Source organism: Poromitra crassiceps (assembly GCF_964638095.1).
Source record: "Poromitra crassiceps genome assembly, chromosome: 11".
In the NCBI taxonomy this organism is placed as follows: Eukaryota; Metazoa; Chordata; class Actinopteri; order Beryciformes; family Melamphaidae; genus Poromitra; species Poromitra crassiceps.
Window position 1 is genome coordinate 3,411,108 of NC_139643.1, and position 60,948 is coordinate 3,472,055.

The 60,948-nt window shown below is 42.9% G+C and overlaps 2 protein-coding genes across 3 annotated transcripts; one reads left to right on the plus strand and one right to left on the minus strand.

Moving 5' to 3' along the window:
• Positions 1 to 12,191: 12,191 nt before the first annotated feature.
• On the minus strand, positions 12,192 to 26,175 carry jtb (jumping translocation breakpoint). Of its 2 annotated transcripts, none has more exons than XM_083646936.1 (6): positions 26,053 to 26,175; positions 21,485 to 21,769; positions 20,827 to 20,867; positions 16,406 to 16,491; positions 16,092 to 16,171; positions 12,192 to 12,363 (listed from the first exon to the last, which is right to left on the minus strand). In XM_083646936.1, the coding sequence occupies exons 2-6, from the start codon at positions 21,571 to 21,573 to the stop codon at positions 12,207 to 12,209; spliced, it is 453 nt and encodes a 150-aa protein (XP_083503062.1). In that variant the 5' UTR covers positions 21,574 to 21,769; positions 26,053 to 26,175; the 3' UTR covers positions 12,192 to 12,206. The 2 variants fall into 2 exon arrangements, with proteins under 2 accessions (XP_083503062.1, XP_083503063.1); XM_083646937.1 differs by having other exon boundaries at positions 21,485 to 21,691; positions 26,053 to 26,129.
• Positions 26,176 to 26,577: 402 nt separating this feature from the next.
• Positions 26,578 to 53,497, plus strand: glmp (glycosylated lysosomal membrane protein; the record flags this gene model as incomplete). Its single annotated transcript, XM_083646284.1, has 7 exons — positions 26,578 to 26,682; positions 30,453 to 30,629; positions 32,344 to 32,442; positions 37,411 to 37,602; positions 42,531 to 42,749; positions 44,631 to 44,902; positions 49,793 to 53,497. 7 exons carry the CDS (start codon positions 26,578 to 26,580, stop codon positions 49,965 to 49,967), a joined length of 1,239 nt encoding a protein of 412 aa, XP_083502410.1. The 3' UTR covers positions 49,968 to 53,497.
• Positions 53,498 to 60,948: the final 7,451 nt, after the last annotated feature.

Consider the following 60,948-nt stretch of genomic DNA (forward strand, 5'->3'; position numbering starts at 1 on the left):
GCATTTAAACACGCATTCCAATTATCTCACATCAAACCAGTTAATTTAGCCTGGCAGCACACCGCTAAAGACACTCAAGACACACACACACACACACACACACACACACACACACACACACACACACACACACACACAAACAAGGCCGGTATTTGAAGTCTGGACTCACCTTTGAATCAAGTCTGAATATTACTGATGTATCCATGATGTATCAAGATTCAAGATTCAAGATTTTTATTGTCACTCCATGGTACAAGTATCACGTGTGAAATTCTTGTGCTGTGGACTCCGTTTACAACATAGTACAAATGTAGGGCATATGAGTGCAAAAACAACAAGAGACACAACAAGCAATAAGGCAGTATAGTGATAAGACAAGTCAGAGACAGTGGCATATTCACTGCACATAGGTGCACATGTCCTGTGCATACTTTTATATACATAAATTCGGCGTATTTGACATATAGGTGCAAATAGCATATTCCTTATTAAACATACAATTAAACTCGGCGTTTTAAATTCTGTGTATTTGACATACGGGTGCAAATAGCATATTCCTTATTAAACATACAGTTAAACATTAGACATACGTAATGCAGCTACAGTACGGTACAGTACGGCTACTACACTATTTGTGTATGTTAAGGAGTCTCGTGGCCTGCGGGAGGAAACTGTTCCTCAAGCGATTTGTGCGTGCTTTTGGAACCCTGTATCTTCTCCCTGAGGGTAACAGGGAGAACAGGCTGTTGTGGGGATGGTTTGTGTCTTTGATGATCTTCAGGGACCTCCTGAGGCACCGCTGTTTATACAGTTCATGCAGATCTGGCAACTCACATCCTGTTACGTGCTGGGCCGCGCGTCTCACTCTCCGTAGCGCCCTGCGGTCCATGGTGGTGCAGTTCCCGTACCAGGTGGTGAAGCAGCCAGTCAGCAGGCTTTCAATGGTGCCTCTGTAGAAGTCCGTAAGGATTTCTGGCCTTAGCCCAAATTTCTTCAGGCGCCTGAGTCCATGTATTCGCTGTTGGGCCTTTTTGACAACAGTGGCGGTGTGGCCGGCCCAAGTCAGGTCCTGGTGGATGTTGACTCCCAGGTACTTGAAGCTGTCCACCCTTTCCACCACTGTGCCATTGATGGTGATTGGGGGTTGTGCGCCCCCCCCCCCCCCCTCCTGTAGTCTACAATGATCTCCTTGGTCTTGGAGACGTTCAGAGAGAGGTGGTTGTCCTGGCACCATTGTTCCAGGGCCCCCACCTCCTCTCTGTAGGCCGTCTCGTCGCCCCCCGAGATCAGCCCCACGACCGCTGTGTCGTCTGCAAACTTCACGATGGTGTTCGAAGTTTGAGTCGCCTTCGGGGGCTGGAAACCCAATTGTATTTGCTGTTTATTAGTATTATTATTAGTATTATTATTATTATTAGTAGTAGTAGTAGTAGTAGTCAGTGGCGGACTGCATAATCGGGCACGTCGGGCAAATGCCCGGTGGCCTGGCCTGCCAAAAAAAAAAAAAAAAAAATTTGCAGGCCAGGCCAGGCCCTTTTTTTAGGAGTTTGGCCATGTAATGAGTGATTAATCCTAGTTTGAGTTTATCATCTGATTTAAAACAAAAATAAATGCACTATTTTGGCCAGGAAACTTCTGATTTGTTGTTTATTGACCATATACTAGTAAACAGAACAAGATGGATGCATCATAAGCTGTTAAAATATGTTTTTTCAGAAAATCACACAAACAGGTTTGTCCTCCCTAATATATCTATACACACACACACACACACACACACACACACACACACACACACACACACACACACACACACACACACACAACACACAGTAGGTTCAAAATTATCTGAAAAATCAATATAATTCATTAATATTTCATTATATGATCAAATGTGTTTTTTTCCCCTGTAGGCTACTATCAATTTAATTGTATTATTTTATCTACTTCCTTCTTGCTTTTACTTGTTTGAATTTATTTTATGAGTCTAATGTTTGATTTCATTTGAGCTCTAATGTGCTGTGCTAATATTTGATCAAACTACAATAATGAAATCCGGTTCTTTATATGGTTGTTGTTGTTACATCAGCCTCATGTCATGTGACTATGTAAATCCGTTTAGGAAAGGATTAGTGTTTCCTCTCAGCTGTTCTCTCTCTGCACCTCGATTCTCTCACTCCATTCACTTCTGTTTCCTTTCTGCTTAAAACAGTTAGGAGACTACTCTTTATATTGTATAGAATCAGAGAGAGAACGAGGGAGAGAGAAGTGTGGAGGGAGAGAGTCAGAGAGAGAGACAGACAGAGATAGAGCGAGAGAGACAAGAGAGAGACAGACAGACACACACACACACACACAGAGAGAGAGAGAGAGAGAGAGAGAGAGAGAGAGAGAGAGAGAGAGAGAGAGAGAGAGAGAGAGAGAGAGAGAGAGAATCAGGATTGGTCAGACAATGCCTGGTCAGCAGGTTCTCCTGGTTCTGGTGCTGCTGTTGTGTTGTGTTCTGCTGGAGTCCAGTCTTCCTCTGAGCCCGGAGCCGCACCGCCACACAGTGGAGCCGCACCGCCACATGGTGGAGCCACAACGCCACATGGTGGAGCCGCACCGCCACATGGTAGAGCCACAATGCCACACGGTGGGTGACTAGAGTCCGGTCAGATGCATTCTGGGAAACCGTTACCTGAAGTTTAAAAGAACATGCCAACATTTGGGGATATTCGCCTACTCATAGTAAGACGAGAAGATTTGCCCTTCTCTCTGTGCGTGTAGTATATAGCGACTCGCACCTCCTGCTACTTACGTTAGCACAATGAATCAATCAATCAATGCTACTGGGTAGCCTACCACTGTAATAATACGAGTAAAAATGTAATATATATATATATATATATATATATATATATATACATACAGTGTTGGGCAAGTTACTTTCAAAATGTAATATACTACGTATTACTAGTTACTTTCATTTGAAAGTAATAAGTAAATACTAAAATAAATTACTTTACAATATTACTTTCTGTGTAGAGTAACTCGTTACTATTACACTACTTTTGCATTACTTTTACCAAAACAACAGCAGCAGTAGAATGACATCGCCGCCCCGGAACATCCCGAAAAATTATTTAAGTCAGTGTAAACAATCCAAAATTCTAAATGTTATTATTTTCCTTTGTTATTGTCATCTATAGTGGTTATTTGCATAAAGACACATAGTTTGATTAGGAAATTATTGTATCTTTTTTAAATATGTGCTTTAATTTAATAAAATGTAACTCAATTTGTAACTTGAGTTACTTGACAAAGTAACTGGTATAATATTACTGAAATCCTATAAGTAATAAGTTATGTTATTGAGTTACTGCTAAAAGTAATATATTACATGTAATATGTTACTTTTGTAATGAGTTACCCCCAACGCTGTATATATATATATATAAGATTATATTATAAGATTATATAAAATCCCATACTGCTCACCTGGTGTAATCTAAGTCTCCACAAGACCTGAAATGCCAAGTTGACTTGGAAAAGATGTCATTTACACCCGGTTTTTCTTCACTGTAGCCAGGTGCTGCACGATGGTGGCCGGCAGATACGGTAGCCTGCTACTACACGCAACTGTCTCTCTTCCTTTTTCTCTTGCTGCAGGACAGGAACCCTCTGAAAAACCAGCATTTTTGCTGAGCAGGGCTCAAAATTATTTTAATGACCTTTTATGGTGTTTGTATGTTTTTTCCCCTGTTAAATAAATAGAAATGAGCACAAGCAGGGTTCGAGTTATGCGGGTCCAATGGAGGCTCAAGCTTCCATAAAGAAAGTCGCTGGGTGTGAAAATGAAAACTGCGTTGCTGCCAGTGTTGGGCAAGTTACTTGCAAAATGTAATATACTACATATTACTAGTTATAAAGACAGTTTCATCAATACACACAAACACAAAATAAACAGAAACTTTCCCTTTGTTATTGTCATCTATAGTGGTTATTTGCATAAAAACACAGTTTGATTAGGAAATGATTGTATCTTCATTTAAATATGTGCTTTGATTAAAAAAGAAATAACTCAATTTGTAACTTGGGTTACTTGACAAAGTAACTGGTATAATATTATTGAAATCCTATAAGTAATAAGTTATATGACTTAGTTACTGCTAAAAGTAATATATTACATGTAATACGTTACTTTTGTAATGAGTTACCCCCAACACTGGTTGGCGCTACACTGCTTAATCATAAAATCTCCCTGTTTTTCACAGCATAATGTTGCCAGCTATGCAAAACTGACTTAAGGCAAAGTCATGTGACCTCTCTGTCTCTAATTGCTGATGTAATGAGCTGTAAGATGAGTTTCAACATTCTTTAGTTTAGTTGATGCAGCTGCTGGTGACCGGGAAGGCTTCAAATGTCTTCAGTCGGTAACTCTCAGATAAACTGTGTCTATTTCCTCCTCAGGTTAAAGTCCCGGGGAACATCAGAAGGAACGTCCAGAGTTCTCTGAAGAACGAACTCAACCGGCTTCCTGGAGTGTGTCGCCGCCTCAGGAGACGCAGGATCACCGTGCTGGTAACACAAAAGTCCATTTCCACTGAACCGGCCAGACAGCAGATGAATTTCATCTACATTTTGTAAATGGTTATAAAAAATAGCTTTACTTGGTCAAACCAAGGGATTCAGCTATTTAGAATCACACCAAAATTTAAAAATAAAAACTTTTTTTAATCCATTTTAGTTTTTGTCCGAGTGAAATGTTATATGGTCCCTCCTGCTTCTAAATATAGCTGACTCACTTGGGTTGACCAAGTAAAACTATTTTTTATAAACCTTTTAAGAAATGTCTATGGGAAAATAAATGATGGATGAAATCCCTTGGTTTGTATGCTGAATGTGGAAGAGGGCGTGACCTTGGTACTCTATTAAACCCATGGCCCTGTGTGTCCGCTCCCTCAGTGTAACCTGGAGAAGTACTGCTGGCCGGGGCGCAGGGGGCGAGGCTCCGGTCAGGTGTGTCCCTGCCCGCGACGTTCCAGATGCTCCGCCTTCTTCCTCCACAGCATCTGACATCACTGGGGGCGGAGCCTCTGACCGGCCTGAGCCAGCCTCACCGTGACATCACCGGGGTCAGAGCCTCTGACCGGCCCCATGCAGCCAGAGTGACATCACCAGGGGCGGAGCTAGAGATGACCTCCACATTTTCTGACGCTCAATGAGATTTAGGCAGATAGACATCTTGGCTCTGCTAACTATAGGTCATATCACTGTATATATGAACATTGTTCTTCACAGCAACACATATCAGAATAGAATATATTAGATGATTGGCAGGGTTCCGACATGCTCTAATTTTAAAATGCCGGATGTGGATGTGATTTAGGGTCAGGGTATTTGATATAGGCTAATGCATGCAGCGGCTGGGTCATAAGAGCATTCCTATAATGATCCTATATATATATATATAATTCCTATAATGATCAGAATAATGTTCAGATATTATCTGAACATTATTCTGGTCAACACACAAACTGTGGACTCAAAGTGGTTCAAAAAAACATCAAAGCTAGAATTATGTGTGTATCGGTCGGACATAGCCTACGTGTGTGTGTGTGTGTGTGTGTGTGTGTGTGTGTGTGTGTGTGTGTGTGTGTGTGTGTGTGTGTGTGGGTGTGGGTGTGGGTGTGTGTGGGTGTATATATATATATACTGTATATATATATATATATATATATATATATATATATATATATATATATATATATATACAGTGTTGGGTAACTCATTACAAAAGTAACATATTACATGTAATATATTACTTTTAGCAGTAACTCAGTAATATAACCTTAACCAATAGGATTTCAGTAATATTATACCAGTTACTTTGTCAAGTAACTCAAGTTACAAATTTAGTTAATTTTTGTATTTAATCACAGCACATATTTAAATAAAGATACAATCATTTCCTAAGCAAACTGTCTGCTTTTATACAAATAAGCACTATAGATGACAATAACAGAGGAAAAGTATAACATCTAGAATTTTGGACGGTTTACACTGACTTCAAGACAGTTTAATAATAATAATAATAATAATGATTGGATTTATATAGCGCCTTTCCAAGGCTCAAAGCGCTTACACAGAATCATTATTCGTTCACACCATTCGTACCGGTGGTTCAGAAGCGTGGCAGCCACACATTGGCGCTCAACGGCCCCTCCGAACCACCATCATCATTCATGTCTACATTCATACCAATCATACCATTCATGTCTACATTCATACCAATCATACCAATCATACTGTTTGCACTCTTAACATGATCATTGGGTCATGGTCAGTCATGTGATCTTTAGGCAGTTATTTGGATGCCTCCATGGATTGCTCAGCCAATTAAATTGTCCACTGTACTTTCTTTTGCTTTCATTTGTTTCTTTTTAATGTACGTTTAAATTATTTTTCGGGATGGTTCCGGGGCAGCGGATGTTATTCTGCTACTGCAGTTATTTTGGTGAAAGTAATGCAAAAGTAGTGTAATAAGTAATGAGTTACTCAACACAGATAGTAATATCGTAAAGTAACTTATTACTTTCAAATGAAAGTAACTAGTAATATGTAGTATATTAAATTTTCAAAGCAACTTGCCCAACACTGTAGATATATATATACCATTTCCTGCAATTCATTGGCGATACTAACTAACTGGATGACTGTAGCTCACTGTATACTGCACGGAGAGCGACAGTAAAGGCATTGTGTATCTTGGTTATGTATGGGCGATATGGCAAACTCCCAAAAAGTTGGCGTATCTCTTTAATACTTTTCCAGACCTGTGTAAGGATCCTGTTTACAGTGAAGCAGGGGCAGCAGCTCAGAAACAAACTTCTTTGTACCGTTCTCTATGACTTTTCATATCATTCATTCATTCAATTAATGTTCTATTTTCATAAATGTGTAAACAAGTATTTTCTTTGAAGATGTTTTCATAAAGCCTTTAAATTCCTTTGTCACCATCGTTTTTTCTTTGTCTTTTGTGTTTCCTCATTTCAATGTGCAAATAAACGAAGGACTCCGCTCTTAAAATGTCTGTCATTTCCAACACGTGTGTGCTACTTGAAGACAACATACATGTTCCAATTAACATGTTGAGCAGATTGTAGATTTACTTTACTTTTACAGAAATTATCTGATTGGTTGAGTTAAACCTCAGTGGGCGGGGCTAAGTAACATTAAACTGAAGCTCAGTGACAAAAGACAAGAAGTAAGAGAGGAGGAAGCTAATATGAAGCCTAGCGCTATCTGCTGCTAACTGAAACAATAAAATCTATCTAAGTTTAGTGTAGGACACAGGTTTTCAAAGTCTGAGACTGTGGGCCTCCCCCCAGAGAAAGCTTGGAAATGCACCCCCTCACTCAACTCCTGGAGGCATATTGGATCATGATTATGTTATTTGATCCCATAGAGACACTCAACAATTGACTCAAGATAGCCTGATATTGCTGTTTGACATACTTCAGACTACATCAAATACATAGAAAAATATCTTTATTAGTTTATGACTTAGGGAAAGTGGGAAAAACAGCTAAATTCCCAGAAACTACTGTATCTCTGAACTATCTCTTTAACCAAATCACACACATTTAGGCTATTCTATGCAATTTCCTTTTGATAAATAATGTAATCAGTAATGTAATATTGTTTCACTTCCTTTCACTGAGCCTCCCCTGAAACTGATTGGAGCTCCCCTAGGGAGGCCCGCCTCCCACTTTCAAAACCTCTGGTGTAGGGAATTAGCGAGGGGCAATGGCAAAAATGCCAGAAGAAATCTCAGAATCCTTGTAAAAACCATGATGGGGCAAAAATTGCCGCCAAGATTTCGTTAATTTTATTTTCATTAAATTTCCATTTCCATCTCTAACACACAGTCAGCACCTGCAAGCTGGTTGCCAGAAGACAAAGAACACTCACACAAACAGTGCTGTTGTTCACACTACACTTTAGCAACTTTATGCACTAATTGCTATATTTTTAAAGTGTATGAATGCCCCCATTTTCTAGACAAAACGTTATGTAGGTTAGCTATAGTTAGTTAGCTGACCTTCAAGTTCAAACTAGCCATACTAGCCTATAACTAGTTCACTAACTGCTTACTGTCCAAAAGCATGTGTGAAAAATTAAGTCATTGACATTATTATTATTTTAGTTCCATCTTTGACATTCAAGTTTGCCAATTAAGGCCCAATTAGTAGTTTTTAATAGTTTTCTGTCCATAGTCTGCGTTAATTTCCGTGTATAATTCTGCACGCTTTCTGAAAGCTTATGGATACGCATGAAACGGAGCAGTACCACACACAGAATCACATATTTGACTCTCTACTGCCTACTAGTGGATGCATTGCTTAACATGATACCAGTGGGCAAGCCCACCCCCTTTCCTAGGAAGGTGCGGAAGTCTTTGTTTAAGCTGTAATTCCTCGAATGGCCACTTGGGCTCGGGGGCAGTAGGCAGATCTCACCATGTTAAAATGCCCGTCTTTGTAACAGGATTAAACATCTTTCCAGTTACGGGCAAAACACAGTTTTGGGCTATATAGCTAATTTCACCTTTTCATAACAACTGTAGGCGGGTCAATTTTTATATAACTCTCCCATTTGGAGTAAAATAGATGATAGAAAAGGGGGTGATTGACAGATCGCCTGTCCAGTGATCACACAGCTTGCCGATCACGGGCCAATAGCAGGCGGAGCTGCGGGTCTCATCTCACGTGAGGTGCGGAAGGACTCAACCCATTCCCTCCCACTCTGCTGACGAAAAATCAAGATGGTGACGGCCAACGTTTGAACTCCGCCAGGTAGAAGAAATGTAATGGGATAGCTACGTCCATATTATTTAGGTCTATGTGGCAAACTCTAGTTTTCCTATGAAGACACAGAAGTAGTCCTGAAAGCTGTAGTTCCTCAAATGGCCACTTGGGTGTGGGTGGCAGTAGGCATTCACCCCATGTTAAAATGCCTGACTTTGTAACAGGATAAAACATCTTTCCAGTATGGGGCAAAACATGGTTTTGGTCTATATAGCTAATTTCACCTTTTCATAACAACTGTAGGGGGTCATTTGTTTGATAACTCGACCGTTTGGAGTAAAATGGATGATATAAAAGGGGGTGATTGACAGATCGCCTGTCCAGTGATCACGCAGCTTGCCCATCACAGGCCAATAGCAGGCGGAGCTGCAGCTCTGTGAAACTCCCATCTCACGTGAGTGGCGCAAGAACCCCAAGATGGCGACAAACAACAATGAGTCCAAAAAATAGTGGATGGGCTGCCTTTGTCCATATTATTTAGGTCAGTGCATGATACAAACATGAAAGATGCGTGGAAGTATATGAGCAATGACGTTTACATCCTTTAAAATTTACATTTATTTTCAGACGAAAATGGAGCACAAATGTGCCCTTAACTTCCGGCCACTGAGGTTTATTTCAACCAATCAGATTATGATTAGCCTCCAGAAACATTTACAGAACTAAACTCCACTCCATCACTGAACATTCTGAGTCAATAAATCAACATCTCACACACTGATCAGTTTCCTCATTGTTAATTTATTCTGGCAGAAACCTCATGACTTTATCAGCACCAGAAAAAACAAACTTCTTACCTCTTAGATACAAATACAATAACTGCTATTCACAATCGAAATGTAAAACACAATAAAATCATCTGCGTTTACATAACTGATGACAGTTCTGGAAAAATACTGAGGGGTCTCTGCTCTTCTCTCATGAAAACACTGTGGGACTGATGACCTGAAAGAGACTCAAACACACGGCTCCATCCGCAACACACCAACCCACTGCAGCCCCGCTGCTGTGCTTTTCGTGTCAGCTGCAAAATACTCAACACAATCTCGATTTCTATTATCAGATGACGACAGAGTTGGCTGAAAATCACTTATACTCTGGGTCTTTACTTTGGGACTTTACATCGTTTTCTTGACATAACTTTTAGTAACTTGGTAGATCCAACCATCTCCAACTAGAGATGAAACTGTATGAGAATTTCATATCACAATTATTATGACCAAAATGATCATGGTTATGAGTATTATCACAGTATTGTTAAAATTTTGTTGAAAATGTTAAGTACTGATATACTCACTGAAATCATTTCGCCAAAGTTTTATATTTAAAACTCAGACCCTTGTTGCTAACTTTGGTGGATGATAGACAGTATTTACTGTGTTTTTCAAAGCGCAGTAACCAAAACACCGTTTAAATAATTAAAATTTGAAACGGTAATACTACCCATCAGGAATTTGATTACAGTTTATCATTAAACCGGTAATTGTTTCATTCCCTATCTATATACCTTTGAGCAGGGGAGCCCAGTCGGGCAACAGAGAGAAGAGAAACCACCTTTTGGAAAGTGCTGCTGACACCAGCTACGACCACAGCATGGCTCTCAAGTGCTGCTGACACCAGCTACGACCACAGCATGGCTCTCAGCAAACTCCCCGAGGATGTCAGGATCATGACCGCCTCGGAAGAGAAAGCCAAGTCTCCTGACAGAGAAGAGACAGCTGCTAACAGGGATGCAAACTCATGGAGAGTGAAAAAGGTGTCAGACACCAGGGCAGACACAAAGACACTCAAAATCATTCACTTAAAGCCCCATTCCGTGAAGGAGCTGTGCAGGATATGGAGTGTAAAGTTCCAGGCAACTTGACACTGTCAAGCCTCTCCGGGACGCAGACAGCAAAAATCCACAGTGCAGAAACAGGCCTTTGGAGGGCGCTGTGGGAATAACAGAGCCACCATTCTCCCCATTAGAAGTCACTATACCATCAAAATGATTAAAAAGCTGTTATATTAAGGTTAAAGAGATAATGGGGCTTTAAAGCAGCTACGAGCAACTGTTTCGATTGTTATTAAACAGTATAATTACAATATTGATGCATCACATCTTACCTATATTAGTAGCTGAGACCAAAGCCGTGTCAATCGGAGATTGCTCCCTTAGGTGATTATTAAGTCTGTGTCTGTCTAAACTCGCGTCAACAGGGGTCTCTCTCTCTCTCTCTCCTACCGCCGGCCCGGCTACACCTGGAAGTGAAACGCGGAAGTGAAACCCGGAAGTGAAACGCAGCTGCCTGCCTACGCCGTTTGCGCTGCCTAGCAACATAACATAAACAATGTGAAAGCCACGCATACTCTCGGGAACATCTCTCGTTATATTCTAACAGGTTTTTTGGAAGTTATTTTGTGGTTATGGCTGAAGTGGCTGCTGCAAACCGTTTCATTTCACTTCCTGATCTGCCCTGGCCACAGACAGACTAACACTGGCCGATTCACTCGGGGTTCAAGCGAGACTACTCTGCGTTGGTCTCGTCGACTATTAGAGGTAAGATGTGATGCATTGATATTAAATTTATACTGTTTAATAACAATCGAAAAAGTTGCTCGTAGCTGCTTTAAGTGTCTTATTTTGGGATAAAAAAAGGTGGGTAGTTTGCATCCCTGTGAGGTTGAGAGGACAATCATTCCTTACTAAATCAGTCCAGAAAACATCAAAACGGGCTGGATTCAAACCACGTTCAGAAAAAGAAAAAATATATAATTGTTAGTTGCAGCCCTCTTAGTGACATTAAAATAAAATAAAATAAAACGTGAAGTTATGTCATCGCTCATCATTCAAGTCTCCAAAAAGAATCTAAAAAATAAATAAATAAAAAGCAATGTGTGTGTGTGTGTGTGTTCTGCAACACTGAAGTGAACTCAAAGCACCGCTTCACAGAGTCCCACTTTGTCTGCGTGACTCGTGCTTCAACAAATCAGAGTTCTAGAAATACAACGGAAGTCTCCGCCCCCTCCACTGCCACACTGGAGTTCATGGAGACGTCCCAGAAATAAAAAAAAACGACTCAAAATATTTTGGATCCAGAAACCAATCACGTCCCACTCCACGGCGGCCATCTTGACAGGTTGCAGTGGTGCGTCTTTCACGACGGTTCAGATTGACTGTAGACTGGGAAAATCCGTCACGTCTGCCTCCCAGTAGAAACAACCAGCAGGACGTGTGGGAGTTTTTTTTTTGTATCTCCAACATTTCTCTCTTGGTGTCGGGAACGTTGTTGACGAGTCAGGTTATTCTAAACTCCACATGCAGTGAAATGCTAAGTCAAAATACCAGATACAGTTCTGGTTCCGGATCTGGTTTTAGATGGACTCGATCTGCCGGCGGACCTTCTCGGAGGCCAGGCGGTCGAGGGAGCGCTGGCGGGCGACGACCACCAGGGCGAACAGGACGCTCAGAGCCAACATGGCCGCCTCGAACTTCCAGAACAGATGCTCCTCCATCACTGTGGAACGACAGCTACGAGAGGAGGGAGGGGAGCAGGGAGAGAGGATGAATGAGTGAACAGACAGACAGAAACAATGTAAATTTCTTCAAAGCGGTTGGTTTTACATGAGCAGACAGAGATGGGTGTGGCCCAGAGAGCGTTTTATAAATGACTATCTTATTTCGCTTATTTAAATTGCCCTTCAGGCTTTATGTTGCTAAATTCATAGCCATTATCTATGATGATTGATCACTGTAAAGTTTTGATGCATGTCAGGATCACTGTTTAAAAACTGTTTTTATACTGTTGTACCCTGCCTAGTCACATTTTAATAAATTAAACTGAAACTGTCTGAACAACATGAGAATGATCTTCTAAACACATTGGCCAAACCTACTCACTCATAAACTGTAGGCATGGAGCATTCCTCCTGGCGCCCTTGTTGCAGTCATGATTGTATAGGCTACTTTTTTTTATGTTCACTTATGCCTTTCTTGCTGTGTGAGGTGGTTGCCCCTGTCATTTATTTTATGAATTAGCTCAGCTGACCATTCTCTGTTCCGTGTCGCCGCTCATATCCTTTCAGGTGGAGGCTGATTCGGCGCTATGACTACCTCCACTGGGTTAGGATTAGGTCTATGACTACCTCCACTGGGTTAGGGTTAGGTCTATGACTACCTCCACTGGGTTAGGGTTAGGTCTATGACTACCTCCACTGGGTTAGGGTTAGGTCTATGACTACCTCCACTGGGTTAGGGTTAGGTCTATGACTACCTCCACTGGGTTAGGGTTAGGTCTATGACTACCTCCACTGGGTTAGGGTTAGGTCTATGACTACCTCCACTGGGTTAGGGTTAGGTCTAGGACTACTTCCACTGGGTTAGGGTTAGGTCTAGGACTACCTCCACTGGGTTAGGGTTAGGTCTATGACTACTAGGGCTGTGGCGATTCACTTATCTCCCGATTCGATACTATCACGATTCTTGGGTGCCGATTCGATTTATATTGCGATTCTTAAGTATTGCGATTCTACGATTATTGCGATTCGATATTACGATTTATTGCGATTTTTGTTCATTTTTTTCTTTTATTTTTTCAGTTTGTTTGCTTTTTTACACTAGATTAGAACATGGGAAAAGTTGAATCATACACTAGAGACTGTATATTATATATCATGAGTAGGGCTGGGCGATATAGTTAAAAACAGGGGCGGACTGGGATCATAATTCAGGCCGGGCATTAGATACCAAGCAGGCCAAGCCGATATGGGCCAACGCGCGTGAAATTTGGGCCGTTTGAAGTCCAATTTTACAATGAGATGCACCCACTTTAACCCTGAAGTGTAATTATTACTTCAGACTAACTAATAAAGTAATAAAACCACTAGTAAACCAGTAGGCGGCGCCTGGTCTGCTGTTCAGTGAGTGGCCTGACTGCAAGCACCCAAAAAAAAAATTTTTTTTTTTTTTTTTTTTTTTTTTTTTTTAATTTGCGATTATCGATTCTGGAATAAAAGATCGATCCAAAAAATCGTGACATTAAAAATCGCGATACTTAGGTGAATCGATTTTTCCCCCCACCCCTAATGACTACCTCCACCGGGTTAGGTCTATGACTACCTCCACTGGGTTAGGGTTAGGTCTATGACTACCTCCACTGGGTTAGGGTTAGGTCTAGGACTACCTCCACTGGGTTAGGTCTATGACTACCTCCACTGGGTTAGGGTTAGGTCTATGACTACCTCCACTGGGTTAGGTCTATGACTACCTCCACTGGGTTAGGGTTAGGTCTAGGACTACCTCCACTGGGTTAGGGTTGGGTCTAGGACTACCTCCACTGGGTTAGGGTTAGGTCTATGACTACCTCCACTGGGTTGGGGTTAGGTCTAGGACTACCTCCACTGGGTTAGGGTTAGGTCTATGACTACCTCCACTGGGTTAGGGTTAGGTCTAGGACTACCTCCACTGGGTTAGGTCTATGACTACCTCCACTGGGTTAGGGTTAGGTCTATGACTACCTCCACTGGGTTAGGGTTAGGTCTAGGACTACCTCCACTGGGTTAGGGTTAGGTCTATGACTACCTCCACTGGGTTAGGGTTAGGTCTATGACTACCTCCACTGGGTTAGGGTTAGGCAGTAGCGGAGCCAGAGGGGGGGCAAGGGGGCGGTCGCCCCAGGGCCCACAAGCTCATAGGGCCCACTGATAGGGCCCCGTTTTGTGTGATACGTTCATCTATAATCGTAAATTGTAGGCTATAATAATGATAAAATGTGCAGTGTGTGTGAGTGTGAGTGAGTGTGCGGCCAATTCTTACTTTACAACTGTCCTTGAACGCATCTGGGGCTGTGAGCCAACGCTGATTGGCTGGCTGTAACTTAACTTGTTTTTTTTTGACTTGAACTAACTAGTCTGTTGTATGTGCGACTGCGACATTTTGGAGGGAAGGAAAAATGGACAAGAAAAAACACCAGTCTGGATCATCCAAAAGAAAGTTAAAAGAGAGAAAGGAGAGGCTTGTTGCTTCCTGTCCGCCACTCACCTCGTACTTTTCATTGCCTCCACAACATGTCCCTGAGAGCCCAACGGCACCGGCGGTGGCGGAAGAGGAGGCTAACGTTATTCAGAACATACCACCGGAGCCTCCGGAGGACAACCAGGAGCCCTGCTGCACCGCAACACCACCGGTACATTTGCCACCACCACCACCCGCCGAAGCTAGTTGCAGTGCAAACACACCCGCATTTCACAGCGGAGGACCCGGCTCGGCTGGCAGCAACCTCGGCAGAAACATTTTGTCAATGGAAGTGTACCCGACCGACCCGGTCTTGTTTCGAGAGCGCCCTCTCACCCCTGAGGTAATCCGAGCTCTCATCGGGCATGGAGCATGTCAGCCGGGTTTGAAGGATACATTTAACGATTTTCCATACGACCAAGAAAGACGGCGCTTTAACCCCGCCTGGTACAGCCGTCATTTGGAAGTTTCGGGTACCGTGGAGAGTCCGTGAACCGCGGCAGCGGCAGCAAGCGCAGAGACGGCAATCGGTGAGTACATACATAATTATCAATTGAATGTGCCTTGTGTTGTCAACTGTAATAGACCGCCGAGTCTATTTTCTATTTGATTGCGTATTGTGTGCAGTTGATACATTTTTAATAGGCTATGCGTTTTGTTGTGTATAGACCGCCGTGTCTATTTTCTATTTATAGATCTCATTAATGGCATTATAGATAATTGTGTGTCTGAATCTGAATATGTTGTGTAATTGTAGTTTACATTTTATATTTAATTTGTATTAAAGGTGGTTTGGCTCTGTCCCTGTCTGTCTCAGCTTTCAGCACCAAGGACAGCGATGCTCTCAGATTGACAGCTGTCAGGCGTGTGTGTGTGTGTGTGTGTGTGTGTGTGAACTGGTTTGTGGCTTTACTCGGCTTTCTGAGGCACCTAGGCTTGCTTGGCTCAGTAAAAGTGAGCATTTGTGTTGTTTGCTGGGTAGGATGAGGTGACCGTTATCTTTCAGTTGTTGAATGGTAAAATAATTATCATAAGGGCCCATTGAGAATGCTCCGCCCCCTCTGTGCTGAGACCCACGCTCCGCCACTGGGGTTAGGTCTATGACTACCTCCACTGGCGGAAGAAAGGCGTAACACAATTATCCACGACTCCGCTTTCATCACTTTCACACCGGAGGTGCGCTTTCAGAGTGTGTGTGAATGAGGCTCGTGTGTGAATGAGGCTCGTGAGAGCAGAACATGGCTCACCTCTTGTACTCGTCTCTGTTGGACTTGGTGCAGTTGACTCTCTCGATGTAACCCGTCTGTCCACAGGCCGCCCAAGACCTCTGTTAGAGCACACACATATCAGCATCGCACCGAGCAACTCATCTTTTTAGCCTTATAATATAGACCATTTTCACAGCAACTGTTTTGAAGTGGTAAAGGAGGAAGTAAAGCAGGTATAACCAATACCATTAATGATGGTTCCCAACCCTTTTTTTTTTCTTTCTCTCCCTCTCTCGATATAAAATTTTAGTGAGTGATAAAGTGACAGAGGGTGTGTGTATGGGCTGACTCACAGCCTGGAAGGCACTGCAGTGAGCGCACTCCACTGTCACCACAAAGTCCTCCGCCTGCCAGCAGGGGTCGACGAGTGGCCGGCCAGCTGAGGACACACACACACACACACACACACACACACAAAAATGAGATAATTTGGAAATTACAGCCGTTTGTCTCCATCGTTACAGCTGGAATAACAACAGTCTTTGTGATAATGATGATTAGACTAGAGCGGCGATCCTCAAAGTCCGGACTCCGGTCCGCATCCGGACCGAGACGCCGTCCTATCCGGACCGAGCCCTATAACCTACAAATCGATAAGTTACATTTTCACGGAGCGTTTCTATTTTAACCGGCACATGCTTTTATAGTCTTTACGGTACTACTGGTTTATCTGCCAGGAAGCTCACAGACCAATGCATGCGCTGTAAATCATCACACGTGATGCTACTCGGCCAATCAAATAAGCAAATCGTTTCTCTCTGTTGCCTCTCAGTGGTGCTGCGAGAGTGTGACACACGGACGGAGGGGCGGCGAGGCGAGAGATAGTAATTTCACATGGTGTGCTCAAAAGAAACCACTCTTACATGTCCATTCATTGTTCTTATGGGCAGATCAAAACCAGTATGTCTCGTGTGAAGTGCGGTGCGATCCTGACCTGTCTATGGAAGCGTCACACATGAGCAAACACACATACACACACCAGGGCACACTCACTGCCCAACGCAACAGCATGCGAGGTTTGCATTGCAATTGCATTGATCGACAGACAGACAGATAGACAGATAGATAGATAGGGAGCTCACTTCTCTCAAGAGAACAGGGTGTTTGTTGGCTGAGAGTGTTAAATGTGAAATGGAGTGAAGAAAAGGGGAAACTTATTTCTCTTAAATTACAGTACTTCATTTTAAGATGCACATTTTTCCAAAGCAGTCTGTTGTATGTTATTTTTAAATGCATTATTTTACTTGAAATGAGAAAAGAACATTTATTATAGTAGGCTAGTTATGTATAATTAATCCAGTTAAATATGAAAACTGTAAATAAGCATTGTTGATGTTTATTTTGAACAGTCAGTTGTTGAATACATACAGATGTTTACAGACCATTACAGACCATTAGGATACTTCAATCATTGAGTTCAATGGCACTGAATCATAGCGCAAGCTACGTTACAATGTTCGGACCTTTGCTTGAGGAAATTTTCTCTAACTGGACCTCTTTGAATTTTTATTGAGTGACCCTGAACTAGAGGGTGGATGCTACAGAACTGTTGAAACTACAATCAATGGTAAAAACAGATGATGATTCATAGTGTTGGAGTCGAGACCACCTAACCCGAGACCGAGACAAGACCAAGACCAAGGGAGGGTGAGACAGAGACAAGACCAAGACCAAGGGGGGTAAGACCGAGACAAGACCAAGGGGGGTAAGGCCAAGACAAGACCAAGACCAAGGGGGGTAAGACCAAGACAAGGCCAAGACCAAGGGGGGTAAGGCCGAGACAAGACCAAGACCAAGGGGGGTAAGACCGAGACAAGACCAAGACCAAGGGGGGTAAGGCCGAGACAAGACCAGGACCAAGGGGGGTAAGACCGCGACAAGGCCAAGACCAAGGGGGGTAAGACCGAGACAAGGCCAAGACCAAGGGGGGTAAGACCGAGACAAGGCCAAGACCAAGGGGGGTGAGACCGAGACAAGACCAAGTCCGAGGGCGGGCAAGACCAAGACCAAGACCAGAGAAATGCGAGACCATTTTCAATACCTTTTACAAGCGACCATTTAACCTTTACACCATTGCTCTGCTACTGCTAACAACGAAATAAATCATTATTTATCGTGCATTCCTTTATAACTGGGGACTGGTAATCTTACGACTTCAAAGGTCATGAGCTGGGCGGTGACGTCATCAGAGCTGGTATTTCCCATTCCAAACTCGTAGGAGCCTCAGCAGCCCCAACCTCAAGAATCCAAGATGGCTGCGCCGCGCAACAACAGTAGTAGTAATCGTAGTAATATTGTTTAGCACTTCTGTTTTGTTTGTGTCTCATTAGATCAGCTGTACACACAGCACTGCCTAACTTCTATCTGTGTGGACATGAGGCTGCAGTGTTTGTTATGCGCGAAATGCCGCGAAATGCCATGTTGTCAATTGTTATTGCCAACAATGGCTAGCCTGGCTAGCGACTGGATCTGACCAATGAACAGTGAACTTCCCAGCTCAAGTTTTCTGCAAATGGAACGCTAACAAAACGGATGTGATGTCATTTAGCCTCCACATCCCAGTTATTTTGCGATAAAGGAACGCACGATTAGGAATGATAGTTCAATATAAATGGCTGTACAGTACAGAATGCAATCCTTTGATCTGAAACTATAATTCCATATCACTGACCTTCAGAAAGGCTCAACACAGTGGACAGAATGAAGTGTAAAAACACCTAAATTATGACTCCTCCCCCCTTTGTGGTTTCAGGGTATATGCAGCAATCCTGAGGATTCAAGACTTTTTCAAGACCCTTCCAATAAAATTCAAGACCCCATCACCACTTCGAGCTGTGACCGATTACATCAGCCTTTTAGTCCTTTTAGTCCAGTAAAAATGTCACTTGACCTCACACTAATTGCAACAAAACCAAACTCAACTGATTTTGTATCCTCAATATGTCCTCAATGAAGGAAAAAAAGTGTTAAGGAAATGTATGAAGGGAAATTTTTGAAAATGACCTATGTGATGCTACCAAAAACGTTTTTTTATTTATTTAACATTTTTTTTTTTTTTCTCTCCTTGAAGCAAAAAACACATACAGGATATAAGTGATGAGATTTATGGCACATAAAAAAAAAAAAAAAAAAAAAAAAGGCTTCCATAGGCTTTCATAGGCTACCATCATATTTAGGTCATTTTCAAAACTTTCCTTTCATACATTTCCTTAACACTTTTTTTCCTTCATTGAGGACATATTGAGGATACAAAATCAGTTGAGTTTGGTTTTGTTGCAATTAGTGTGAGGTTGACCCACATATTTGCGTAAAATGCCTGGACTATTTAACGAACACTTACTATACATTTTGAGTTTGAAACGATGTTAGTTTGCCATAACTTCTATGCACTGTATCAATACAACAGAATTCAGATAGGCCAGGAAGGAATCAAGCTCAAGAGAATAAATTGAGTGACTAACCCAAAGGCAAGGTTTATTTAAACTTAAAAATATATATAAAGTATATTTATAACAATAACATGCTCGCTCGCTCACTCACTCACTCACTCACACATGCACACAAGTGTTTCCCTGAGGATCAATCTGGTGCACTCTGAGAGCTACCCCCAGGTATTTTCACATGATCAAATCTAGCCCCCATTCAAAAAGGTTTGGACACCCTTGCCATATACAGTCTCATATCACAATATTGATATAAAATCGATATATTGCCCACCCGTAATATTGAGTGCGAGAATCAACCTCCCACTGATGCAATTTGCAGAAAAAAGCCATGTTTGTTGTGTTGAAGCAAGCACTGAATGAGTGAAGGAGAGGAGGGGGGACGCCCACGACACACCCACACGGACACACTGTCACATGCATGTAACGTTACATTATTTATTTTAAAAGCACGCAAATTATTTTTAACTCAACGTAATTGAACGTCATGAAAACACATCTATTCACATCGAAAAAATAACACATTTAAAGGGTCTTGAATTTGAAATCCACCTAAGACTTTTCAAGGGTCTTGATTTTCCCTAAATTGAATTCCCAACTTTCAAGACTTTTCAAGACCCCGTGGATACCCTGGGTTTATTTAAGCAAATCGTATGACTGACAATTTGGACGACATTTTTCCAGCCACCTTGTTGACCTGTGTTGTCTCCCTTTGTACATGAACGTGAGGGAAGTGGCTACAGCGTTAGAAACTTTCAAACTGCAAGGTTATTGGTTGCAATTGAAGGAGGGATTTTTACACCCAATCAAAAAAAAAAAAAAAGATATACACAGGCAAGTAACGATGTCACTGCAGTTGTGGTCTCGGCTGGTCTTGAAATAAAATCCCGAGTCCGGCTTGCCCCGAGACCGAGACAAGACCGAGACCGATGGAGGGCGAGTCCGAGACGAGACGAGACCGAGACCATCAAAATGTGGTCTTGAGACCGGTCTCGAGTACTCCAACACTAATGATTCAGCTGTCAGGGCATTACACTGCCTCAATACACAAAACATTTAACTGGCAAATCAAATGACTGTATTGACCCGAATATAAGAACATTACATTCTGTAACATCATATTTCATGACGGCTGCTAGAGAGACAAAGAGAGAGAGAGAGAGAGAGAGAGTGAGAGAGTGACAGAGAGACGGTTGCTCAGACAGACAGACAGAGAGACAGTCAGACAGACAGTCAGAGAACAGACAGACAGACAGAGAGACAGTCAGTACCTGGTGTTTTCTCCTCACTCAGCAGAGCTGCTCCAAACACTCTGAAACACACAGATGTGCAAGTTAGACGTCACTATGGAAACAGTCAACATTCTCACGCCTGGAAAATAAAACTTGGGGCCAATTTTTGCCGCTGGATGACGTTTTTTAGAGGCATTTGCGAGATTTCTTGGGGGATTTTTGCCCTTGCCACTGGCTAATTTCCTACAATTTCCTGGAGGGGTCCAATTAGTCTGAATTAGCTCTGAGTTTATCAATTCCTTTGATCAACTTGCTCTTCTGACAGTGGCGCCTGCGCATTGCAAAAACTCCTGCGTCATGGCGTCAAACTCTGCATCAACACTGCTGCAAACTTGCGAGGAGTCATGGCTTCATTTCACCAAAAAGACGACAACAGACATTTCTGCTGTAACGTAAGATGATCATTTGGAGGCTGGAAACAGCAGGCAGCAATATGTTGAAACATGTTCTATCCTTTCAATAAGAGGAGCTTTGTAATTTATTTGAACCTGTTCAAATGTGATTAAGCAGACATTCTGCAATAAAATCAATTCCCATCCCTACTTATGCCATATCCAAAATCTAAGACAATAATAGTCTCATGATATCCATATCAATATATTGCCCAGCCCTCCCCCCTCCTCTCCCCTCCCCTCACCTGAGGGACACCAGGCCCCAGAACAGGGCGTGCAGGGCGAGTGCCCGCGGCCTGCAGCATGCCACCGGGATCCGACACTCGCTCTCCATCAGCCTGCTCCTCCACCGGCTCAACGCCACTCTGTCTGTCTGTATTTCACTCTCTGTCTGTGTGTCTCTCTGTCCGTTCAGTCTGTTGATTTGCAGGCTGTTTCTTCAGTCAGTCCAGCTGCTGGTGAAGCAGTCAGAGAGGGAGTGAGTCCTCTGTGTTTTACAGCTCTGCTTCACATTGGCCAACTGCTGCAGCCTACAGGAACACACACACACACAGGGGCGGTTTTAGCATCAGAGCTTTGGGTGGGCTCAGCCCACCCAAAGGTCATGGACCACTGAACCCCTAGGGGTGTCCGGGGGCATGCCCCCCCGGAAGAAAATTTTGTACAGTTTCAAGTAAAAATGGATCAAACTGGCGCACTTTGAGATCAAAATGAAGAGACTAGATCTATGAAGAACTACACACATCAATATCTTCTTTACCGTTCTGTGGTTTTACAGCAATGAAAAAATAATTGTTTCCCTATATATACCGTACTATATATATTCTGCATACAGGTTACTATATGGTAGAATTATGCTTGCATAAATAATACCAAAATCACTTCAGGGGAGTTTCAAGTAAAGTAACATTTTGCTTTGTAGGCAAAACAAAAGTAAAATTAAATCAAAAGGGAACTTCCTAACTTATTGGCTGGAATAATATTCCGACAAGATAATAATATACTGTAAGCACTAAAGCAGGAGTTTGCAGTCAACTAGTTGAAATTAATATGTGGCAGTATTTGTGGGGGTCAAAATCTATGTAGGGTGTACCAACACAAATAGATCAGTGTATGGGAAACACTGACTATTAAATTGTGTGACTAGAAAGACACCAATAAATCTGAGAAAATGTACTTTAATTTTGAACAACAGCACTACAACGGTGGCATTACAAATGGTATTATGAAATTATTGTGTGAAAAAACAAGAATGCCACTTTTTTCATGAACTTTAAGCAGAAAATTAAAAAATAGTTTTAAAGCAAAAATAAATAATAAATAAAGATCATTTTAACATTGGCTCAACCAGCCCATCTTACTGACCACCTGGTCCTTAATCCCTTTTTATTACTCCCATGCCACTGGTACTGTACACAAACAAGGCTGTTTAAATATCTGCCTTGCACTCCCTTAGAGCAGGGGTGTCAGACTCATATTATATTGCCGGATTTGTTCAACTGAGACCTCATGGGGGCCGGATTTTTTTTTTACTAAAATCAATTCGACTCATTTACCCATTTACTTCACAAAAGAAATACTGCTCTTTCCATTTCTCTTGAAACTGCCTGCATTCCGTGTCAACCTTTCTCTTTTTCGACAGCATCTTGTTCAGGGGCGGACTGGGATCATAATTCAGGCCGGGCATTAGATACCAAGCAGGCCGGGCCGATACGGGCCGACGCGCGTGCCGGCGTCAGAAAAATTTGGGCCGTTTAAAGCTCAATTTGGGCCGTTTGAAGCCAGATGTGGGCCGTTTGAAGCCCAATTTGGGTCGTTTAAAGCCAGATTTGGGCCGTTTGAAGCCCGATTTGGGCCGTTTGAAGCCCAATTTGGGCCAAGTCCAATTTTACAATGAGATGCACCCACTTTAATCCTGAATAAAGTAATAAAACCACTAGTAAACCAGTAGACGGCGCCTGGCCTGCTGTTCAGTGAGTGGCCTGACTGCGGGCACAATTTTTTTTTTTTTTTTTTTTTTTTCAGGTCAGGCCAGGCCAGGCCAGGCCACCGGGCATTTGCCCGACGTGCCCGATTATGCAGTCCGCGCCTGATCTTGTTGATTCTTTTGTTTTTTGGTAGGTAGCTGAATGCGCGATTCAATTCCAGCGTGGCATCATGGCGGCTTTGTTTACACCTGATGACCTACTGACATACTTCCTTGTAGTGCAGGTTAATTAACTTATGAATGAACTCTTAGCTTGCTTATTAGCCACACGTAGTTCATGATAATGGGGTGCGAATTTAATAATAATAATAATATATATATATATTTTTTTTAATATTCCAAAACATCTCGCGGGCCGGATGAAACCTGCCCGTGGGCCGGATCCGGCCCGCGGGCCGTATCTCTGACATCCCTGCCTTAGAGGGAAATAACAAGCCTGTAAGAACTTTTATTGAGATACTGAACTAACATCACAGCAAGACATAAGTGATGCCATGCACGCATGTTAAGCTATCGTCATCATCACATCAGACAGGCTGTGTAAAGCAGCCACTTGCGATTCTGAAGGGCTTAATTTCATTCAGATAACAAGGGACCCGTTTGAAAATGTTTGTCACTTATGCCCATATGTTTCTCAAAAAACATCACATCCATTTACACCCGCTTACTGCGAGCTAGCATGACATGGCTGGCTTGTGCCATGGTAGCCTACCTACCTTCCTCCAGCCCACATGTTCGGTTCTAGAAACTTTTCGGGTGGGCTGAACCCCCCTAAATTTTTGTCTCAGCCCACCCTAAGAACATAGAGGGGGGGGGGAAACATGCACACAGCGCATTGAGTGTAGTCAGAAACTGCTACTAATGACCACCATGGATTTGGAGAGGGATTAAAAAAAAAAAAAAAAAAAAGTTTTTTTGCCTCTATTTTTTTGGGTGGGCTGAGACTATCTTTGGGTGGGCTAAAGCCCACCCAAAAACGGCCTAGAACCGCCCCACACACACAAGAAATCAGTGGCACGATACCCAGTTTACAGACCCAGATCTGAGATATCTGTGTGTAGCGCAGTCACTCTGACAGGAGAAAACACAGCTCTCTAGGGCTGGGCGATATGACGCTATATTTTGTCTGGACGATTGAAAATGTATTTCGTCTCATATGATGCTCTATCGTTTATATCGTTGTGTTGCAAATCACACTCTTTACGGCAATATTGTCCGTCATTTGGATGACGCTGTGCTTTCTTCATTCGGTTTTCTTTTTTACTCACGTCCGCCACACTCGCACCAGACTCTGTGTCAACAAGCCCCTTGCGTCCCTTTATAAGTGGCACAAATCAGCCGGTGAGTAGGCTAAAGAGCAGGGAGATGTTACCTCCACTCCGTCCGCCTAGTCTACCCAGGCATTTGCGCTGTGTTAAGTCCGCGTTTGATCCATATTTGCGTGTGTCCTCCTAACGTTAAACCTGGCAAAACATCTCCTCCCATCCTCTCATCATCCCAAGGAAATCCATTGAGGAGCCGACAACAAAACGTCTATCGTTCGCTTTAGCTTATAGCTTTCCCTGGGTTTAAGAGTTGTGTTGGATAACCGTGAAATCCCAGAGTGGAGTACTTTTGTTGAGTGAACTGAACTGGTAACATGGAAATCCCCAAGTGGAGCATTTTTGTTCCTTTATAAACGAACTGAGAGAACTGGACTGAACTATAGGCTAAATAACTTTTATTCTACCCGTTTTGCTCTAATGTAATCTTTGAAAATCGAACTGGTGGTGTGGTTCAGTTTGTGTTTCATTCTACTGCCCTGCAACTAATTATTATTATTTGTGTTGTAAAGAATAGCCATGCTTATCTGTATTCTGAATGCATGTAGCCTTTGTGAGGTTTGACAACATTTTAACTGGTTTAACTGTTACATAAATAAATTGCCATGTAGTTATTTTATATAAACTATAAATTGAATTTACAGAAAATATGCTATATCGTGATGTATATCATTATCGGGATATGAAATTACCTATATCGGGAATTCGGGATATGAGATTTTGGTCATATCGCCCAGCCCTACCTGAGCTCTCTGCTGACAGAATAACTTAAAGCAGTCATGTAGCCATGTAGGCTATTCCGGTTAGCTTCCAGCTGAAGACTGAGCCACATCAATGCAACTCACTATCGTTCCACAACAGCTGTTTACATGGTTTGGTGTCGCACTCTGATGCAGAGATGCTCACAAGTCATTTTTTGCAAGTCCAAGTCAAGTCTCTTATGGATACTTTCTATCATCTGCTGGATGTATAACTAAAACTAAGGAATTCAAAGCATACCGTTACTGTATTATCCTCACTCCTTTACCTTATTAGCAGACAGTGTCAGCATTGATTAGTTGACACTTGGCATTATTATTAGTATACCTTTCCTTAAGATTGTTCAAAAGTCTAAAGTCAAACTCCCCATCTCAGCTCTGATGCTCTGAAAGGGTGTCTGTCTAGTGTCTAGCTAGCGGGCTAGCTAAGTGCTAACCACACGACCCTCAAGAGATCTCTCATGTTGAGCTAAGCTAAGCTAGCCGTGTTTTACTGTCCTGAAACACAGCACACAGCTCATATTAGGTGAAGCTAGCCATGTTAGCAGATAGGATGTTGAGCTAACTAAACAGTGTCCACATGACATCATCTGGACATCATCTGCGCAGATGATGTCATATGCGTACACAGTTCCGAAAGGGGCAACTAACGCTAATGCTAGCAAGCTAACTGCATTGTAAATTAATGTTAACTGCTATCGTTAGCTAGCCTCAGTGAACCAGCACAGCTCTGGTCTGCCACTCACCGAACTCCGCTGTACGTCTCGGTCCCGGTGCTCGTGCTCGGCTGTCTGCCCGTTAACACCGTGCGATAACGGCTTTCTCTCTGTCCCCTTCTTCTTCTTCTTCTGTTTGGTTTTACGGCGTTTGTCTCTCTCCCCGTTTTACCTGTGTAGCTCAAGTACTGGACGCTGACGCTGTAAGCTGTGTGCTGTCAGCGAATAGAGCAGAGCTAGCGAATATGAGAAGTTCCGGTGAGGTTTTTCAAAGTAAAAGAACGGCGTTGAGACTACCGTAGCCCTGAGGGGAACACGTTAGAATACGTAGAATAATAGTTAGATAATTGAGGCAAAAACAAAGAATACAGTACAACTACATAGGCCATAAACTGTTGTTTATGCGACGACATGAGGAGACATGTATGAGAAATTTGTGAAAAGTGACATTATACAACACAGCAGCACGTGAACGCGGCACCGGCTGGGTCAGCTGGTCAGCTGACTCAGGAGACACGTGACCTCATCAGCCGCTCAGTCACAATAACAAGAAAGATGGCGGGCGGCAGAGAGCAGCGCGTCGTCTCGCTCTTCCTCTGTGCTCTAACCTTCAGCTGCTCCGCCGGCCTGTTCGGCCCGGGAGACGGCTACCTGCGCGAGGTGAGTAAACAACCTCATCATCATCAACAACAACAACAACAGCCGAGTTTCATGTGACCAAAGCAGCAGCAGCCAACTGACACAGAGAGGCTGAGAAACTGCTGACTGACTGACTGACTGACTGACTGGACTCAGACACTCGGACTGACCAGAGCTGCCAACTCTCACTCATTTGAGAGTGAGACTCACTCAAATGACCCTCTTCTCACTCCCCATATCTCGTATTTCTCACTCCACATTTCTCTTTTGGGTCGCAAGATGAAAGCGTTTGGGAAGCCTGTATACAGGGTTGCTATTTCTTGACTTAATACAAGAGGTTAGATGGTGCAGAATAGAGAACCGCAGGAATGAGTCCGGAAGTATACTTGCGGGTTTGTCAGGGGAAAAGTGAATGGGGTTTTAGAATGGGGATTTCACTTAAAGCAGGACTAAACCCCAAAACACTTTTTTCAGCTTTTAAACTATATGACTTTGGGGGTGGTGTGTGAAGAATTCTGGTCAAAATTTCCACATTTGAGACCAAACTGTTACCATTGTACCATTTGTATCATTTTCAGCAGCATAAGTTCCCTCTATGGGTTGAACACTGCTTTTTTTTGTGCCCTCAAATGAATGGGATATTTGGTACATCGTGACGTCACGGTGGGTTTAGCACGCGCCCCACTCATGTGAAAAATTTGTTTTTTTCCCCATTGATTATTACTGTAGTTCACGCGGCGCGAGCCCTTTAAGACCAATGCATCCCTGGGTAATGCCTACTGTGGCTAATATTAGCCGCTAGTTAGTTATGTTATATGGCAGTAAAATGCCACTGAATGACCAAATTGATATAACTTTTAACCATTTCGAGTAACACTGTTTCCATACGGATCACCAGCGTTAGTTTGTTGTTTATAACGTGGCTATATTCATAACGTTTTCTATCTCGGATGCGTTATTTCGAATCCCACATAGGTTACGCTGGCGCAAAGCGTGTGGGTTTCAGGACGAAACAGTCTCGAGCCACTAACGTTATCTTTAGAGCACAATATTCCTGGAATGCAAGTTTAACTAAACAGTTACATGTCCTCTGCATTCTACATAAAATTAAGATATTGCGGGTTGTTTTATTTTGTATGTTACATACTTATTGGCCAAGATATGTTACTTTATGGGGGAGGAATTCTGCCAGCGAAGGAGGGGAGTGTGGGCGGCCATCTTGCCTGCGGGGTTTTCGGATCGAGTGGAGTGCCGTTTTGCAAGAAATCTGGTCGGTTTAGTCCTGCTTTAAATGCATAAAATAAGGTCTGGGGTTAACGAAAGTTTATGAGAACGCGAATTTTGGTTCAGCACGATAATCTTCACAAACGTTAATAACTGTGATTATTAGAAAACGCTTCAAAAGGCATGAAAGTGAAGAGGAAAAAAAGTGTGCCGGCTTGCATACGCAGCTCGGCTGCTGCGTGGCCTCGCCTACGCTATTGGCATGCGCACAATTGCTCAACAAATTTGCATCACTGATGACATCACAATTGCTCGAGTGGCCATCATTGATCACATGGAGTGCTCGAGTGATGTCACGCAGCGCACAATTGCTCAACTTCGGCCTCGCCCGCAGCTCGGCCTCATCTGCTCTATTGGCATGCCCAGCGCACAATTACACAACTTCGCATCACTGATGACATCACTCACTGTCACTGATGACATCACAGGACACCAAAATGGCGAATACGTTAGTGTAATACTGTAAAATAAGGATTTGAGTTACTGCACATAATGCATGCATGTGCAAGTACTTAGAGCTGCCTGCTAGCTGAGAGTAGACTGACTGGGACTGGGAAGCCGTACTGTGTGTGTGTGTGTGTGTGTGTGTGTGTGTGTGTGTGTGTGTGTGTGTGTGTGTGTGTGTGTGTGTGTGTGTGTGTGTGTGTGTGTGTGTGTGTGTGTGTGTGTGTGTGTGTGTGTGTGTGTGTGTGTGTGTGAGAGAGAGTGTGTGTGTGTGTGAGAGTGAGTGACGTGTCTGTCTGATGTTTCCTCCATCAAAACAAACCACAGACTGCTCAGGAAAGGTCAATGGTCATCACATGGAAGCTTGTCATTGTTTTTTGTATTCTTAACGTGTGTTTGTGTGTGTTTGTGTGTGTGGGGGGGGGGGGTAGACTGGTGTGTTGTTCAGTCTGATTCATTGACAGACTTTGGAGCAGCTGATGATGATGTCATCATCACTGTGGGGTGATGTCACTTCCCGTTAGCCCTGCTCTGACTGCTTTATACTGTAATTTCTTATTGATTTGATTCTTATTTATTGTCATTTGTTTGTCCTTTTTGTCTCTTTTCATGACCTTCATTTTAATTTGCATGTTTTTTTCTTTGCACTTGTTCCTTGGCTTTGAAACGTCCGTCTTCATGCAGGGCCCGAAATTAACTTTTTGACCCACCGGCCAGTGGCGGGTAGATGGAAAACATCTACCCCCGCCAAGCATATTTCTTACCGGCCAAAAAAAAAACGCATTTTTGTGTCACATATATCCATATAGCCTATATCAATTTTTTTCAGTACATTTCAAGTAGATAAGGTATTACGTTGAAGAATACACACTTAAATAAGAGGCCAGAGTAAAATTTGAAGCAAATTATTTTAATATATTGATTGATGATTGATTAATCAATACATGTCAAGTCAATCTTGAGCTTAAATTGTTGTAAAAAAAACAACGGAGCTAAAAGTAATAACTGCGACAGTCTCAGTGCACAGCGCACAACTTGGGCTACACACCTTTCTCTCCCACTCACACCTGGCACCTGCGTTAGCTCTCCTGCACTCGTTCTCCGCTCCGCTTCGGCTTTATTGGTGGGTAAGCATTTTGATTCATCTCCTCATCATAGCTCGGCAACAAGCGCGAGCGATTGATTCATTGATTAATTCGCCCGATGTAGGCTGGCAGAGGTTAAAAGACGCTTTTTACCTCCGCTAAAGTGACGACTGCATTCCATTCCACTCCAGTCATGTTTGGTAGCCTATATAAGGCAGAGCCAGAATGAAACAGCCTCACAAAGCACTCGTATTAGCCAGCTGCGCACCAAAACACACATAACTATTATCTCCTCATATATACTGTATCATACGAGTGGTGTCGGCAACAAGTGCGAGCGATTGTTTCATTGATTAATTCGCCCGATGTAGGCTGTCAATTTAGCAGAGGTTAAAAGATGCTTTTTACCTCCGCTAAATTGACGACTGCATTCCATTCCACTCCAGTCATGTTTGGTAGCCTATTAGCCAGCTGCGCACCAAAACACACATGATAACTATTATCTCCTCATATATACTGTATCATACGAGTAGTGTCGGCAACAAGTGCGAGCGATTGATTCATTGATTGATTGATTCGCCCGACGTTCGGCTGTCAATTTACCTCCGCTAAATTGAGACTGCATTTCATTCCAGAGGCACGTTTGGTAGCTTATACGGGAGAGCCAGAATGGAACAGCCTCAGGAAGCACTCGTGTTACAGTATACTACTGCACTGAACTAACGTTAATTTCAGACTGCTTCCTTGTATATTGTGGCTGGGATCAGTGCTCCGCAGCGCACTCCCAGCGTTTAACAGTCGGAAAAAGACGCTTGGTGGACACAGGCGGCTACACACAGTTTTAATATTACATGACGACTATTTTGCGACCCGCCACGTGGCGGAGGGACGCCAAACCTAACACGCCAAAGCTAAAATATGCCCGCCATTGGCGGGTGGCGGGCTCTAATTTCGGGCCCTGTCTTCATGTGATTGCAGCTCTCTGTGGAGCTGAACCCAGGCCTGAGCCCATCGGACCCCCCGCTGCCCCCTGGTGTCGCACTGCTGCACGTGAGGGCGCTGGGCCACAACGACACGCTGCACTTCCTGCTCTGCAGCCAGGGGGCGCCGGCACTGCTGCTGGTCCACACTGACTCCGCCTCCTCCAGAGTCAAGGTGGGTCACACACAAACACACACCTCTCCACTCAGTGCTCTGACCTTGTGCTGCACCATATTGGGGGGGAAAACCACATTGCAAAAAAATGTCTGCGATATATTGTGATATGAAAACATTGTGAAGATAAATGAACCCCCCCTCACACACACACACATGCTATTTATATTTATACAACAGTTAGTTCTGGCCGAGCAATTTGGTTGGACAAGAGGGATCTTAGCAGTGCTGATATTTCATGATAACAGCACACTGTGTGTATATCGCTCCGCTTCACAGATGTTCTAAACGTTTCCTTGATTAGGCTGCATTCAAACAGCGCTCGCACCCAGCGACAACGATATGGATTTAACCTGAATTATGAACGCTGAAATCTTTATGCTAACCTCAAAGTCGCTAACATTAGCTTAGCTAGTAGGGGTGGGAATCACCAGATGCCCACGATATGATACTAAAACGATACCTGATTCACGATACGATAGTATTGCGATATCGCCGATATTGCGATATATTGAATATTGCGATATATTGAATATTGCGATTTCTTACTTTTTCAACTGCAAATGATGTCACCAAAGGAATACTTTGTCAACATCTGGTTTATATAAGAACAATTTTTCAGTCTGTACATCTGACTTCAATCATTTTATTGCAGCAACATTGTCAAGTAGACAGACCAACAATTTTCATAAAGTCATGACATAGTTGCATGCACCTGACAAACTGAACTGTTTGTTACAGTCTACTTACAGTCCACCTTAACTGGATGTGTGTGTGGACTACTGGACTTAGGTAGTTTTTGAACAATGCAACTTCACTTAAACAAAACATCTTGCGCAGCCCATTCAGTAACTGGGGAATTTGTAAATTACTGTTATGACAAAACTGTTACTGTTAAAACAAAATGAAAATATGCTACCGTTTGTTTACTGCTGGCCTTGGAACTAAAGTTTATAGTAGCCCGGTGGCCTGGCATGGCCTGCCAATATCGATACAATATCGTCAGGCAAAATATCGCGATCCTATGGTGTATCGATTTTTCCCCCCACCCCTATTAGCTAGCTTGCAGGCAGGAAGTTTGAGAGAACATGTTGGCTCGAGAAAGAGAACGTTGGATCGTTTAATTGCCAAAAGCAACAATGCCCACAAACTGAAACATTATGTCACTCAAGCATATCGAAATTAAAACAGCAGACTGCATTGAAAAACGTCACATTAGTGTCCTCACAATGTATGGTGGATGAGTTCGTTTTCAACAGGTTGAAATGTTTCCACTATGGAGCACTGCAGTGGGACTGTGGGCCATCGATGTTGTTTCTCTCTCACGACACGGACACACGCAGCTTGTTTTGTTGTTGTTTTTTACGCTGACTGAAACATGTCATGACGTGGATTGTGGACTGGAGTGGCAGATTAAAACGTCACGGTGAGGGTGTGTGTGTGTGTGCGTGTGTGTGTGTGTGTGTGCGTGTGTGTGCGTGTGTGTTTGTGTGTGTGTGTGCGTGTGTGTGTGTGTGTGTGTGTGTGCGTGTGTGTGTGTGTGTGTGTGTGTGTGTGTGTGTGTGTGTGTGTGTGTGTGGTGTCTATGCGCTCCTCCTCTTTGTCTCACTCTGTGTAAAATTAAGCAAGTGATACAACTTTATTTTATTTAATTATTGAAAGCCAGGCCTGAGGGGCCCGCAGCTCTCTAATCAGTCTCCCTGTGTCTCTGCAGGTCGACTGGCCTGCCTTCCTCGCCCGCAACACCACCGGCAGCCTGAGGGTGGAGCCAGAGAGCAGCATCCTGTTCAGCAGCGCCGTGGTCTTCAGCCGGGTGAGACAGTCTGCAGTGTGGATCCATCATTGACCTTGTTCACAGCAGCCTGTATGTATCTAAAGCCCTGGTACAACTTGGATGATTCAGTGTGCCATGGGCTAAACACAGACAAACAAGGATTGAACATGTTGAATCAGACCAAACGTCTCCAAACAAGGACAGACAGCCATGGCACACCACACAAACATCTGTTTGCTGTAGAATGTTTGGTGTGCCATGGGCTTAAAAGGCTGGGTACACACAGGTGCAACCAAAACATTAATGAGGGTTTCCAACTTCCAATCCATTTATGTGTCCCAGTGCTGGGGCCCTCATTAATGTTTGGTTGCACCTGTGTTTACCCTGCATTTTAGATGCAAAATGGCTGCTGTGAAAAAGGCCCACTGGCTTCGAAAGTCTCTGAAAATGAATGAATGGCATTGAAAATTGTTTTTTCAAAAGGTTTTTTCACTTCAAACTAATGAGCAATCAAAATGGTGATATCAGCTCCATGTTATTCTTGAGGCGGCAGTCTGAGTTGGTCGCATTGAGGCCAATGCAGAAATGCCCAAAACTGCAGTTCCTCAAATGGCCACTTGAGGCTGACTGCAAAAGGCAGTCCCCATAGACCAGGGTCTACAATTCTAGTGAATTTTAGGCCTAGAATTCCCCCGTTATGTTCTTCAGATAGGGGGTATATTTATAGACTTGGGGGGGGGGGGGGATTGATAGACTTGGGGGGGGATTCTTTCAGCCGATACGATACGATACGCTTCTCGTGTCCGATAACAGATACGATAATAACCAATAACCAATAATAATTTCATATTTTTGTATTTAAGAAAATAAGTTCTTAACCTGTAGTTTATGCACACCTGGGGTATCATAAGGGTATCATCATATCATATATGAGTGTTTTAGTAAAGTGTATCACTCAATGTAAAAAATAAAGGCTTTAATACAACTGAAAGCCTCTGGCTGCTTTATGCTCACCATGCCGTGAAGGGCGCGGGGGTGGAGCGAGGGCCGGACGCGTCAAATTACGTCAATGTATTGGGCGCGACCTCCGTAGGCCGCCCACCGTGTACCTAGGGCTGGGTATTGGCAAGGATCTCACGATACGATACGTATCACGATACTTGAGTCACGATACGATTGTATCACGATATATTGCGATGCGATACATATTGCGATACATATTGCGATATATTGCGATATTCTACAGAATTTACTCAAAATTAAATAATAGAGCTAAAGATACAACACACTGTGTACCACGCAGGTAGTGTAATAATATGTACATCACTTTATACTGATAAGTTAGTGGACAAATTTAGTCAAAACTACTGAGTGTTGAGTGTTACTGAATGCATCGATATGGGAAATATCGATACAGTATCGATTAGGGGTGGGAATCACCAGATGCAGAGGCCTGGCATGGCATGGCCTGCAAAAATAATAATAATAATAATAATATCACGATACTTGGCGTCCAAGTATCGATACAGTATCGGGAAATAAAATATTGCGATATATTGCCGTATCGATTATATTGCCCAGCCCTACGTGTACCTGAAGATTTTTCTCACAGCGCGACCTCCGCACAGCTATTCTCCAAACATGGCCGCTTTCAAGCCACTGAGCCCTGAACACTGAGCTGTGTTTTCACCACATTTCTTGACCCATGTGGTAGGCTATAAACTTTGATTTGCAACTGTTCGTTTTTAGTCATTTCACCAAGTAAATGTGTTGTGTTGAGAGCATGTTTGAGAGAGATTAAAAGCAGCACAGAGTAGGCTATCAGGGCTGAGAACTGAAATGGCTTTCAGTAAAAACAAGTTTGGTGTTTCATTCATGTGCTGATGTACGGTTGTTTGAGAGTGAAAGCACACTCAGTACTGCACATAATAGCGTTTCATTGCGACTTTTCACGGGCTGTTCACACTATTACCATTGTACAATAACATGCTGATCACTTGGCTGATCACTTCTGAGTATAAAAGCATCTGCCCCAGCGCGAGGTCCGCACGGTGACTCGCGGAGCTCCACCCCACGGAGCTTGCTCGAGTATAATGAGCCCTTTAGTCTGCAGCAGTGTTGTGCATGAACGTGCTAAAAGAGCCCCGTTCATTGAACAAGCTCATTATTTTTGCTGAACATGAGCGTCGCTAACACCTGGGGGAGTGTTCAGCACTCTTATCGTTCTTTTTCTCACTCTATTCTTACCTCGATAATTGCCCATTGTGTTTACATGCGTGTGGCAATTTGCATAAGAATAAAACCGGTTCAAAACCATCTGTCATTTCGCTAGGCTGCTTCCCTCTCTCTGCTTCTCTCTCTTCGTTTCCCCGCTCTGCCTACGGGGGGGACTCTGTCCGAGGTGACAGTGGAGTAGACACAAAGCTGACACACACTTCAGACGGAGCTGATCGCAGCAGCCTGTCTAGTGAATGCAGCCTGTGTCCACTAGGGCTGAAACGATTCCTCGAGTAACCAGAGTAATTTGATTACAAAAAATGATTTGAATCGACACGTCATTTCACTGTTTAGACCAGGGGTTTAACCTTTTGTAACTTAAGGCCCACTTCTGATAGTTAAAACATTTCCGAGGACCACCTTCCCAGATAAGTGAGAGAGAGACAAAAATGAAGGGACTAAATTATGACATAACATGACATCATAACATTATTACATGATGAGATTATAATAACATGATCACGTTCTGCTGTCAGGAACATGAATGGTGATATCAGCTTCATGTTATTCTGCTGTCAGGAACATGAATGGTGATATCAGCTTCATGTTATTCTGCTGTCAGGAACATGAATGGTGATATCAGCTCCATGTTATTCTGCTGTCAGGAACATGAATGGTGATATCAGCTTCATGTTATTCTGCTGTCAGGAACATGAATGGTGATATCAGCTCCATGTTGTTCTGCTGTCAGGAACATGAATGGTGATATCAGCTCCATGTTGTTCTGCTGTCAGGAACATGAATGGTGATATCAGCTCCATGTTGTTCTGCTGTCAGGAACATGAATGGTGATATCAGCTCCATGTTGTTCTGCTGTCAGGAACATGAATGGTGATATCAGCTCCATGTTGTTCTGCTGTCAGGAACATGAATGGTGATATCAGCTCCATGTTATTCTGCTGTCAGGAACATGAATGGTGATATCAGCTCCATGTTATTCTGCTGTCAGGAACATGAATGGTGATATCAGCTCCATGTTATTCTGCTGTCAGGAACATGAATGGTGATATCAGCTCCATGTTATTCTGCTGTCAGGAACATGAATGGTGATATCAGCTCCATGTTATTCTGCTGTCAGGAACATGAATGGTGATATCAGCTACATGTTATTCTGCTGTCAGGAACATGAATGGTGATATCAGCTCCATGTTATTCTGCTGTCAGGAACATGAATGGTGATATCAGCTCCATGTTATTCTGCTGTCAGGAACATGAATGGTGATATCAGCTCCATGTTATTCTGCTGTCAGGAACATGAATGGTGATATCAGCTCCATGTTATCCTGCTGTCAGGAACATGAATGGTGATATCAGCTACATGTTATTCTGCTGTCAGGAACATGAATGGTGATATCAGCTCCATGTTATTCTGCTGTCAGGAACATGAATGGTGATATCAGCTCCATGTTATTCTGTCAGGAACATGAATGGTGATATCAGCTCCATGTTGTTCTGCTGTCAGGAACATGAATGGTGATATCAGCTCCATGTTATTCTGTCAGGAACATGAATGGTGATATCAGCTACATGTTATTCTGCTGTCAGGAACATGAATGGTGATATCAGCTACATGTTATTCTGCTGTCAGGAACATGAATGGTGATATCAGCTACATGTTATTCTGCTGTGGTAATCACTTATGAGACTCTTGACCATCACAGTTTCACAAGCTCTCCATCCAAATTATATGACTGTCATTTTGTTTACATTCTAGCATCCAATGGTATCGCTGGAAAGATTTGAGTCTCAGAATCAGACTTTAGCCCTGTTCGGAATCGGTCCCTATGACAGAAATAGTGGACTATTTAGTATGTCGCCTTTTTTTTAATATAGTGTCCGATTTCTCAACTGTTAATTTGATTCACTATTTAGTCCACTATAAAATACCCACAATGCACAGGGATTTCTAGTGAACAGCAAATGTACCCTACATTTTCCCCGGTATACCACAATGCAATGCGGTTGTCTTTACTGAAGGAGAAGAAAGTCCTTAGCTTGCGAGCTAACAAGCTTGTGAGCTACTTGACCTGCAAAGCTTGCTATTAGGAGACAGCACCATAGTTGACAAAACCACACATGCACGTAATTAGAATTTCAATGATTTATTTAGGATTTAGCAGTCAAAACATGCAACATCAATACTACCTGAGGACATCTCAATCTGCTCGTGAGCTCAGTCGTTTATGTGATAGTGGGCATGGATTGCTTGCGTCACATGAATACCCGGCGCATCTGGTGAAGCAATGATCTTCAGGAAAAAAAATCTGTGTAGTGTCCGAAACTAATTTTGATCATTCCCCATATACAGAGGTCTGTATAACCAGGGGGAGGTGACGTTGCCTTTCCCCGCGGTGTACCGCTTTGATTTAAAAAAATAAGCTGCAGTAACATTTATTCGACGATAGGTGGCAGCAGAGCACCTGAATCCTTTTAGGACGATATACTTTTTGACCACAACACAGTTAAAATAGCAGAATGGCGCTGTCCACTATTTCTGTTCATTGATTCACTCCGGCCGAACTCTTTCTAACGTAAATAAATAAATAATAGTATTTTATGCCACCACGCTGTGGAAATAGTCTACAGTACGTGCTCATCCCCTTACAAGTCCAGTATCCATGTTGAAGGCTGCGTAGTCTAGCAATCTGTAAGCGTCCTCTCTCTGACTGAAGCAGGTAGATGGACTTGGTGAATAACCCTGAACTGGATTGTGTCTCTGTTGGCTCTCAGCTGTGGGAGTACGATGACATGAACGACACGGCCGACCCGCAGCAGGTCCCTGACTCCGCCTTCTTCCCTGCGTACGAGCTGCAGAACTTCACCTGGTCCCTTCAGAACACATCGGCTCCTGGCCAGTACCAGTACCAGCTCTGCGGAGGAGACGGCTCCCCGGCTTTCCCCCACACCTCCCTCTGCCTGCAGGTCTTCTTTCACTCTGCTTCTCTGTTACACACGTTCAGGAGAGTCGTGCCGTAAAACCTGGTATATAAGACCGGTATATGAGGTATAAAAGACACACTTAATACATTTGAAAGTGGAGTGTGTCTTATATACCCGTGTGACCTATATGCAGAGATGGGAAAAGTACTGACATTCTGTACTTGAGTAGAAGTACAGTTACTTGTGTAAAAAACTACTCTGGTAAAAGTAGAAGTACTGATTCAATTATTTTACTCAAGTAAAAGTAAAAAAGTACAGGCTCTGAAATGTACCCAACAAGTAAAAGTAAAAGTATTTTTACCGTAACTTTCTGAATGACTGAACCTCACATCATAGAATATAATTTGAGGATAAAAGATCCCCTACAAATGTTTTACACATCTTAAAACTCTACTTTAAATAGTGTGCTATGGTTTTTCCACACAAAAAACCCCCCATTAAAATCATATCTAGTCCTCCCTCATTAATATTTCCATGATATATGAATGTGCAAATAGTTAGACAAGTTTAACTGCTGGATACAAGGTGTCCCTTACAAAGTGCAGAATCACAATACTCGAGACTGATATGATACTGATACCTAATGGATAAGGAACTGAATGTCCACAGGTTGATCACATTCACAAATTCAAGGTTTATTATTAAGACAGAACTGTATCTGGTGTTAGAACACCACCATATTCCATATTAGCTGAATGTTGACAGTGCACAAACTGAATGTATGTGTTAGAACAACACCATAAGGGGCCATGCACGCAGGGAGCGGTTATTTAAAAAAGAACGATTGGAAAAGCCAGATTATTGGCAACTCTGGCAGCAGCGATATGAAAATCCTCCTCTCCTGGGAGAAGACTCGAGGTGGGAGGAGTGAAGAGGAGCAGGGCACTTTTCCTGTTAAACTTTCCTCAGCTTTCAGCGCCCAGAGCGCTGCGCTAAAAAAAACACCACCAGGTTTTAAACGCGATGAAATGCTTCTTGAAAGAGATGCGCGCTAAGCGCGTACTTATAGAGAATGAATTGCAAAAAGAGGAGCGCTAATTGCTGGCTGTCTGCACGGCTCCTAATGTCTGCGTGTGTCTCCCCTCAGAGAACATCCGTGTTTCTCTTCTTTGTCCACGCCCCGGAGGAGTGCCAAGTCATACTATTGGCGGAGCTGGAATGAGCTTTTATCAGCAGCGCTGGGAAACTCGTCTATTACTGCTCCGTTCTCCCGTTTCTACTCGTTTTTAAATTACATTCTCGTGCATTTAAACAAAAGTAACGAACCTGTTTTGAAAATGTACACAAGTAAAAGTACAGATACTTGTGTTAAAATGTAACGAGTAAAAGTAAAAAGTCGTCAGAAAATTAAATACTCAAGTAAAGTACAGATACTCGAAAAATCTACTTAAGTACAGTAACGAAGTATTTGTACTTCGTTACTTCCCATCTCTGCCTATATGTAAGGGATAATGTATTGTGAGCCGGTGATTACTGGCGAAATAATGACCGACAGGTGAATGATTGAGCCCGACGCGCAGCGGAGGGCTTAATCATTCACCTGAAGGTCATTATTTCCAGTAATCACCAGCTCACTATACATTATCCCGCTTAGAACACGGCCTACAACTAAATCATTCAATAATCTGACAAAAATATTTATTCAAATATAATTTTTAATAGCGTTTTTAACGACAAAGCGGTTTCATTCGTAATTGGCACACAAGACACCACAGCTGCAACTGGTTGGCCTAATTAGTAGTGGTTGCTGACAAAAGGCTCTTATCAACTGATTAATCCAGGTGTGGCAGAGCAGCGGTCGGTTGTCGAGAAATAATGACCGGTGAATCTTGTTGATTGACCAATCAGAATCGAGTATTCAAGAGAGCCGTGTTCTAAAGAGTGCTAAAGTCATGCCCTCTTCCAGGTTCTGCATACGGTATGTCCTAAGGGATTTCATTTCCCATTAATTTTTCCATAGAAAAATCCTTCCATATAGACCATAGCATTTCACTCGGACCAATCCTAACACACACACACGTGTATGTGTGTGTTTAACCAAGTACAACTATTTTTATACTAGGAAAAATGGCACTCGATACACAAATATAAAATGGATAGGTTGGAAAGTGTCCTTCTATCAGCGTCACAGATGAAGGCTATCAGGTAACTAACAATAATGTATTCTTACCTTTTCTTCCAGTTTAAAGTGAAGCACGTATTCCCTGCTGCGCTTGTTAAGTTTAATTAGCCTGTTGTCCGTTCGGAAAGCGATTTGAAGAACCGCGTGTCAGTCAGCTGTAGTCTGCTTATAATAACATTATCGTCGTCATTGACAATAACCTTAGACCCGCTTGGGTTCAGAAAATACATGTCTCATCTCTATCTCTTTCCCTGCATGTTAATATGTAGCATAGCCACACACAGTATATATAGTGCGTGCATCCTTGTGAATTAGGCGTTTCGTTGTTTTGTTCATCGCATAAAGTAGCCTATACTATAACCTACACGTAAAAATATTAATTTAATAGGAGGAGGCTGTGTGGAAATGTAATTTGAGACTATTTTAATACAACTCAAATTGTGCTGAGAGGGGATTATTTTCACCAGACCTGGTGACCGTTAGATTTTTAATTTGTCGGACTTTGATTCATTAGAACTGTAAAAATCCGGCAATTACCGGATAACGGAAACCCAGGTTACCTGTGGTAACATGAGGTGAACAGACGTTGCTGTGTGAGGAGCTGGCTGAAGTTTCTCCTGTATCTCCTAACGTTAATGATCAACAGTCACATCGCTCTCATCCTACTCTCCCGTCACGTCTGCAGACAGCAGAGTGGTATACAAACTAACCCTGGAGCTTTTATTGCTGTCATTAATGTTACTACTACAGCCGTGTATAACTCAGGCCACCATCGCTATTTTGTAACAGATCCTAACGCAACAGAAACGTTAATGGACAATGCCAGCACCGCTCCTCCTAACGTTATTAGTGCTGCTGTAATAGGCTGTCACTATGTTAGCGTTACTGTAGTTGACACCAAGGAGGTTCTATAATAACAGGTAACAGCTGTGGCCTAACTGCTCTAAACCATAACCTCAATGGTATAAACGTGTTTATAAATAGCTATAGGAAACCTTTTTTGCCGGTATAGTGGGGCTCAAAAAATGCACTTTCAATGTAAAATAGGTCGCTTCCGGAAAGAAGAGCCAAAATTTGCACAAATACTCCTTGTGGATTGTAATTTTGATAAAAGTAACTGGCCACGCAGAAATCTCGATCTTTCCAAGATGGCCGCCATTTCCCGCCCCAAAAACACTATTTTGGGGGCAACTTTGGGTAGAATTGTCCAATACGAATGATCTTGTTATCAGACCATACATTTATGACCACAGAGAAGCCAGATTTGTTCCATGTAAATTTCTAAATGGCTGCCATTTCAAAGATGGCTGCCATTTCAGCTATTTTTTACCATTAGTGGGGCTCAAAACAGCACCTTTAGGTCGCTTCCGGAAAGAAGCGCCAAAATTGGCACAAATACTCCTTGTGGACTGTTATTTTGATAAAAGTAATTGCCACGCAGAAATTTTATTTTTTTCCAAGATGGCCGCCATTTCCAGCCTGAAAACACTATTTTGGGGGCAACTTTGGGTAGAATTGTCCAATATGAATGATCTTGTTATCAAACCATACATTTATGACCACAGAGAAGCCAGATTTATTCCATGAAAATTTCAAAATGGCTGCCATTTTAAAGATGGCTGCCATTTCTGCTATTTTTACCATAGGATTTCACTGTCCAGGGCGATTTTGATGATTCTGGTGTCAAATGACAGGTTTTTAACTATGGAAATTTCAAAATTATACATCAGAAATCATTTGTATATCTCCTTTTACCATTTACTCTAAAATACTAAATCTCTAAAATACTGTTGTTTATGCATATTTTCACATTACTTTGAAAATATATGCAGAGTAAATGGCAAAAGGAGATATACAAATCATTTCTGATGTATAATTCTGAAATTTCCATAGTTAAAAACCTGTCATTTGACACCAGAATCATCAAAATCGCCCTGGACAGTGAAATCCTATGGTTAAAATGGCTGAAATGGCAGCCATCTTTAAAATGGCAGCCATTTTGAAATTTTCACGGAATAAATCTGGCTTCTCTGTGGTCATAAATGTATGGTTTGATAACAAGATCATTCATATTGGAAAATTCTAACCAAAGTTGCCCCCAAAATAGTGTTTTCAGGCTGGAAATGGCGGCCATCTTGGAAAAAAATAAAATTTCTGCGTGGCCAGTTACTTTTATCAAAATAACAGTCCACAAGCAGTATTTGTGCCAATTTTGGCGCTTCTTTCCGGAAGCGACCTATAGGTGCTGTTTTGAGCCCCACTAGTAGGAGACCCCCCAAAACACTGCGTCTTATATACTGATGTTTCTAATACACAGAGTGGCAGATGTTAAAAACACTGATAAAAGTTGCAGAACTATTTCAAATCCTTTGATCAAGTCAAAGTATAAAAGTCCATGTTGTTAAATTGACTTTTAGAGTCGTCTAAAGTACGGTAGTCATTTCTGAAACTGTCTCTAATTCCTGCACATTTGGATTCAGCCTTTGGTTGGGGTGCGGTGCTGTGAGCTGTGCAGTGTTTTCTGCTGCCCATCGTTCAAAGTGTCATGCATTTATCACATCAGTCTGTTTAAGCCACCAGTGGGCCAAAATGCCATAATACTGTACTTTCTACCAACATCATAAGTTTCCCTTTCAATTGTTAATTGTACTTAATTTATCATGATTTTTTTTAACCACCTGTAAATAAAATCCCTCTGATGAGGACTACAGATGACCATAAGTGTACCTAATAATCGTTAAAGTTTTTTTTTTTAAACCTTGAACACATCTCTCTCCTCTTTCTGCAGGTCTCCTTCTTTGAGTCTGGGGGGCGTGTCCAGGAGTGGCCCCACCTCCTCCACACCGCAAACTCCTCCCAGATCATGGTGTGGCTGGACGGCGTGCTGCCCAGAGCCAATCACTCCAGGTTCTCCCTGGAGCTGCAGGCAGTGGGCGGGGCTTATCCGCTGGACACAGTGGAGGTTTTCCGCTCCATTGACGATGAATACACTCCGTCCATATTCAAGGTAACACCTCCACTGTGTGCCCAGTGTTAACTTAGTAAAGAGCCACAAGTTAGGTTCTTTCTTTTTTGGGAGGGTGGATGTCGATATCACGATACTCACAAAATATCGCGATTAGGGATGGGCATTTGAAGAAATCGCCTTAAAGTCGAGCTGAACCCAAAAATGACTTTTCTTTTCTTTTAGTTCAAATACCTGGGTATTCAGTGCACCTATTTAATAATGTATGCAAAAAAAAATCACAAATCTAATTTCTTTAGTTTTTCACACTTTTTCACATCAAAAGTTCATTTTTCAAGATTTCATTGATAACAGTAATCTACAGTTTGCTGACGTCACCTAGTACAATCAAAGTTCTACCCCATTTCAACCAATCATATCACGACATGGCAGCTGTCAATCAAATCTTCATTTCAGGATAATTTTCTCTTCCAAATGAAGTAGAAAATGGTGCCTAGTGCCTGTCATCTGGCAGAATTCCTATCCCATAAACTAACTACGTACTAACTTGGCCAATTGTATGAAACATGAGCAAAAAACTAAAACTATAATCTCTAAGAATGCAAAGAAATGTAACTGGCTAGTTAAACCGCGCATTCCAGGAATATCGTATTTACAGAAATAGCGATAAAGGCGCACGCTTGAGAGCGTGGTTGTCAGGGGTCGCCCCTCGGAGATTCCAGGCGGGCGGGCATCAACCATGGATCGGATTGTCCGCTCGCTCTGCACGAAGCAGGTGGCTGCCTGGTACTCCGCGGATCACACTCGCGTAGCACGACAACACGCTGAATCCCACTCGATTTGGGGGTGGAACACGCCATGATTGACCAATGCCAAAGCCAGTCGACAGAATTGTCAAATCAAATCATCGACACCCGGCATTGTGCGGCTTGTGGTCCGCCTCTCAACCCTGTCATCTCAGACAAGATTTGTTTCAGTCTGCGACGCTCGCGCATTTGCGTTCGCCTCCGGTTCACCTCGACTTTAAAGGATAGTTCTGGTTTTTTACAACCTGGACCTTATTTTCAGCTTGGTTTATGTTATCCTAGTCTCAACACCAGACCCATGAGAGTTCTTACACTGATACACTGATGCAGAGCAGATCTCTCTGGGTCTGGGACACTCCTCTCACCAAACTGTGAACGGAATCTTGGCCAGTGATTGGTGAGTGCTGGATTCACCATTCGCCTTCCAGTAACAACTTTGCGATCGGGGAGGCACCCACCCTGAAACCGCCCATCTAACCCACCTGGTTGCCTCGCACGGCAGGCGCAGCCCATTTCTCGAACCACTCTCTCATTGGTGCTACAACCTATCACTCATTCAATTTCAAACCCGCTAGACCCACCCTCAAAGGGCAGCTGTGGCTGTGAAGTGGCACAGACTCATGTATGTAGTATGCGGAGCACAGCGATTCAACATAATATTTGAGTCTGGGGAGAGACTAATGTTATCCTGATCACCCAGAACAGAAATATCTGAAAATGATTCAATATCGAGCTAGAACACGCCGCGCAACGGAACAGAGGCCGTTAGGGCATGTGTTATCGGTGTATTTACTCCGCTCACACTCCTCTCTCCACTGTCATGAGTTTATTCCCCAATGCCAACGCATGTTTTAAGCTGCATTGTTTTCTCATCAAGGCAATGAGGAAATATTTGTGTCTGCAAATGCAGATTGGAGCGTGCATGTTGTCTGTGTTTCAATAACGATGTGTCCAAGCTCGCCCAGAATGACATGCCTGTTGAATGCCCAACAAATAGAAACATGAAAATTAAAAAAAATTAAAAAATCCATGTGTATGAACCCTGCAACGTGCCCCAGATGTCACTGTCCACCTCCATCCGTTGACCCCTAACTTCCTGCCCCCCCCCCCTCCTCAGGTGTCTCAGTGGGTTTCCTCTCCAGCTAACAGCAGCTCTGTGGCTAACGGAGGTTTCGTGCAGTGGAAGCCGGTGGCTTACCGGCACCGCGCTCCGGTCCTGGAGGATGCCACGCCATGCCACCACTCCGCCCCACTGCCCCCCCACCTGGCCCCGCCCTCCTCTGACCTGCTGAGGGCGTTCTACGGACCACAGCCACTCAGCTCCGCCCTCAACATGAGCTTCGGCCTCACAGGAGAACCCTTCTACAGCAGCACAAACTTCCTCAGCTGGTGGGTACTGAACAATAAGCCCTAAGAGGCTTAGCTGCTGTAAAATCACTGTAAATCACAGCATCAATGGGCTTATTGCTTTTATAAAATGTAGCCTACCTGGTACCTATACTACATATTAGAGCTGCAACTATCGATTATTTTAGTAATCGAGTATTCTACCGAATAATCCATCGATTAATCGAGTAATCGGATAAGAACCCTTTTTTGTGTTTTCAAAGGCTTATCGTAAATATACACCAAAAAATAAGATAAATCTCTTCAAATAAACAACTACATTAGTTTCTTTCTTAGAAAAAACAACATTTTGATTTTTAAATTGCATAGAACTGGCAGTGGCACCATTCATCTTTTCAACCTGACGTTTGAGTTCTTCCAGTGTACAGCAACCGTTAAATAATATGAATGAATGGCTTACTAGCTAGTTTACATCCTTCATTTACCTTACAGCTGCATGACACACACACTCTTTCTCTCTCACACACACTCACTCTCTCTTTCTCTCTCACACACCAACAGGCTAGTGTGATCACACACACACACACACACACACACACACACACACACACACACACACAAAACGCTGTTAAATTAGCCGCTAACGTTAATGTTAGGTTGAGCTTTGTATTTCTCACAGAAAACGGTCCAAACTTCTCAGAGAGAGCGGTCGGTATTCACTAAAGCCTTCATATCTCAGGCTCTGTAGTACATAGAAACATAAAATAAAAAGCATTTGAGAGCTTAACCCTTTGGCTTTTCGTATTATATTTGCTCTAATGTTCATTAAAAAAAATCTTAAAAATCTTTAACCCCAAAAATAAAAATAAAAAGATTCTAATGCATTTTAAGACATGTTAATAAATATTACGGCAAATGTAACCCTTCCAAATAAAAAGCCACGGGTTTAAGCTGTCAAATGCTTTTTATTTCATGTTATGTTGAACCCTTGACAATTACTGCAGCAACGTTAGCGTTAACGCTAACGTTAACGTTAGCGATCTCTGTTTTGCAGTCGTTGTGAAGACAGTGAAAAGCCCCGTTATCTAACAACTACAACTGCAGTGAAACAACTTATCCAGCTAACGCTAGCTAATTAAATAACGTTACCTGATGTTGTAGTCGATGCCTCTCTCAACGTTACAGCTGAGGAGGTGCTGCTAACATTAGCTGCGGTGCCTGCTTCATTCACCCTCAGCCTATCTAGTAATACGTTACAGTCTTCAGCATTTAGCTACTGTAAATATATCTTGTGTTTGACCATGCTTCCTCAAGTTTGAGGTGTTTCCCTGGGCAGCTTTGCAATTCACATCACAAATGTTGCAACCAGTGTTGTCTGAGTCTATCTTGGGAAAGTGTAGCCACATTTTCGGGTGGTCCCGTTTGTTGACGTTTCAGGTAGAGTGACGGACTGACGTAACGCGCTCTCACGTGTTGCCTTAAGGTTCCGTCGGAATTTCTATTTTACCCACTCTCTTCTATTACTCAGATGCGTGTCGAGGCGAATCATTTTGGCCTCGATCAATTTAATTATTCGAGTTATTCGAGGTACTCGAGGAATCGTGACAGCTCTACCTGGTACCTATACTACATATACTACATATAGCCTACCTGGTACCTATACTACATATACTACATATAGCCTACCTGGTACCTATACTACATATACTACATATAGCCTACCTGGTACCTATACTACATATACTACATATAGCCTACCTGGTACCTATACTATACTACATATAGCCTACCTGGTACCTATACTACATATACTACATATTCACCTTATTCTTTGCCCATACAAGGACGCTTCTGCATGACGTCATTTCGTAATCGTCTTTCCGGTTTTAAACACGGATGCAGAGTACGCCTACCGCAGTCATTTAGACTTGCCAAAAAGCTGTTTTCAAGCAAAAAAAAACCCAAACTGTTTTAAAGTTTTGATATTTGTCGGGTGAGAACGTAACATATATGTGACCAGTTTATCAGAATAACGCCTATTGGAAATCCTTAACGAGCAGCGAGGACCGGGAGCGCTGAGTGTGCTATCTGTCAAACCCTACTGTAGGCTACTGGCAGTGAGAAAACACTGTCGACGTGCTTTTGTAACTAACGTTAAATGCCGACCGGGTACAGCCATCGGCTCCTCGCAGCAGTAACGTTATGAACATGCAACTGAAGTTGGCCGCAGTGTAGCTAAGCTTAATTCTGAATGTTGCCAAACTTCATTCATACTGACGTTTTATTTTGAAAATGGCCGCCAACTAGGGCTGAACCGGAAGAACAAATATGTTGCGTCGAACACGCAAGAGAGAAAAAGTGGGCGTGGTGAATAAGGTGAATAGCCTACCTGGTAAGGTTTGAACAACAAAAACATGCAATATTGTAACAAATAATTTTTCTTCCACCAAGCAATGTCGTCCTTCAAGCCCCCCTCCAGTCAGAGATTAAAATTGAAGGGACACATTTTATATTATTCAACCCTTTATTATGGGGAAAAATCATAAAAATAAAAATAAATAGATATACCGTATATAATATAATAGGTCCTGGTATAAAGTAGATTTGTGTCTACAAAAAAAAATCTAAGTTTGAAAATGTCCCTTCATTTTCATATTAAAATCAATCAAACACCTGCAATGAAATATGTTTGTAAAGTGTTATAGCGTTTAGGTGATTGATCTAATCATGTATTAGAAAACATTTCCCTTCACTTTCCATCGTAAACGTAAACAGACGCTCTGAGCCCCCGCGCCCCCCATCCCTCCGACTCCCGACTGCCCGGCTTTCTTCGGCGGCGCAAGGCACTCTGGGAGTCAGGTGGCATGGTTAGATTTAGTAGCTCCCATGCGGTCACAGGTGTGTATTTATAGAGTATTTTACGGCTTTGAACGCGCCTCAGCCAATCACAATCAAGGACGAGAACTATCTGTTTTATAAGAGTGTTTTTTTTTCTTTCATTTCATTTATTATTTGGATAGGGACAGATACATACATACATATCAAGGGCAGTTTAGAGTCCAGCGATTTATGGTCGTTGCGACCGACCATGATCACATTCCATCGTCGGTGATAACGACAAGTGTTTATACTTCCAGCGACGGGCGATATGCCATTGTTGTGATGAACGTTGCGACCATCGTCAAGACTTCATCTGGATTCAACTTTGACCCCATCGTTGGCTCCGTTGTCATGACAACCACAATTTGTTTCTCTCCTACCGCAATTTCTGAAGCCACTAGTTAGCTAGTTAGTTGAATTAACAATGGCAGACGATCACATATTTGTCAAAAAATGTAATAAACACAATGACACGGTTCCCGTGCCTTTGGGCTAACGACCGGGCAGATTATAAAGATGCTGTTAAAAGGGCAAATGCCTGGAAAGCAGACATTCTCAACACAGAGGGTAAGTAACATACAGCATAACCATACAGCATGTTAGCAAGCAGATAGACAGTTTTGTAATGTTGCAATCAAAACGGTAACGTGACTGACTTGACTTGGCAGCTTCTCTGTCTGTCCGTCCGTGTTGGCATTAATCCATGTGAAAATATAACGCATCCTGCTCTGTGCCTCTGCGATGCGTTCTCCTATCACCTGGGTGTTTATACGACAGCGTCCACAATCAGCGTCAAGCGATTCTGGAAAGGTCGTCACGTTCAGCGATTGCCCGTTGGGCTATGATAAATCGCTGGACTCTAAACTGCCCTTAACATTTACCAAACGTATCACAGCTAATTTGCAATGTCCGTCCCTAGATCTTATTAAAAGCACCTGTTAAAAGCAATGTACAGTAAAAGAGAGTAAAATATACAGTAAACATAAACAAGGATCATAAAATCAATCAATCGATCAATCATAGAGCAACACATGTCCGGGTAGTGTAGCGGTAGATTCCCTGCCTACCAACATGAGGGTCACAGGTTCGTGCCCCCGTGTTACCTCCGGCTTGGTTGGGTGTCCATGAAGGCACGATTGGCTGTGTCTGCGGGTGGGAAGCCGGAATGAGGGTATGTGTTCTGGTCGCTGCACTAGCGCCTCTCCTGTTCAGGGCAGAAGGGAACTGGTGGGAATAGCATGATCTTCCCACGTGCTACGTCCTGCTGGTGAAGCTCCCTGCCGTCAGGTGAAAAGTAGCGGCTGGCTGTATCGGAGGAAGCATGTGTGTGTGTCTACGGCTTTTCCCAGGTCGGCAGCTGGGGGAATTGGCCAAGTAAAATGGAGGGGAAATCTGAAAAAGCACAAACAATCATAAACAAAGGCTATAAACATCGTATAGGGTCATAGGGCATAGGTCATCGTTAGGTCATAGGTCATAACCCACAGTCATTTATGGGAACATTGGTAGTTACTCTTCAGGAACTCTTTTTAGATTAGTTTTAAAATGCTCAATCCTGTTTAATGTGTGTGGGCAGTGAGTTCCACATTTTAACCCCTGTACCGAGAGGGCTGTTTGTCCTAGGGAGGATTTATAGGTGGTGTTTTATCTTAGTGAAACCAATGAAGTAATCAAAACTTAATATCACAAACAATATCCACAACCCAAAGATATTCAGTTTACTGTCATAGAGGAGTAAAGAAACCAGAATATATTTAAGAAGCTGAAATCAGAGATTTTTTTTATTTTACTTTTTCTTTTCTTCTTAAAAAATTCAATTATTAAAATAATTTGATTATTAAGATGGTTGGCGGTCTATTTAATAATTAATAACACCTAATCGATTAATGATTGGAGCTCTCCTTAGCGTAGTTGTTAGCATTTATGCATGCTGCTTTTCTTTATTGCTGTTTATTTACAAGTGGTCAAAACATGCTTATTGCAGCATTTTACACTGTATGTCTCTCTCTCTCTGCCTGCCTGTCTTTCTCTGCCTATCTCTCTCTCTCCCAGGACTTTGTTGGTGGGTGTTGGTACTCCTCCTGTCGATTCTTTCTCTCCGCTGGTTCTCGCCATCATGACGGTCGGCCTGGGAACTCCCATGATCCTCCTCCTGGTGGGTGGGGTCTGCGTTTGCATGCGGAAGAGGACCACACCCCCGGCGGTGGCCTACGAGTCAATCAACTGAGGGCGGAGCCACTGGAGTCCTGGCCAATGAGGTGGCTAGACTGCTTTTAAAAAGAGTTTTAAAGATTTCCTGATGAACAGGAAGTGGACCTGCCAGGGTGGTTTTGATTTCTCCTGAAGTGCCTGCCCACCACGGCCCAGTTGGCCAATCACGATTTGAGAGACTTTTATTTATTTTTTTACCCCTGTTCTGTCAGGATGATCAGATCCTGAGTCTGAATTTCTTTTTTTATGACACAAGCATCTTTGACATTCCTAACTGCTGTGTGACTATGGCTACAATGATCATTCTGATTGATTTAATCAATACTTTGTTCGTATGATTATTACAAATGATTATTCGTTTTGATGATTTGAGGAGCAAAACTTTACTGCGCTTTTGCATCTTCATCAACAGCTGGACAATCTTAGGGGTAGGCGATGTGGGCAAAATCAAATATCACAATATTTTTTGACCAAATACCCTGATATCATGACAATATTGTAGACTATTGGTGCTTTCACAAAATATTGACACAATGAGATTTTTGATAAATAATCATCAATAATGTGGATATAATGACTAATGGCCCATTTCTACTGCTGGTATTGGCGTCGCTCCGCCCGTCTCGACTCGCTTTTTTGTATCTTTCCACCGGTAAAAAACCAGGACAACCCGGGTTGAGTTGTACTTTTTCTAGTACCACCTCTGTCGAGGTTCCAGGGCTGCGGACCCGGTACCATGCGGTGACGTGAAAACACTGCAGACGACTTCTCTTTTGTGTAACGTTATTTCCCAAACTCTCCTGTTATTTCCAGCAGTCTTTTGTCTTGCTGCCTTCAGCTCCGGTGAAATAAAATCGATCTCCTTGCTCAGCCTTAACATGACGGTTGTTTTCAATTGTTTTGAGAGAGAAAAGTCTGCGGCTCCGCTAGGCCAGAGCCGTGGGTTTTCCTAGCGACTGGCCGGGCAGCCGGCTTCTCGTCTCCCCGTAGCGTACCCCCCCCCCCGTCCTCCGCTATACAGTGCGGTACGCAAGCATGTAAATAACAACAAAGAAATATATACAGTATATCCATATCCAATCTCCTAGTCGATGGTCTCATTTGCTCATGTAGGTCATATAGAGGTACCAGTAGGGGTGCACCGATCGATCGGCAAGCAATCTGTATCGGCCGATTTTTACCTCAAATATGCGATCGGCTGATTGCCGATATTTTTTTATATTAAAGTCCCTGGAAACCAGAAATATTTCTTTATTATTTAGCATTTTGAGTTCATCACATCACAGGACCCTATGTTAATAAGCCACCAGCCAAATTTGAACGATGATGAACGTCGCAAAGTATATAAATTTAGGTTTGACAGTCGTGGCAAAACTCATGAGAATCAATTATTTTTTAGAGTGTATTTTCTCCGCGGACTGTGTGGGCGTGTTCCGTCTGCAGCAGGTTTTCCGAGAGAGAGAGAGCGCGAGACAGAGGGGGGGAGGGAAACGGAGAAAGAGATCGAGTGCACACACAGCACGAGTGTGTGTGTGTGTGTGTGTGTGTGTGTGTTCGTTGCTCGGAGAGGGAGAGAGAGAGACTTGCTGCAACTGCACAGCGCGACTGTGTCTGTTTGTGTATGTGTGTCTGTGTGTGTGTGTGTGTGAGAGAGAGTAACCTCGCGTCACCAGCCTGTGTGTCTCTCTCTGTGCTCTCTCTCTCTCACTAGTCCCGAGAGAGAGAGAGAGAGAGAGAGAGAGAGAAGCATAGCGCTTGGCACGACGGCACACAGAGTGGGAGGGAGACGGACAGCGAGGGAGCGCTGTCACTGGGGGCAAAGAACGGACAAAAGGAGGGTGGGTGCGGATTGCGCGCGTGTACAAAGGTTATATAGAGCTTATGACGTCATAAGCTCCTGCGTTTTAGCACCTCGCGCACTGCTGTCTTCAATGAGGAAGTACTTTGTAGAATCTTGTAGAAAAGTGTTGATTTTAAGGCTTTGGGTTGAAAGTAATGTATAATAATTTCGGAGGCACAAAATTACTAACATAAGACCCTAAATAACATAGTTAGAACGTTTTTGTGGATTTTGGTTTCCAGGGACTTTAATTCTTTTTTTTTTATAAAAAAAAAGCCCTATCACTAATCAGGCTTTCCAACGATATAAAATACAATGCCAATTGGTATTTTTAAAGGGGAGAAAAAAATAGACCGAAATAACGTTTCCAAACTTTTTTTGAGGAGTTTATATTTCGGTGATCGGTAATCGGTGATCGGTCGATGATCGGTTGGGCAGATATTTCCCATAGGCGATCGGCAATTGGTGATCGGTGGCAAAAAAAACGTGATCGGTGCACCCCTAGGTACCAGTATTTCATAACCAGTTTAAAACCAGTTCCTTGTAGGGATTTAATTTTAACGTTACAAGCGGAGGGCAGATATGCGGCGTTGCTATGACCGGAGGTGGACGGAGGGCAGATGGAGCGAGTACTACTTGCGGTGGAAGCAGACACTACTTCAGGTCGAGTCGAGTAAAGCCGAGTTGAGACGAGCTGTACTGTGCAGTACCATGTGGTACCATGTGGTGGAAATGAGCCATAAGTGGCTAAAGACATAGAACAGTCTGGTCAATTCAGAAAATTACATCACTTTACTGTAATGCAGCAGGAAAAAACAACATTTATGCCATAACATGAAATGAATCTAAGATGATCTAGTCTCATATCACGATATCGATATAATATCAATATATTGCACAGCCCTACCTCTGTTCCAGCTGCATGTTCAGAGATCAAATGTTTCTCTGCTGCAGATATTCCAATGTTCTTCAAATTATTATTAATTGTGGAAATTGAAATGACAATTTGATTAATTGTGCAACTAAACTTAATGTTAAGGTGGTGACTTACAATGCAACTATTTTGGGCAATGTATTTGGCAATGTTGCTTTCCAAAATTGCCCAGAAAGTTGCCTTGTTGCTGCCCCTTTCGCTCCCCGTCAGAATTTGTGTTTATTTTGTTTCTGGAGTCACTGGTGGAAATGGAAGCTATAGAAGTTTTTAAGATTCCAGTGGAGCTTTATTTTGATCGAATGTGGAATACTTCTAGAAAGGTTTGGAGGTTTGAATGAGAAAACGAAGGCAATCTGTTATTACTCACTGGTTTATACATCATTTTACAATTTATACAGTACTTGCTGTTACTAGAATTAACTTCAGACTTGAAGTTCATGTGGGAATATGTAACTGTGGTTCTCTGGGATGTAAACAGAAGTCATGTGATCACAGTGCTGCAGGTTTATTGGACAATGTTGAATCTTCACGAAGCCCCAACCTCCAGTTCTGAAAAATGAAGCCAATGCGGAAGTGGCAAAAACTGCAGTTCCTTGAATCGCCATTTGAGGCTGCCTGCAAAAGTCAGTAAATCCCCATAGACCCCCATGTTACAATGCCTGACTTTACAGCAGAAATAAACATGTTTACAGCCTGGTACAAAAAATGGTTTTGGTCTCTGTAGCCACTTTTACACAGAGATCTCGCAGTATTGCCGTTATGAAGGCCCACAATGAGTCAGCGTTGCCTTTTTACGCGGACATACGCAGCGCGAGGAGGGATTCTGGCATGACGTTATATCGTTGCCATGGAGATGTGAACTAGCGTTGCCGAGGGAAATCTAAATATTGTGAGTGATCAGAGGGAATATCCTCAACCTACGACTTAGAGGGATTTATCAGATGCACTCAAAAAAGCCTACCTGCTGGATTGTGGATTGTTTTGAGGAGAGACTGACAGAAAGGGAATCCTCAGACCACGACTCGCCACGCTAAAAAGAAAAGAGAAAAAATCAGGGGCTGCAGGCGTATTGCGAGAAAACTGTATGCCTTTCCCCTTTTTATTGCTCTGACGGCCGTAACTTAAAATCTGTTATAATATTCCTATATGGAGTTATGGGTTTGTTGAGATATAGGTTATTTAGTAGGCTATAAATGCACAGGAATACTATAAGGTTAGTTTTTTGGAAGGGAACGTGCACAGACGAGACTGCAGGAAACAGCAATTCCCCCTCTACCTTTGATTCCACTGCTGTTGAATTATAGCCTATGCTTTGGTTAACTTATTTCTGATAGAACTTCAACCTGGAGGTGGTTTCTCCTGTTGTTGTTATTATATATTTTTTTAATGAATGAGCTGAGCTTTGATTCGTCTTCCTGCGAGTTACCAGACGTTAACAGACGTTGATTCGGGACTGTATGGTGGATGAATTGTTATATAACTCACCTGTTTATACCGTCTATATATATAACTCACCTGTTTATACAGTCTTTATTGGCTATTTATACAGTCTATGGGCCTGTGTCCACCTAGCTTCTTTTTCCGACGTTAAAAGCTGGGAGTGCGCTGGGGAACGCTGATCCCAGCGCACAATATACAAGGAAGCAGTCTGCAAGTAACGTTAGTTCAGCTTGATAGCTGACAGCTAGCAAGCTAACAACACAGGTAGGCTACGCTATTAAAAGCAGTAAGCACAACACTCACCAGAAATATTAAGTGTCTAGCCGATCTGCTCCCACAATTGAGCCGTTCTGTCTCTGTTGCGATAGTTTTTCCATATGATTAGTTACCAGAAAAGGAGCAGCCGACACCAGCGTCTTTCTGAAAAGTTAAAATATTTTCAGCTGGAAGCGCTGGGAGTCGGCGCACAAAAACGCCGAAAAAAGACGCTGGGCGCTCTGCACTTTCTCTACACGTCCGTGTGCACTCGCATACGCTCTCCTCCCATTGGAAACAATTGAAAATAGACGCTGGACCTGAGGAAAAGACGCCAGGTGGACACAGGCCCATAGCTGCAAAAAGAGGTCTAATTGTATAGAAATCAATGGGAAAACAACCCTACTTCTCACTTGATTTATGACCTCAGTAAACACTTTCCTAATGAGTTTATCATCTCAATCTCTAGTTTCAAGTCTTCTTCAATACAGCAGGATGTTCATTCTGTCAATTATGCTCCCATTTCGAGTCAAATAATAGACGATAAAGCAGACTGTTTTGGGCCGTGATTGACAGGTCACCTGTCCAGTGATCGTGCAGCTCGCCAATCACAAAACCTGTCCTTGCATTTATGGACACCTCAGTGTTTTTAGTCAGATTATTAGGAAAGCAACGAGAATGTACTTGTATTGAGATTTAGTTTTTCTTTTCTTTTTCACTTTCACTTCACTACGCACAGCTGCATTGTCACTTGCCAGTAATTTGTTACCACCCCCACCCGATATTTGTCCTAGCATGAACACTGTGGGGAGGTTTGGCCGCAGCTGCACTCTGCAGGTGCAGCTTGACACATTCCTCAGAAATCGACTACGTGCCCTTTGGCAAGGCAGCCTATGGGCAGGTTGAGACGATGTTTGGCCCACGCTTTGCTGCCTTGCCAAAGTGCCGCCCTAGGCTAGTTCTCCTGTATGAGCCCTGAGCATAGGAAACAGTTTGAGCAGCAGTCTACAGAGGCCAACAGTGATTATTTTCATTCATTTCTACAGGAAGATGAAAAGTGACATTAAGATGTTAAAAGTGTTCAAATTAAATTAAACTGGCCTGACTCAGTTAAAAACTAGTTTTCAGCAGGTTCCTGTTCTGCAGCACATACATCAATAGAAATCACATTACACTACACAAATAAAAACGGGGGCAATCTACAGACATCCGCAACCATTCAGACAGCTCAACATAATCAGACTTCGACAATCAAAGACATCTGGGAGAAGACTTAAGCAGTATAAGATGGTAGGCTATAAGACTTAAGCAGTATAAGATGGTAGGCTATAAGACTTAAGCAGTATAAGATGGTAGGCTATAAGACTTAAGCAGTATAAGATGGTAGGCTATAAGACTTAAGCAGTATAAGATGGTAGGCTATAAGACTTAAGCAGTATAAGATGGTAGGCTATAAGACTTAAGCAGTATAAGATGGTAGGCTATAAGACTTAAGCAGTATAAGATGGTAGGCTATAAGACTTAAGCAGTATAAGATGGTAGGCTATAAGACTTAAGCAGTATAAGATGGTAGGCTATAAGACTTAAGCAGTATAAGATGGTAGGCTATAAGACTTAAGCAGTATAAGATGGTAGGCTATAAGACTTAAGCAGTATAAGATGGTAGGCTATAAGACTTAAGCAGTATAAGATGGTAGGCTATAAGACTTAAGCAGTATAAGATGGTAGGCTATAAGACTTAAGCAGTATAAGATGGTAGGCTATAAGACTTAAGCAGTATAAGATGGTAGGCTATAAGACTTAAGCAGTATAAGATGGTAGGCTATAAGACTTAAGCAGTATAAGATGGTAGGCTATAAGACTTAAGCAGTATAAGATGGTAGGCTATAAGACTTAAGCAGTATAAGATGGTAGGCTATATGTGAGTTGAGGCATTGTTTGCAGGTCTATTCTCGCATCAGGTGGTGTTTCCTGTTTATACACCAGTTTGAAATGTGAAATGGAGGTTATTGAACTAGAAATTTCGCACACTCCTTTCCTGTGTCCCTCGCTGCACGCTCGCCTGCTTGACTGGCAGCGTTCATTTCTACCGGTGCCGCGTCTATATGCCGACAACCCGCAATACCGATAACCCTAACCGTGAACCCAGTCTCACGGGAATTTGTGCTGCCGAAATTTAATTTACAACCTCAGCTGATTCAGGACCGCGGACAGTGCAGGGATGGAGTAGTTTTTTTGTTTTTAGATCGCGGGCTATCGGCATCTGTGGTAAAATTACTATTCTAACATAAAAAATACCAATAAACTACCATTTTAAAAGCATAAAATTATGTATTTACAAAAAGTCTCAGAGCCTGGTTCAGCTGCCCACCCTCTCTGTTGTCTCTGGGGACTGACCCAGAATCACACCATTCAGACCTCTATATAACCTCTGACAGGAAGTCCTAGATTAGAGTGTCTTACTGCAGAGAGTGCCCCCTAGGTCTTGAGGGAGGTATTAACAACAACTTCTAAATTCTCTCCACACATTGCGGGTTGTCAGAACACAGCTTCTCAGCTCACTTAAAAGACAATATTGATGAGGAGGGAAGGGGGGGGGGTAAGTATGATGTCAGTGCTGGTCTGCTGGACACTTGAAAGCCATTCTCGAGGCAAGTTGGTGTTATCAGAGGGGCTGTCAAAGTGACAGAATTTACTGTAGCTAAAGGTTTTCTTTATTTTTAATTTCCAGATTTTTTTTATCCCCCATTAGTGCTATTCTTTTTTCTTTTTTTTTATCCTGGTTGCTGCTCCACCCTCTGCCGATCTGGCAGAGCCGAAACTGGCTCCATGCTTCCTCCGAGACATGGGCAGTTAGCCAGCCGCTTCTTTTCACCTGATCACGCTATTCCAACGAATTCCCCTCCTTCCGAACAGGCGCCCCAAATGACCAGAGGAGGCACCACTACAGTGACCAGGATATTGCATGTTTGGTGAGGGGTTCCTATATGAAGGAAACCCCAAGGGGGCACGGGGAGAACATGCAAACTCCACACAGAAAGGCCCTTTTGACGACCCCACCCGGGCGGTGGGCACGCATTCCTTCAGCGCTCACAGCATCCCAGGTGGGAATCGAACCCAGGACTTTCTGGCTGTGAGGCGACAGCGCTACCACTGCACCACCGTGCCCCCCTAAAAGTTTTCTTTAGAGCAGAGGTTTTCAAAGTGGGAGGCGGGCCTGGGCTCCAAGCAGTTTCAGGGGAGGCTCAGTGAATGGAAGTGATCGATATATCTATATCTATAGATATAGATATAGATATAGATATAGATATAGATATAGATATAGAGATATATATATATATATATATATAGACATGTAATTTTTTTTTGTTTTTTTGGGAATTCATGGTGGGCCGTAAATGTATATATAAATGTATGTATATATATATATATAGCCACAGTAAATTATGTCTGGGCTCCAAGCAGTTTCAGGGGAGGCTCAGTGAATATATATATATATATATATATATATATATATATATATATATATATATATATATATATATATATATATATATCAATCACTTCCATTCACTGAGCCTCCCCTGAAACTGCTTGGAGCCCAGGCCCGCCTCCCACTTTGAAAACCTCTGCTCTAAAGAAAACTTTTAGCTACAGTAAATTATGTAAAAAAGATTATAACAAACATTGTCATCGCTGGTCAGATGATGATCTTCTGCATGTTTTTAGTGGGGGTCCATACCGATGTTGTATGGAGGAACCTCAGGGGAGCATGGGGAGAACATGCAAACTCCACACAGAAAGGTCCTTTTGACAAGATAGCCCACCTGGGCAGTAGGCACTGAAGACATGGGGGGGGGACCCTCTCAGCGTCCAAGGCAGGAATCAAACCCAGGACCTTCTAGCTGCGAGGTGACAATGCTAGCCTACCACTGTGCCACCATGCCTAAATGTGTGTGATTTGGTTAAGGAGATAGAGATACAGTGGTGTGGGGGAATTTTGTCTTTCCCACATTCCCACAGTCAGAAACAAATAAAAGCCTTCAGACAGACCCTTTTTTTTCTCTGAAATAGGTCAAACAGGCTATCTTGTCTCAACTGTTAAGTGTCTATGGGATCAATAACATAATCATGACCCCATAGGTATCCAGCAATTTAGCGAAACTACAGTAAGCAATTAAACTGGGGAGGGAGGAGGTTGCTTTGTCCTCAAGCGTTTTAATAATTGTTATAATTGCAATAGTTGTTTTACATGATTGTTATTTGTGATATATATATTGTTTTCATAATTTTTTATATAATTTTTTTTTGTTTTCCATGTTGACCAGACTCATGCTTTTATGTGTGCTCTGATGTACTCAGGGCGACCTTGAAAAAGAATGCCTGAGTAAATAAAGGTCAAATGAAAAAAGAAGGCGGGCCTGTGTAGGAGCAGGCAGGAGAAATGGTTGGAAAAAGCCCTTCCCTTTCCTTGATTTAGCTCTCACATTCCAGGAAAGAGATGTTGGCATCCCTCCACTCATCACTGTGAAGAGACGCACACACAGAGAAGCAATGAGTTTGTGAACAAAAAGTGAAATGGAGGGCATAATAAGGCTACGTTCACACTGCAAACCTTAGTGCTCAATTATTTTTCTTTTCTTTTTTTTTGCTCAGATCTGATTTTTGTGTGTGGCTGTTCATATTACTGGTATCCTATCTTTGTGGGCAATGTTTATTTCAATTTTTGTCCCACTGATGATGTCATAGGAGCCATTGTGACATGACTGATGATGTCATCAGTGATGTCATAAGAGCAAATTCATCTAGGCACTGATGTAAACTTAAGGGGAATAACCTTTTGTGAGCAACACACACAATAATCCAAAAAGGTTCATAGTGTCTATACTTTACTTTAAAAAATTTAATTTTTTTAATTTTCTTTTATATCAGACACAGGTTTTCATTCCTACCTGACATCAGAAAGCGGGCGCAAACGACGATGAACCGGGACGAGGGGGCTTACATGCTTTCCACCACCTGGAGCAGCGTTCTCAAACGGCGAAATGACAGCGGGCGGCGTGGTCGTCCTGTCAAACACAACATCTAGTGACACCTCTGATGAAGACGGAAGTATTGCCGTCGAAACATGTCAGGTAGGAATGAAAACCTGGGGCATGGTGGCTCAGTGGTAGAGCTGTCGCCTCACAGCTAGAAGGTCCTGGGTTCGATTCCCACCTGGGACGCTGTGAGCGCTGAAGGAGTGCGTGCCCGTCCGCATGTCCTCGAGTGCCCACCGCCCGGGTGGGGTCGCCAAAAGGGCCTTTCTGTGTGGAGTTTGCATGTTCTCCCCGTGCCCCCTGGGGGTTTCCTTCATATAGGAGCCCCTCACCAAAACATGCAATATCCTGGTTGCTAATGTGGTGCCTCCTCTGGTCGTTAGGGGCGCCTGTTCGGAGGGAGGGGAACTGGTTGGAATAGCGTGAACCTCTCACGTGCTATGTCCTACCGGTAAAGCTTCCCCTGTCAGGTGCAAAGAAGCGGCTGGCTGGCTAACTGCCCATGTCTCGGAGGAAGCATGGAGCCAGTTTCGGCTCTCCAGATCGGCAGAGGGTGGAGCAGCAACCAGGATAAATAAATTAAATTAGCACTAATGGGGGATAAAAATGGAATAGAAAATCTGGGAAAAAATATATTAAAAAGAAAATGAATGAAAACCTGTGTCTGATATAGAAGAAAATCTAACGATCTAAGCAACACACACACCCGGGCGTGCGCGCCAATAGGGCAGTTCAGATTCAGATTCAGATACTTTTATTGCCATGCAACCAGGTTGGTGGTATTTAGTTTCAGTACATGATGTTATAGCTCTGGCAAAACATGGAAACAGGACATTGATACATTTAGACAATTAAACAGTTACACCGTTCCCACTTCCAACAATAAATACATAAATACAGGATACAAGACCAACAGACGTAAAGTTAGGGTGAGGGGGGAGGGGGGAGAGGGAGAGGGGTGCTGAGGGAGTTCAGAGTCCGTATGGCTGTGGGAAAGAAACTGTTTTTGAAGCGGGTAGTTTTGGTGGGAATTGATCTGTATCGTCTTTTTGAGGGGAGGGGCTGGAACAGGGGGTGGGCTGGGTGGGAGGGAGTTTGAGCCTACGCAGCAGCCGAGCTGGTGCAGGGCCAGCTCGGTGAGCTGCAGGGCGGGCAATAGCGAGCCCACGCAGCGGGCGAGCCTAGGTATCGAGTGCACGTAGCGCGCAAGATGCCTAGTAATAATAATAAACTTGCGATAGGGCGGGCAGGTGGTGTCTGTGAGTCACGCTTTGTGTCAGGTTTTGTCGGGCCTGACCAATACCATGCGACCCCCCCACTACAAACAGACCCCCTCCCCCCCCACACACACACACACACACACACACACACACACACACACACAGAGAATTGATATATTTGAGGGGAAACTTTTCTATAAGGATAAAAAATAATAATAATGATGATGAAATAGTAAAGTGGCCCAGGTCAGATTTGAAAAAATCAGATT

Excerpts from the sequence above, each read along its gene's own strand:
- jtb (XM_083646936.1), bottom strand. The coding sequence starts at position 21,573 with ATGGAGAGCGAGTGTCGGATCCCGGTGGCATGCTGCAGGCCGCGGGCA. Across the intron at positions 20,868-21,484 it reads TGGGGCCTGGTGTCCCTCAG|AGTGTTTGGAGCAGCTCTGC; the intron begins GTGAGGGGAGGG and ends TGTGTGTTTCAG. Across the intron at positions 16,172-16,405 it reads ACTGCAGTGCCTTCCAGGCT|AGGTCTTGGGCGGCCTGTGG; the intron begins GTGAGTCAGCCC and ends GTGCTCTAACAG.